This window comes from Capsicum annuum, chromosome 1 (assembly GCF_002878395.1).
Source record: "Capsicum annuum cultivar UCD-10X-F1 chromosome 1, UCD10Xv1.1, whole genome shotgun sequence".
NCBI classification, from domain to species: Eukaryota; Viridiplantae; Streptophyta; class Magnoliopsida; order Solanales; family Solanaceae; genus Capsicum; species Capsicum annuum.
This window is the reverse complement of record NC_061111.1, coordinates 175,579,468-175,651,556: the sequence shown is the minus strand read 5'-3', so window position 1 is coordinate 175,651,556 and position 72,089 is coordinate 175,579,468. Positions and strand designations below refer to the sequence as shown.

At 34.6% G+C, this 72,089-nt stretch overlaps 1 pseudogene; it reads right to left on the bottom strand.

Annotated features, from left to right (window-relative positions):
* Positions 1 to 16,656: 16,656 nt before the first annotated feature.
* On the bottom strand, positions 16,657 to 20,935 carry LOC107859722 (annotated as a pseudogene).
* Between the last annotated feature and the right edge of the window lie 51,154 nt (positions 20,936 to 72,089).

Here is a 72,089-nt window from a genome sequence, read left to right as displayed (position 1 = left end):
TTCCACAACAAGCTACACAACCCTATTTAAGCCCAATTAAAACATTTCCACATAACCCATTCACTTAACTAAGGAGCCATTCATTTAGGCAATTACCGTTTAGTATTGTCATACCAATTGAACTTGTAATTACCATTCACTTAACGTTTGGTATCATTATCTATTATCTTGGGGGAATGCACGACCCCCTAGTTCCAATTTAAAATAAATCCATGGCCACCAAGTCATTTCAAATCTATTTTTATCCATTTATCCATTAATACAATGCAATAGTTTAGTAAAGTATAAAAAATCATGTAACTGTACATTTTTCAAAACTAATTATGCATGTGGGTTGAGGTTAATACCAATTCAAAACCATACTGTAAGACCTCGTAAGATCCTTACTCAATTTAGCTCACCATGGTATGTTAAAGGGGTCTAAGACTAAGAAACTTTCACTAAATGTTAGGACTTAGTCATTTATAGAGCTGCTAAACTACGATGATTCTATTTTTGACCTCCTTTACATTAAAAAGTTAATTTTTAAGTTGATTTATGATCAGGGATAATAAAGGTACATCTCGAGTGAGTTTCAAAATTTTTAAAAGAGCATAAGGGGATGTTTGAAAGTGCAAAACAGTACTAGCCCATGATAAGCCCACGATGCGGGCTCTATTCCACCAATAAGGTAGCCCGTAATATATCCCATGATGCGTGCTCCATTCTGACGGACCAAAGCCTGTGGCATGTGCTCTATCATGGACCTCTTTGTTTTTAGCTTTTAGTCATATTTTCCAAGGGAATTTATGTCTTTTTCCCTTCACCCAATTGGTCCATAACACGGGATTAAGGATCCCATAAAGAAAAATTGATAATTCTATTCACAATTCTCACTCTAAAAAAAAAAAGCAATCCTCTATCAAGGAAAAACCCTAGCCTCTTAAAAATTCAAGCTCAAACTTCAAGAAACCACCAAGAACCTTTACAAATTCTTCAATTAAGGTATGCATGATGTTCATCCATAGAACCTTTTCACCAATGGAGTCCAAGAATCCATTTTCAAGATTTAAATTATGAATTTACATGTTTGTAATAAACTATCTCCATGAATCCATATGAATCTTGATTGTACATGGTGTTTACAAGTAATTGTTGTAGAAGTTAAACCTTACAAGTTGGAATAATGATGTTTTCATGTTAAATCCCTAATTTATGGTTTATTATTGCTGCTATATGATTATTATATTTTTAAACTATCCCATGCTTTAATTCATGACCCTTATGTGTTTGATGAAATGTCTAAGAGATAAGTTTTAAATAATGGTTCCTATCATGGTTTTAAAGTGTTCATGTGTTCCTATTGTTATTACTATCGAGTCCTGGGGGTTATGAATACCCAAAAACTTAGTTGTTTACATAGTCTTAGTATTTTTAGAATGGTTTCAGATATGTAAGAACATTATCAGTCAGTCAGCTATCATATTCAGTTAAGCTTAGATCAGTTCAGAAATCAATGCCATTCAATTAGGAGTAAAACTTAGCACCAAATAAACGTAGGGATGGTGTCTACCCCATCAGTAGGCATGAGGCACTTGTCTCCCCTGTTAGTAGGCATGAGGCGTTAGTATCATTACCAAGGTTCCAAACCTATGCCACCACCGTAGACTTTGAGGGTTCCCCCACCAGTTAGGAATGACACCCTCGTCCTTCGGGATGTTAGATTGTTGGATCCATACAACCATTGTTAGTACTCATGTCACGGTATTGACACCCTTCCAACTAGGGTTACAGGTTAGACCCTTATAGTACATTAGGGCATATTAGTTATAGCTATCTCCCACAGTCTTAGTTTATTATTTAGTATAGAGTTTAGCTTCAGGTTTGCTTGACCATAGCATACAATTATTAGTTATTTAGTATCAGTATTTCAGTAATTCTTTTTACAGACTATATCAGAATTATATTTTATGCTTGGTCATGCATTCTCAGATTTTTACAACTTTTAGGCATTCATACTCAGTTATATCATGATATTCAGTCAGTATTATCTCATTCATATAACCCTATATTTTAGCCTAACCTCATATCATATACTAGTACATTCAAAGTATTGACCATATACTCATTTCTTTTGCTATGATGTCTTATATCATATGTTCGAACGCTTAGGTTCCTGACCATACTTAGATATTCCAGCGCATCAGCAGTAGCAACAGTGGTTAGTCCTCATCCTTCTATGATGATTTTATCTTATATTCAGTTGTGTCAGCAGTTTAGCTATTTAGTTAGTTGGAGTTAGTTGGAGTCCGTCAGTTTTAGAGGCTTTCAGACATGCAAACAGATAGTCAGTTTCTTAGTTGTTTTCATTAGTATTTTTAGTATGTTTCCAGACGTTCAGATCTATGATTTAGTATTGGTTTCAATTTCTAAAACATTATGTCATTATCAGCTGATGTTCCATATATGTCTTTATATTCAGTACACTATTTCATACTCGCAGCAGGTACTAGCTCATGGGTTAGTTTTTGGTCTCTCTGGAATATAAGCACTATATGGCATCCAGGGTGTATTCCTAGGGCGTTACAAATTTGGTATAAGATCTAGGTTTTAAGGTGTACAAAAGAGTCTGAAATCCACGTTGAGTAGAGTCTTATGTATGGGTGTGAAGCACATCACACTTATGGGTAAGGGGCTACAAGGCGTTTTAGGAAAAGTGTCCCTTCTTTCAGTGTTCATGTCATGCAAAAAAGCATAAGCTCTATTTAAACTCTCTTTATAATTCAATCTTATTTCTATTTACAGAATATGCCACCCAGAAAGACTAATGGAAGAAAAAACGAAAATCAACCCGCACCTTCGCCCATTCAGAAAGTTCCTCTGAATGAGGATGTCTCTCATACCGAGTTTAGAGCTTCATTCACAACTATAGCTCATTCAGTAGCAGCTCAAAACAACCAGTCAGCTACTATTCCATCCAATCCAGTGGATAATACTGCCACAGCCAGGATTCGGGACTTCACCTGAATAAATCCTCCTTTGTTTTTGGGATTCAAGCCTGATTAGGATCCACAAAAGTTCCTTAGCATTGTTCAGAAGGTAACATATATTATGGGTGTGAGTTCTAGTGGTAGTGTAGAGTTGGCTACTTATCAGTTATAGGATGTAACTCATACCTGGTTTAAGAAGTAAAAGGGGGATAGAGGCACAGATGCAAACCCTGTAAAATAGGAGGAGTTTGCTATATCCTTTTTAGACAGAATTTTCCATTTGGAGATAAGGGAAAATAAAGTGCTGGATTTTATTAATTTGCAGGGTAGTATAAGTGTGAGGGAGTATTCACTTATGTTTATTCAGTTGGCGAGGTATGCTCCTCATATGGTGTTTGATAATAGGTCTAAAATAAGTAAATTTTTCTCTAGTATAGATGATAGCAAGGTCAAAGAGTGTAAGATCATGATGTTGATTAAGGATATGGACTTGTTTAGGTTGATGGTCCATGCTCAGCAGATTGAGGAACAAAAGGCTAAGGAGAGAGAAAGGAAGAATAAAAAAGCTAGGACAGGTAGTTTTAACTTTGTTCATCTAAGATCAGAGGGTGGTAATCATCCTCAATTTCATCAGAAATCTTCCACCCTGGTTCCCTCCTCAGCTATTTCACCAGTGCCAAAGTACAGAAATAATAACTAGGATAGGGCGCCACGCTCTAAGATTCAAGGTAGTGTGAACAGTGGTAGAACTAATCCACTCTGCTAGAAGTGTGGTAGAAATTATCAAGGTGTGTGTAGGACTAGTAGTGATGTGTGTTTTGGATGTGGAAAGCCAGGCCACAAGATAAGGGAGTGTCTGACAAGTACATCGAAAGATAGAAGCGACCGCTAGCAGGGTCAGGTTAACCCTTTAGCAACACCAGCAATTTTCTCAACTCAGTAGGGCACCACATTTAGTGCCACCAACGGTCAGCTCTAGAATAGATTATATACCCTCCGTACCCTTCATGATCAGGAAAGTTCTTTTGATGTGGTTACGAGTATGTTACAAGTCTTTTATTTACATATTTATGCTTTGTTAGATGCTAGGGCTTCACTCTCTTTTGTAACCCCTTATATAGCTTTCAATTTCAGAGTCATTCTCAAAACCTTGCAGAATCCTTCTTAGTGTCTACCCCAGTAAGTGTCTCTATTGTAGCCAGGTAGGTATACAGGAACTATCCGGTCACAATATCCCAGAAAGTCAATTCAATTGATCTTGTAGAGTTAGAGATAACTAATTTTGATGTCATTCTCAGCATGGATTGTCTCCACTCATGCTATGATTCAGTTAATTGTATAAATAGAGTCATTCAGTTTCAATTTCTAGATGAACCAGTGATTGAATGGAAGGGTAGTCCTTTAGTGCTAAGGGGTCAGCTTATTTCATACCTTAGACCGAAAAAAATGGTATCTAAGTGGTGTGTTTACCATCTTGTTTGAGTTAAAGACTTTATTTTTGAGACTTCCAATCTCGAGTTAGTTTCAGTAGTGAGGCAATTTCCAGATGTGTTCCCCGAAGATCTTCTCAGAGTTTCTCCAGAAAGAGAAATTGACTTTGGAATAAACCTTCTTCCAGATACCAACTCTATCTCTATTCCGACTTATAGAATGGCTCCAGCCAAGCTTAGAGAATTGAAAGAATAGTTGAAAGATCTCTTAGATAAGGTATTCTTTAGGCCCAATGTTTCTCTATAGGGCGCTTCAGCCCTTTTCGTGTGAAAGAAAGATAGTCCTCTCAGAATGTGCATCGATAACTGTTAGTTGAACAAAGTCACCATCAAGAATAAGTACCCACAATCCAGAATTAATGACTTGTTCGACCAACTTTATTGTGTCAGTTATTTTTCTAAGATAGACCTCAGGTTCGACTATCATCAGCTCAGAGTAGAGAATATGACATTCTAAAAATAGCTTTCAGAACTTGATATGGTCACTTTGATTTTTTAGTTATATCCTTTGGCCTAACAAATGCTCCTGCAGCTTTCATGGACTTGATAAACCAAGTTTTTAAGCAGTACTTGGACATATTCATCATAGTCTTCATTGATGATATTCTTGTCTATTATCGTAGTGAAATCAATCATTTAGACCACCTCAAAAATGTATTACAGACTCTTAGAGCCTATTAATTATTTTCCAAATTCAGCAAGTGCAAGTTTTGGCTAAGATCAGTAGATTTCATTGACCATATTATTTTTGGTGATGGTATAGAGTTGACCCTCAAAAGACCAAAGCAGCGAAAAACTAGCCCAGACCCATCTCTTCATCAGATATCAGGAGTTTGTTAGGCTTGGCCAACTATTATCAATGATTTGTTAAAGGTTTTTCATTTATTACATCTCCCATGTACATATTGACCCAGAAGAAAGTCAAGTTTAAGTGGTCATATTCTTGCGAGAATAATTTTCACGAGTTGAAGACTCGAATCTCTTCAGCCTCAATTTTGACCTTGCCTGATAGTTTAGATGTGTTTGTTGTTTACTGTGGTTCTTACAGAGTCGGCTTAGTTGTGTTTTAATGCAAAAAAGTAAGGTCATAGCCTATGCCTCTAGATAGCTTAAACCCCATGAAAAAAATTATCCTACCCACGATCTTGAGTTAGCAGTTATTATGTTTGCCTTAAAAATTTGGAGGCACTATATCTATGGGGTGCATGTTGATGTGTTCATGGATCACAAAAGTTTGTAGTATGTATTTTTGTAGAAAGATTTGAATCTTCATCAGAGAAGGTGGTTATAATTGTTAAAAGATTATGATATGAATATGTTGTATCACCCAGCCAAGTCTAATGTAGTGGCAGATGCCCTTAGTAGGATGTCTAAGGGTACTGTTTCTCACGTTGAGAATGATAAAAAGAAGTTAGTTCAGGAGGTTCATCAGTTAGCTAGGTTAGGTGTTCATTTGGTTAATTCAGCTGAGGGTAGTGTATGGGTTTAGAATAGTTTGGAATCTTATTTGGTTGCCGAAGTAAAAGAAGAGCAAGATAGGGATCCCAGTTTAGTTAAGTTAAAGGAGTCAGTTAAAGATCAGAAAGCAGAGGTTTTCTCCCAAGTGGGATATGGTGTGTTACGATATCAGGGTAGGCTTTGTGTGCCATGCGTTGATGGGTTAAGGTAGAGAATCCTTGCAGAAGCACATGGTGCGCGTTACTCTATTCACCCAGGGGCTACTAAGATGTACCGTGATTTACAAGAGATTTATTGGTGAAGTGGTATGACGAGGGATATTGCAGAGTTTGTAGCTATGTACTTGAACTGTCAGTAGGTTAAGGTTGGGCACCAGAGGCCTAGTGGTACATTGTTGAAATTTAGTATTCCTACTTGGAAGTAGAAAGAGGTAAACATGGATTTTGTGATTGGGTTGCCCCGTTTGTGTTGTCAGCATGACATAATTTGGGTTATTGTAGAAAGAATGACCAAATAAGCCCATTTCTCGCCAGTTCATACTTCCTATACAGTCGAGCACTATGCCAAGCTCTATAATAGAGAGTTGGTTAGATTTTATGAAATAGAGGTACTCAGTTTACCTCTCACTTTAGGAAGGCATTTTAGAAGGGTCTTCGTACCCAAGTTTATCTCAGTACTACTTTTCACCCTTAGATAGATGGTCAGGAAAAGAGGACCATTCAAACCCTGAAGGATATATTGAGAGCATATCTTATCGACTTTAAGGGTAGTTGGGATGATCACTTGCCTTTGATAGAGATTGCCTACAATAACAGTTATCACTCCAGTATTCAAATGTATCCATTCGAGGCTCCCAGTGGAAAAAGATATGGAACTCCTATCTTTTTGTTTGAAGCAGGTAGGGCTACTTTGGTAGGACCAAATTCGGTGTTTGATGTGATAGAGAAGATTTCATTGATCAAGGAGAGGCTTAAGACAACCTAAAGCCATCAGAAATCCTATGTAGATGTGCGTAGGAGAAATCTTAAGTTTGCAGTTGGGGATTTATTATATCTGAAACTCTCTCCAATGAAGGGAGTGAAGAGATTTGGCAAGAAGGGGAAGCTCAGTCCCCGATATGTTGGCCCTTACAGGATCTTAAGTCGCTATAGGAAGGTAGCATATGAGCTTGAGCTGCCTGTAGATTTGGCATCAGTACATCCAGTGTTCTATATTTCCTTATTGAAGAAGTGTATTGGTGACCCAGCAGTAGTTGTTGCTTTAGAAAGTACAGATATACTAGACAACCTTTCATATGAAGAAATCCCAGTTAAGATCCAAGATCATCAGATTCACAGACTAAGGAACAAAGAAGTTCCCCTGGTCAAAGTTCTTTGGCGAAATCAGTCTATTGAGGGAGCCACTTAGGAAGTAGAATAAGATATGCTAACCAGTTACCCCGAACTTTTCTCTGCAAAGTCAGACTCAACTTAAGGTAATAGTTCCTATTTTTTCCTTTTTGTTCTCAGTTTTAGCAAAGTAATCCATTTCATGTCATCACATACATTCATGAATCAGAGTAGTCATTCATTATGTTTCAGCTTCAGTCATGTGATAATGTTTTTGGCTATGCATTCTCAGTATGTAACCTCAGTTCCTCAATACTCTCAACTTAATCAGTCTCATTCGAGGATGAATATTCCAAAGGGGGAGATATTCTAAGACCCCGTAAGATCCTAGATCTATTTGGTTTACCATGGTATGTTAAAGGGGTATAAGACTTTGTAAATTTCACTAAGTGTGAGGAAATAGTCATTTCTAAGGCTCCTAAATTTAGATGATTCAATTTTCGACCTTGCCGACATCAGAAAGTTAATTTTTAAGTTGATTCATCATCAGGGATTTCAAAGGTACATCTTGGGTGGGTTTTGGAATTTTCAAATCAGTGTAAGGACATATTTGGAATTCCAAAACAATACCTACCCATGATAAGCTTGCAACGCGCGCTCTATTCCACCAATAATGTATCCCGCGATATAGGCCATGGCGTGTGCTCTAGTCCGGCGAACCAGAGCCCGCGGCGCGTCCTTCATCATAGCCCCCTTAATTTACAGCTTCCAGTCACATTTCCCAAGGGAATTTGGGTCTTTTTCTCTTCACTCAATTGGTCCATAACATGGTATAAAGGTTCCCAAAAGGTAAAATTGATCATTCTATTCACAATTCTCTCAAAATGAAAGAAATCCTCTCTCAAGAAAAAACCCTAGACTCTTAAAAATTCAAGCTCAACCTTTAAGAAATCACCCAGAACCTTTACAAATTCTTAAATTAAGGTATGTGTGTTGTTCATCCATGGACCCTTTTCACCCATGGAGTCCAATAATCCATTTTCAAGATTTAAATAATGAATTTACATGTTTTCAATAATCTATCTCCATGAATCCTTACAAATTTTGATTGTACATAGTGTTTACAATTAGTTATTGTTGAATTTAAACCTTATTAGTTGGAATAATGATATTTTCATGTTAAATACCTAATTTATGGTTTATTTTTGCAGCCATGTGATTATTATATGCTTAAACTATTCAGATACTTTAATACATGCCCTTTATATGTTTGATCAAATATCTAAGAGATGAGTTTTGAACAATGGTTCCTATCATGGTTTTAAAGTGTTCATGTGTTCCTATTGTTATTGCTATCAAGTCCTAGGAGTTATGAATACATGAAAACTTAGCTTTTTTTACTTATTCTTAGTAATTTTAGAATGATTTCAAATATATAAGAACATTATCAGTCAGTCAGTTATCATATTCAATTAAGCTTAGATCAGTTGAGAAATCAATGTCTTTTAGTTGGGAGTAAAACTTAGAACTAAGTGAATGTAAGGATGACCTCTCCCCAGTCATTAGGCATAGGGCACTTGTCTCCCCCGTCAGTAGGCATGAGATGTTAGTAGAAGTACCGAGGTTCCAGACCAACGACACTACCATAGACTTTGAGGGGTCCCCCATCAAGTCAACATGACACCCTCGTCCTTCGGGATATTAGATTAGTGGATCCTCATAGCCATTCTTAGTACCGGTGGCACACTACGAACACTTTTCTAACTGGGGTTACAGGTTGGACCTTGATAGTATATTGGGGTATACCAGTTATAGCTAGGTCCCACAGTCTCAGTTTAGTATTCAGTATAAAGTTTAGCTTCAAGTTTTCTTGACCATAGCATACATTTATTAATTATTCAGTATTAATATTTCAGTTTACAAACTATATCAGAATCATGTTTAATTCTTGGTCGTGCATTCTTAGATTTTTACAGCTTTTATGTATTCATACTCAGTTATATTATGCTGTTCAGTCAGATATTATCTCCTGCATATAACCTGTGTATTTTGGACTAACCTAATATCATATACTAGTACATTCAAAGTACGGACCACATAATCATTTCTTGTGCTATGATGTCTTATATCATCGGTTCGAACACTCAGGATCCCGGCTGTACTTAGACATTACAGTGCATCAGCAGTAGCAGTAGTGGTGAGTCCCCATCCTTCGAGAATAGGCTTATCTTATATTCAGTTGTTTCAGTAGTTTAGTTATTTAGTCAGTCAAAGTTAGTTGGGGGTTTGTCCCATCAACTCCACGCTAGTCAGTTTTAGAGACTTTTAGACATTCAGATAGATAGTCAGTTTATCAATTGTTTTCATCAATATTTGTAGTATGTTTCCAAATGTTCAGAACTATGATTCAGTATTGTTTTCAGTTCCTAAAACCTTAGGCATTATCAGCTAACGTTTTGCATATGTCTTCATTATCAGTATATTATTCCATGCTCACAACATATACCAGCTCATAGGTTAACTTGTGGTATCTCAGTACTGTAAGCACTATGTGGCGTTTAGAGTGGATTACCGGGGCGTTACAATAACCCATAAATTTAGGGGAATACCATGACCCCCTTCAACACTAAATTTCACAAAAATTGGGAGAATGCCATGACCTCCTTTCCCATTCACCAAACCTATTCACACATTATTTTAACAACCATGAGATAAAGCATGAATAATAATTCCAAAATCATGGGAAAACCAACCAAGTAACAATTATTCAAAACCATCAACGTATTATTCAAAACCCATAATTAACTTATCATAAATCATGACTAAATACATGTTGTTATATAAAACCAAGTTAGGGAAGAGATATATGCCTGAAAACACCATGAATTTAAAGAAGAAACCATACGTTGAGCCCTAAATGACCAATCCATAAAACCTTAGCCTTGCTCTCAATTAGGGAATTGAGAGAGAACAGTAGTTTATGATTATGGCTAAGGGGATGTTTTAAGCTGAGGGAATAGTGTAAATGAAGGTAATATATCAATTTAACCTTAATGAAAAATGTGCCGGAAAATAAATCCCAGTCGCTACGGGTCTCATAATGGCTCATGGTCACTGGCCACGAATCGTCACCATAACTCATAGTCTAGGAAGTGACTTAGGGTAACCTCACTAGTTTGGTCATGAGTCCCACCTTATGATTCGTGACCTCACCCTACAACTCATGAAATCCATCCATGCCCAAGACAGTAAGCAAGGCTATCTCACTGGTGGGACTACGAGTCCCTCCTTATGGCTCATATTGAGTGACCAATAAAATTGAGAATCCAATCATGATCCTAATAGAAATTTAGGGAACCCTTACTTGTTTGACTATTATAGACACTATACGAGTCAACAGAGTCTTCACGACTCGTCACCTTAGTCATAAAATGAGCAGTAAGCACAATTACTGAGAAAATTTATAGTCCAAAAACTTGGGGTATTACAACAAGGATTAAAGGTAGCGAATTATCAACAAGGTAGCGAATTATCAACAAGGTAGCGAATTATCAACAAGGTAGCACTAAAGGTAGCGAATTATCAACAAGGATTTGGGAAGGTTAACCTTTCACCTAATGATTAATGCTGTAACAAGATTGATCAACTTAAGATTAAATCAGTATGAATAGAATGATTTCATAAGTTTGAGATAATTAGGGAGTTCAACATCTAAGTAGGTTGAGAAACACTTAGATGGACTGTCAAAACTAATAATTTGGTGTTTCCCACAAGTCATGAGAACCCAATACTACAGTTATTATAAAATGGAGATTAATAATCATGATGATCACAGCCCTAGTTCCTCTCTATCACTGATTTAAACTATTGAAATTTTAGTTTTGAGCTTTGTAGCAAGTTAAAACTTTAACATTTGTTTTATCATCAAAAACCCTTATTTTATCTTTTCGTATCATTTGTTTGAGTTCAACTTATAGCTATAGTTTCAAATTAGTTAAATCACCACTCACATTGTTCCTCATGAATTTGACCCTGACTCTAAAGTTGGGTAAATATATTGACAACGACCGCCTTGCACTAAATTGACATGTAAGTTTAAAGTTATCAAACAACGGTGCCGTTGCCAGGGAATAATTTGGCTTATTGAATTGGTTTGGAATTTTAGCTTACTTGCTTGAATTCAAATTTGTAAATATTTGTTTATTTTATTTTTTTATTTTTTTAATTTTTTTCCTTTTATTTTTATTTTTTCTCACACCTGTCTTGAGATGTCAGCCTGGATAGATGGGTTTTTGAGTGATTATGATTCTTGTTATTATTATAGGGGACCACATTATGAGGCTTAATGTCCAGATTCAGATGGAAGTGCCTGGATAGGACCTTCACAATATGATACAGACACTGTTCTAACTAAGGAACAGACTGTAACTTAGTGTTCGGCTTATGATTAAAGTGATCATTCTGAAGATATGTGTGCTATCACAATTCAAATAGACAAATTGATAAAAAAAATTTTAGAGAATCAAGCACATTTGTGGGTAGAGCTGAAAGAGTTACCACTGCCACCATGTCTACAATGGCTAAATAAAGAAAAATATGAGGAGGACATTAGCCAATTTGTGGAGAAAACACAAGAATTGCAGCCACACGATTGTCATCTTGATCTTGAGACTGATATTGAGAAGGTGAATAAAAGTGAAGGTGTTGAGGATAGTGTAAATTTTGAAGTAGGATTTGTTGGGCCGCATTCAAAGCACTTTTCTACATTATGTTTAGATGATATCTTGTCTGTGGAATCATTTAAAATAGTAGAAAAGTGTGAATATGAGGAACAAGAATCCTATATTCGTGATTTTACATTAGACAAGAAACATAAAAACAAACCTCACTTTAAGGCTGAGTGGTTTACCATGCTTAATCCATTACTCGACTTGTTAATTTTTGTACCACCTCTTTATGATAGAGGCAAGAAGATGGACTCTAAGTTGGGGGTGAAATTCATATCCTCAAGGTGGAGGAAAAAGCTGAGTTGGGTCATATCGCGACACTAAATTAGGCGATGCTTGGGAGGCAACCCAAGGTATTTTGTTGTTTGTATTGGTATTATGTGATTATCTTCGCACCCATGGGACCACAGGTATATTTCTAACTCTCTTGTTTTGGTTTGACGCATTGGGGACATTGCATGATTTTAAGTTGATGGTGGGGCTACTTGTGGGTGTTGATGTCCTCTTGGGGTTTTTATTTTCGTGCCTTTTTTCTCCAGAGTATTGTTCCTAGTAGAGCCGACATGTTTAGGCATATTATGTTGTAATTTGTGATGTGTTGCGGTTAATTGAGAGAAAAATAAGTATCTATAGTAGTTGACATATTTCTGTTGATATTTTTTTGGGAATGATAAATACCTCTCAAATTGTCTACTTTTTAACTATGTGATATTCATCTATATGCGACTACTACGAATCTTTTTATGACATTGCTATTAATGACTTAATAATCATTGCTAAATAATTGCATAAACTGGATAAGTAGTAACTTGTGATACACTTTTGTGCCATGTGCGTGTGAGATCTTACTTAGTTCCCTTTGTATGTTAAATCTAGAACTTGCCCGGTTAGTCTTACCTAGGTTAAAGGACACGGGTTAGGAAAAGATCATAGGCTATTTTGATATTAGCCCACTTTTAGCCTAAATGACCTTCCCTGTATGCATAATATCCCTTGAACCCTATCTTGAGCTTGAATAGCCTAATTCTTTTATAATTCCTATCACCTTCCCATTTGTATCACAATGAACCTATTTTGGCCCTGGTCTTCCTTTGACACTGTGCACTTTGACTTAGGCAAATAGCCTAAGTTTAGGGTGGCTACAATAGGGGTGCATGATGTAAAATGAGTATGAAGAAAGGTTGAATAATAGAAAAGAATAAAAAGCTGGGTGCAGTGGAAAAGATCAAGAAAAAAATGGTGAAAATGAAGAAGTGATTGTAGAAAAGACCGCACCCATCCTAAATATGTGTGATCAAGAAAAGAGAAGAATAGAAAAAGGTTAATGAGTGAGACCCCAGAAGTTAGTGTAGTGTCAAGGAGGCTTAGTCACTTTAAATACCATCGAGTATCATACCAGCCCCTAGCCTATGTTACAAGCCAAAGAGAAGACCTATAGTGATCCTAGATGACCTATCTAAAAATCTTGGTAATGAAAATAATGGAAAGCTTATGGTATTTGGCATACATTGATTGGAATTTCATTCTGAGAGTGAGTGTCTTTTGACTATCCCCATGGTTACATAGGTGATGTCTAATATAAGTGGAGTGGAACTTCTTTGTAGTGAGGGCACATTGGTTACGTTGCTAGTTGCTAACTTGTTTGGATAGTGTAGTCTTGGTACATGCATGGTTGTTGTTGCTGAATTGATGCCATATCTTGATTCCTGTGTGTCGCATTGTTGTTCTTCAATAATAGACATAGTTGTTGTCTATAAATTAATTGACCTTGGAGATGGTGAAGATTTTTTGAGATAATATGGATAGTTGACTGCCAAATGTACTATGTATCCTCTGGTTATGTTTTAGTTGCTTGAGGACAATCAATTATTTTAATTTGAGAATGTTGATGTGTAAGCAGATGCTAACACATTTGAGGCTTTTAACTAAGAATAATTGCAAAGTCTTAAGCAACTTTTGTCATTTTTTTATTGTTTTCTCTTTGTTATTGCAGGAAAAGTCAAGACGAAATAAAATCAACAACAACTGAGACAAAAGAGTTGAATTTTGAGCAAAATAAGAAGGGAAGTGTAGTTAATGACTTGTCTGATAAGTCATCAACTCCCTAATAAGCTATCAGACTCATCGTTAGCCTTAGACAGAGAATAAGATTCAGCTGGAATTCATCAAGACATCTGTGATAGCCCGTCAGAAGTTTGATAAGTTGTCAGGCTCATCGTTAGGCTTAGACAGAGAATGAGCTTCAGCTAGAATTCATGATGACATCTGTGATAGGCCGTCATAAGTATGATAAGCCATCAGGCTCATCGTTAGGCTTAGGCAAGGAATAGAATTTGAAGTGAAGAAGCGACGACAATTATGATTAGTCGTCACATGTCTGATAAGCCGTCACATCTCATCGTCAATCTAAGGCAAAGATTGTCAAAAGTGAAGAGGATCTAACGATATTCATGATAAGTCGTCAGACTTCTGATAAGCCGTCACATACGTCATTGCTTGTATGAGAAAATATGTGATCTATGATTGTTTTCCATAATTAGGCTGAAGTATTTAAAGCATATGTTAGGGCTTTCTAATAAAAAGAGAGGGGCAGAACTTATAGGAGAGGAGTTTTTACTTTTCTTTTTGTCTCTATTAACTTAGAATTCAATTTTTTCAACTTTTTGATTTGGTTATGGGAATTTTCTCTTGAACTTAGAAGAGAATCAACTTCAGACTTCATCTTTTGTAAGTTTAATTACTTTGAATGAGGATTATAATTGTTGCTATCTTTTTCTTTCTCATGTTGAACTAAAACCCACCACTAGGGTTGTGGGATCTATGATTATTCCCCCATAGATTTAATAGTTGGTTGGGGTTTTAGTGATTGTGGGGACATCTTGATAATTCCTTTGATATGATTGTTATTTATTGGTTGTAAACAATAAATCCTGCCTTATGTTGATTTGCTCAAACTGAGAAATAAACTAAAGGTAGCGAATTATCAATAAGAATTTGGGAAGGTTAAGCTCTCACCTAATGACTAATGTTGTAACAAGACCGATCAACTTGAGATAAAATCAGTATGAATAGAATGATTTCCTATGTTTGAGAAAATTAGGGAGTTCAACATCTAAGTAGGTTGAGAAACACTTAGATGGACTGTCGAAACTGATAATTTGGTGTTTCCCATAAGTCATGAGAACCCAATACTACAGTTATTATATAATGGAGATTAATAATCATAGTGATCACAACCGTAGTTCCTCTCTATCATGGATTTGAACTATTGAAATTTTAGTTTTGAGCTTTGAAGCAAGTTAAAACTTTAACATTTGTTTTATCATCAAACCCCCCCCCCCCCCCCCCCCCCATTTTATCTTTTCATATCATTTTTTTGAATTCAACTTATATCTATAGTTTCAAATTAGTTTAATCGCCACTCATATTATTCCTCGTGGATTTGACCCCGACTCCAAAGTTGGGTAAATATATTGACGACGACCGCCTTACACTAAATTGACGTGTAATTTGAGCATTGCTAATAAGGGTTTGTCATCACCAAAAAGAGGGAATTTTTTAGGGTTCGTGAAGTTTTGGTGATTGTCAAAATAAGCTGAAACATGTCAGTTAAAATGGTTACCTGATACAAAGGTAAAATATGATGATTCCATAAAGATATTAGTGATATAAGAAGGCAAGAGTGCTTGACTGCAAGAATGGATAAGTTAATACAATTATAAACTCAAATTGACTATTATGTGTGAATTTAAAGAATTTAAGTTTGAATACAATTCACGAAGATAAGAGAGGGTGAGCTATATAAGGAGTTTTACTTGAAATTAAACTCTAAAGGAGATAAGAGTTCTGAAGAAGTAAGAAGTCCAATGAACAACTCCTTGAAAGAGTTGTGTTTAAATAGAGGGAGTTCCTTTCACAGTTACTCACACACTTACAAAGAAAAAAAGGCAATTGATGGATTAACTTAGTAGTGTATATCTTGAAGAATGATGGAAAACGTTGCTGAACCAGGTCCTAATACTTAGAAAGATAAGGAGTCTTAGTATTTATGTATTAGGATTAGTTTTTGAGTTGTAACTTTGGTGTAATTCTATTTTGGGTGAGTTATAAACTAAATTAGGGTATTGGCTTCCAGTTAGGGAATTCGAAGACTTGGATCAAATACCTTGGGAGGTTTGTGAGTTTTGTTTTGAATAAGAGTTAGATTTTGTAATTCCTAGATTTCAAAAGTATTGTAATTTTTTGTTGTTGAGGCTCAAGTTGTTTAGTGAAGTTGGTGTGAAATCCTGTAGAGGTACAGGTCATGGTTCTTACACCTTTTGAGCTGGGTGTTCTCCACATAAAAATATTGTCTCCTTTACTTCTAATGTTACTTGTTGGTTGAAACACATTAGTCAATCTGTTTCACACTTTGACTACTTTTAGGTAAATACAAGTAAATTAATAGGTTACATGCTCTATCACACTATAATTAGAGTTAAATCCATTAGTTGCATATAAGAGTCTAACGGATGGTTTTTACAAATAATCTCATAAACCAAACACAAACAACACTCATTTCTCATGCTGAGAAATCCATATTCCCACAAGATATAGATGAAACCATTTGCACCATAGAAAACCATTCTAACCGTTACTTCCAAACACATGCTAAGAAAATATGTCATTATAGTGAAAGAGAATTTCACTTGAGATGTTTTTCAAACCATCCCCACAAGTCTTGATGAGCCTCTTTAGTAGACTTTTCAGCCAATTCATCTTCATCATTGTACCTCACAGACCAACCATGTGAAACCTTGGGAAAAATCTTCATAAATGCATCAATCTGCAAGAAAAACCACCATAAACATTCATTTTATTTTTGTTGGATGTAATACACTATGGCAGTGTAATCTAAGTTAAATAACCCTGTAAACTATGTAGCCATACTGCTCAAATATGCCTCTTAGTTACTTACTATGATCTGCTAAAAGAAGATACTTCGATGCTTGTATTGGTTCAAATGCTTATTAAAGTGTTAGAAACTTATAAGAGAAAACTTTTGCCAAAGTAAACACGTGATTTGAAAGTTCTTAAAGGAGTGACCTTTGTTCGTTAACACGTGATTTGAAAGTTCATAAAGGAGTGACACAATTTGAAAGTTCATAAAGGAGTGACCTTTGTGCATTATTTTTTAAAGCATCATAAGAAGGTTATAATTACCAATGGGAAGGCTTTAAAGTTATGTCTCCAAGTGCAATTCATGACAAGCTTAAGCATCTAAAGTTTCCTACCTCAGGATTAGAAGTTAAGGGTATCTTGAATTGCTTGACAAGCTCAGGGGAGATCTTTGGTCAATCTCTTCCCTAATATTGAGATTGAAACCTTAACAGTTGAACACAACAAAAAATTAGGGACTTATGACTTCAGCAAGGAAAGGATTAAAATGCTAAATTATGAAAACTTAGCCCTAATACTGCATTGAATTATGAGATTATGCTCTAAATTAAGTAGTAGAATGGAGCTGCTATGGAAAAAACAATGTATTTTAAATATAGAACCAGAAAAAGTTAAAAACCATCCCTACCACCGACCAACCTGCCCAAAATAAGGGAAGCACGATAAAGATGGCATACTTAAAAATTGTTTGTTGAAGAGGCGACCAAGGCCTATATGAAAATCATGCCTGAATATTCCTAATTTTGTGCATATCATCTACAAACTAGAGATGTAATAGGGAATCTAGTAACAAAGTCATACTGTGCATATCATCTACAACAAAAAATGAAGGATGTATTAGAACTACAGCTTGGATATAAGCATATTTTGCTAGTTCCACGACAACCTTAGCTGTAACAAATCAAAAGAATTCGACCAACAAAGAAGATGCATTCTCCAAGAATGCTGATAAAATCCATGCCAAAGAAAGATAAAAAGATCTTGTGGACAAATCAAGAAGAATCACCTCCCCAGCATAAGCCTGATACTCCTATTTTAGTTACATATTTACTCTTTATAGCTCCAATGACTTGTTTTGAATCTTCATACCCTTGATCCTACCGTACAAGAATACATTAGCTAGAATTACAAACATGTTAGGGCACTAGGTCCCGTGGGTGAACAAGCCAAAATATAAAAAACCTCAAACTCAACAGAATCAATTATATGTCAGTCCAATTGGAAAGAACTACAAAGTTGTTTGCTACTGCATAAGAAGCCTTTTTTATTTTCTAGTAAGGGATAGATAAGTTAAGATCGCTCACGATAGTTCTCTCTACCTATAGAAAAGATCATCACATAGGAAAAAACCATATATGATTCCATATAAAACTTGTAAAAGAATGGTCAAGAAGGTATATCTTTAGGAGCTAGGGTAGTTGATGATAAACAATTAAAGATTGCCATTCAACTTTGTCTCCAATTGTCTATAAATTGAAACATAATGATAAAAGAACAAACTAAGTAGAAAATAATCCAAATTGAACAAATGATTTTAACTAAAAGTAGGTGTATTAAGTCCACTTTAGCAACATTAAAATGATAGATGGCGTATCAAAGAGCAAATGAAAATAACAAGTGCTAGAGAGTTATGAGAGAATATTGCTATAGTTAGAGGAAATTCCATTACATTTTTATAAAGAAGGAATATATGAATGATCATGTGAACAGGGTTAGCATAAGAAGAGCTATTGCAAGAGAGGGTTCTTCTACGAGAAGGAAAGGAAAATTTTTTGGATACCTCATATAATCTCCAGACTCTAAGTAGTACTTAATGGAAAAATATTAGAAATAGGATCTCACCGGTCTATATTATTTTATCCATTTTTCTAAAGGCTTCTCATCATTAGGTACACAGGGATCACCGTAGATTAAATCGAGGACAACTATATAGAAACCAGTTATTGTAACTTCGTCTGCAAGTTTTCTATAAGATGGAAAATATGTGACATCGGTTTGGAGAATATACCTTTTCAACATTTTTTATTTTGATAAAGGAACTTAATTAACCATGTGTTTGTACATTAAGTCAGTGATAATAGGTTTATTTAGGACTTGAGAGCAACTAGTTTGATAGGTTGAAAGGAGATTAGTTTGGTTAAAGCAAGAATTTTTGTGTTATACTATTTTTCTTGGACAAACGAATGAGGGAATTTACAGATCAATGAATCACACAATAGGATCATGCTTAACCTTGTATATCTAAATCATAAAAATATACCCCGAGTAACTAAATCATAAAAATATATTCTTATCCATTTCTATAAGTCTCAATTCATACCTCAACTTTGGAGCTTCATATCCTGCATAGTACTTCAAAAACATAATGCTTAGTTAGAGAGGTCTCAGTGTTATTTGCATACAGTAAATGGATATAATCACATGAATCCAATCAAGAAAAAAATCAAATAAATAAACTCACAAGATATATGAGTATTAATAATATACAAACTAAAAAATTGAAGGATCAAAGAACTAAAAAATTTAGCAAAAAATAATTGTTGAAAGCGAAAAAGAGAAGTTACCAAAATCATCATAAAAAAGAACAACTTGGGTGGAATGAGCTGAGCCAGAAATATAGCAGCTGAAGCCCCAAGTTGTTGGACATTCCCAGCTTCTCTGCCAACTCCACTTAGATAATTTGGTAGGTTTACACAACACTTCGAACCTGATATAATATTAATATTATTGTAGATCACAACTAAATCCCTACAAAATATTATTATGTCCTACTTCCTGTTAAGATGAGAAAGTAATGACAAACTATAATCCTCAAATAAGAAGCAGTTAGTATAACTAGCTAAGGCAATGTTCATAACTAACTTTGTGAAAAGTTTGTTATGACTCCGGAAGTTAGTTAACATTAGAAGCTACTTAGCTTACCTATATATTTCACCTTTGTACATACGCAAAACAAGATTTGGAATACAATTCAATCTACTCTCTTGATCAATTACTCACTTACTCTCTTCTTTTTCCTCTTCATTCTCTCTATCATTCTTTCTCTGATACAACTTTCTTCTAGCTTTATTGAATTAAATAGATGATCTTCATTACATTCTCTCCATATTTATCATAATTCTACATGGTATCAGAGCCTACTTATCTACATAGCTTACACAATCTCTATCTAAAATGCTATGTTACAAAATTCTTGAGCAATCAGTGCTACTACAAATTATCTTTGATTATATCATTTTCTATTGAGTTAATCATAATTCAGAGAGGCTCATCTGGGTAAATACTTGTCCTTATCAAGTTTTTATTAAGTAGTGTCAAAGTCACTCAAGAATTGAAGCTTGTGTTCTAGAAAGAATGGAATCAGAAACTATTGTTGGTTTCACCCCTACAACCAGTGGTAACACATAAGCTTTGGATCATAATCACCCATTGTAACTCAATTCTGCTGATGTAAGTGGTATTTATTTAATATATTTACAACTCAGTGGTTTTGAGAACTATTCTCTTTGGAGCAAATCCATGAGAATTGTCCTTTTAGGACGAAATAAGTTAGGATTTAGGGATAGTTCTTGGAAGAAAGAGAATTTTAGTGCAGAATTAGGTTATCAGTCAGATAGAATTAATGCTAAAGTATAATCTTAATCAATGAATAATATCTCAAACTCCTTATTAGGAGGCATGTTTTATGGAACTAAAACCTGTGAAGTATAAGAAGATTTGAGAGAGAGATTTGAAAAACTTGATAGATCAAGAACGTTTAACTTACATAAAGAAATTGCCACTTTTGTGTAGGGTCCTCTGAATGTAGTTGCATACTTCACAAGGTTAAAAGAGTTGTGGGTCGAGCTTTAAGAATTAGTACTACCTCTTAGTTGTAATTATGATAAGTCTAGGGAATTCTTGGTATGTCTGCAATGGTAGAAACTGTATCAGTTCCTGATAGGGTTAAATAATAACTATATCTAAGAAAGAAACTAAATACTGGTGATGACACCTTTACCCTCAGTAAATTAGGCTTACGCCATGATCTTAAGTGATGAGTCAAATCTATTACATCAGTTTCTTCAGTAGAACTTGTTGGTGCAATGCCTACAACAAATATACATGATCCTACTGCAATGTACTCAAAATTTGGAGTATCAAAGCATAGAAAGAACCAAAGTCTATTCTATGAATTCTTTAAAATAAAATGCGATATAAAATGCATAGGATACAAGTTATCTAGTTATCCCACTGATGCAAGGTCCAAAAAAAGGGGGGGGAATACCACCTAACTACTTTAGATTAGGTTAAAATTTATTTGCACCTTCTGCTCACAATGCTTACTCAAAAAAGGGGCAACAAGGATATGGTATAGAGACAAAAGATGGAAAATCACAAGGCTTGAATATGGTTCAACCAAGAGCATGTTTATTTTCTCAGTTTCAGTATGATCAAAAAGTCCAGTTGCTGAATCAAACAGAACTGAATTCCAATAACCCTTAGGTATATCTTGTTATAAAGCCTGCTTAGTGTCTAAAATACTCAAGCAGTGGATTATTGACACTGGGGCCACCAATCACATGGTTTCTGATATTGATATTCTTACTAGTACATCAATAAAAAAACTAATAGATCCAAAATTATTTAGTTATCAAATAGAGAAAATGCATTGGTAACTCATATTAGATCAAGTTCCATCTCAGAGAATAACACACTAATGAATGTGTTTGTACTACCATAATTCAAACACAATCTACTATCTATGTCACAATCCACCAAAGAATTAAATTGTGTTTCTTTTTTCTATCCTAACTTTTATATTTTCTAGGATCTCTCAAGTGGGAAGGTGTAAGTGATTGGTAAATAATGAAATGGACTATGCATGCTGATCAATCCAATTGATGCAACACTGAAAGATATTGTTGCAAATCTATCTACTTAGAAGACAACATTTGTTAGTGATGGTGACATAAGTTTGTGGCATAAGAGATTAGGCCATATCTCTAGTAAAACATCAACCAGTATGCTTCACGCAAAGCGAAGTAGTGTAGAAAATTTTGTCAAGAAGTGTACGATATGCCCATGTGCTAAACAATATAGAAACCCTTCCATTCAAGCACCAGTTAGTCTACTGATAGCTTTGATCTTGTTCACATGGATGCATGACGTCCTTACAAAATACCAACCTATTATGGAAATAAATACTTTTTGACTATAGGTGATGACTACTCTAGATTGACTTGGATATATCTACTCAAAATGAAATCTGATGCTTGTGTTTTCATTCCCTTATTTTTGTAGGTTGTTAAAACATAAGTCAATAAAACAGTAAAAATAGTCAGATCTGACAATAGATACGACCTTGTAAACGAATCTTGTACCTATTTATTTAGTAGTTTAGGAATCATACATCAAAGATCATGTTCTTTTGCTCCTCAGCAAAATGGAATAGCTAAAAGAAAGCATAGACATATAAATAAATTCACTCAAGCCATCACATTACAGTCTCACATTCCTCTTAGATTTTAAGGTCACTATATACAAGTTTCTGTGTATTTAATTAATAGAATAAAATCTTCAATGCTTAACATGTCTCCTTATCCGAAGTGGCATAATATATTACCTTATCTAAGTCACTTAAAAGTCATAGATTTCCTATGTTATGCTAAAAACTTAGCTGAGAATGATAAAATGGAGTCTAGGGTCAGGACTATAGTATTAATGGAATATTCAGAAACTCAAAAAGGTTATATTCTATATGATTTAAGTAACAAGTCCTTCTTTGTCAACAAAGATACCTTATTTCAAAAGTCTTAAGTTTTCCTTTCACAAAATTTCTTCAAAACCACGTATCTTTATGGATAATTTTATAGCAGGTCATTTTGAAAATCATAATAATGGAATAAGTACTAGTGTTCCTAAGACAACTAGTACTAGCATAGTCAACTCTTCTCATTAACCTGGTGTCACTATATCCTCAATAGTTCCTACAACCTCAAAAACTAGATCACAGGAAGCACCAATAAGAAGGTCTACTAGATGCACTCAACCACATATATGGCTTAAAGACTTTGTATCACTAAGTCTTTATCAGGACAAATCTCTATAACCCTTGTCAGATTACACTTCTGTCTAAGGTGTTTGTCACAAAAATCAATCTAGCAGGGCCGCTATTTATAATCCTCAAATAGGGATGGCTATGAAGTGAAACACGTTTTAGACTATGTGAATAGGGCGGGAAATTCTTCAACTAGGGGATTCTGTCTTATCTCCGCGGAGTCATTTTTTCCTATTTTTCTCCTTTCGTTATTCAGCATACGTCAAAATTTATGATTATAATCCATGAAAAAAATTTATACTAAGTTTTTTCCTTTTTAGAATTTAAAGGATTTAAGATATTTGGATTTTGGAGTTTATTAATGATTGCCTTAAAATGCTTTTGATTTAAAGGTTACCCCAAATTGGTTTTGATTGTGTTTCTTGACATGAAAATGGAATGGATTCAAAATATGGAATAGTAAATTAACCAAACTTAGCAAGAAAATAATTAATTTTAGAAATTTCACAATATAACATATTATATTCAAATTAAAAAAATAATAATATAATATACAAGGAGAAACAGGTTGATAACCGAAAATTTTGCTAGGGAAAGACATGTTGTATTGAATGGCATAAATTATACAAGAGAAAATATGTAAACACACCATTAAAGTTGTCTCGAATTTTTAAAAATACTTAATATTTGTGAAATTTTTATTACCCCATGAAACTAATTTCAACAACAATAAATGCACCACTTTAACCTCTTTTCAGAGCAACTGCAGTGTGAGGGAACAGGAGGCACGTGAATGAGTTAAAGTTCACCCCCAAACTAATATAAAATTGTCATGTTGCATTACCAACCCATCTTCTCCAAACAACTCATTTTCTCCGAACAAAAAAAAAGAACTTTACAGAGTTCTCTTCATCAATTTTTTTTTAAAAAGAAAAAATTTATGTCTCTACTACATCCATTCACTTTAATCAAAACCTCATTCATGAAAATAGATTTCTTACACTTCGATTTCATATTTCATCTCCCATCAAGTATTAAAATTTGATTCTCTTTTTCTGACTTTTGTAACAATGTTCATTGGAGATGACACTAATGGATCTGAAAATATCAAATCCATCATCCACCTTAACTTAATGAGATAGCAATTTTCCTAATGAGGTGTCAATTGAAAGACATAGTATCAATTTTTTTTATCTCCATCTGGATAGAGAAGATAATTTTATTTCAGATGACGTCGTCAGAGATCGAGGAAAGTAGTGAAGGAACCAGAGGTTCAAGTTTCGCTTTGGACCATTTGGTAAAAGGTTTTTTTGCAACAGAGAAAGGACAACTCTTATACTCTAACTAACAAATCTCAGAAAGTGCATGCGGGTATTTAGTGACAACACAAAGAAAGTCTTAGAAGTGAAATTCACCGAAGAAAGTAAAAGAGGAGAAGATGATTTTACCATCTAAAAATAATAGAGATGAGAGAATGAAATGGGTTAAAATGCTAATGGATCAAAGTTTTATCCAACTATATATTAAAAGAATAAAAAAATTATATTATTTAATTAGAAAGTGAGATGCATGCTCTTAAGGTGGGAACACAAATGGTCTAAAAGTGTGTATTTATTATGATTAGGGGTAGTTTTGTGGGGTAATAGGACCCCCGCAAACTTTAGGTATCTTTTGAAAAATTTGGGACAACCTTAATTTTGTGTTTGTCTTTAGAGATCTAGCCTAACTTTTCTTACTAAAAATAGATAAATACATATATAATATATTTCTAAAATAATTTTAATATATTAACACAAACTAATTTGAGTAGTACTTAAATATTTGAAATTCAGGTATAATATATTTTTAACATCATTAATAAGAAAAAAATGAACAATTGAAAAAAAAACAATTGTTAGATATTTTGAATTCAATATATTATATGTATATTATTACAGATATTTTAATGTACGTGATATATATATATATATATATATATATATATATATTATAAGTATTATATGTGAATTTCAAATATTTTCTTATAATTTAAATTAATTTACGTTGATAGAAAATATAAAAAATATTGTCATGTGATTGCCATAACAAAAACCAACTTCACAGGGTTATAGCTCCAATACTCTATAGATCCGAAACAAGCAATAAAATATTTCAGCAATTCAACCAGTCGACAAAAACACATTACAGCATATAGATTTTGTGGGATTAAAAATAATTAAATTAAAAAAATAGTATTGCTATATGCCTAATATGGTGACATGAATTTGAAAGTTGGTGTTGCAACATGATCAAGTTGAAAATTGGTGTCAAAACATGAAAAGTTTGGGACATTCATCTATAAATAGATGATTTCTATTTCAGTTTGAGGTATACCAAAATAAAGAGAGCAATAGAGAGAAAACAAATAATCCACAGATATTCTATAGTCTGTGAAATACTAGTGTGGGAGTAATATTATAGTGAGTTTTGAGAAATAAAAGAGTATTTTTTTCATTTATAAGAATAGTAGTTTTTTTACACTGCCAAGTTGTAATCAGTATTACTGCATTACTCCGTTGGGTATTTTATTTACCCCGATTAATATTTGGTGTTGTTGTTACTCTCTTGCTATTGCTATTTGTGTGGATATTATCTTGGGTGGGATTATTTATTTTTCCAACAACGTAGTATCAGAGCCATGGTAAATAATAGTCCACTGTGTTTTCAGTACCCCTGTCTTATCAAAAAAATTATGAAAAATGATGCCTACGAATGAAAGTCATTCTTGGATCTCAAGATGTTTGGGATATTGTAAACAAAGGGTGTACAAAACCTGCAAATGAGGAGACTCTATCACAAAATGAAAAAAAATGTCTTGAATAAGACAAGGAAGAAAGATCTACAAGCCTTTACTCTTATCCACCAATGCCTGGATGATGGTATGTTTGAGAAGGTGGCTGATGCAACCACCTCGAAGGAAGCTTGGGAGATTTTACAAAATTCTCTTCAAGGAGTTGATAATGTGAAGAAGGTAAGACTTAAAACTCTAAGGGATGATTTTGAAGTTTTAAGAATGAAAGATTCTGAATCCATTTTGAATTTCTGCTTAAGAGTAATGACTGCTGCGAATCAACTAAGAAGGTACAGGGATGAAGTAGATGATGTGCGTGTGGTAAAAAATATCCTTTGATCTTTAACACCTAAATTTTTTTATTTTATGTGTGTATTGAGTATTAGAAGGATTTAGACTCTATGATAGTAGAACAATTAGAAGGTTCTTTACAATCCCACGAAGAAAAATAAAAGAAAGAAAAGAATACCCATTGGAGCAACTTTCTTAAAATTCAGGCATCCTTTAAAGATTTTGGAGGTGAAAAAGTTACAGAGGAAATGGACAATGGCGAGACCGTGGCTGTCATGGAGGTTGTGGAAAATGAAGGAGTTATATCAATAAATTCAACAATGAATATAAAAACCACCAGACATTTAGAGGTCGTTGTCGTGGACAACGAGGAGAAAGAGGACATGAAGCTTATCGAGGTACTAATGAAATAAGGTATGAAAAATCTAAAATTGAGTGCTACTATTGTCATAAATTTGGAAATTACTCTTGGAAATATCGTAGTAATGTTGAAGAAAAAGCTAACTTTATTGACAACAACAAAGAAGAAGATGAGTCAACATTATTAATGACACTCACAGAAGATGATACAGTTAATTATAGTTCATGGTATCTTAATAATGGAGCAAACAGTCATATGTGTGGATATGAAGACAAGTTTGTGGAGATCAAGAAGACGGCGAGAGGTAATGTGTCTTTTGGAGATACCTCAAAGATTCAAATTGAAGGAATAGGTATGATTTTGATATCCTATAAAAATGGTGATCGAAAATTGATCAATGAGGTTTACTATGTGCCAAAACTAAAATGTAATATTTTGAGCTTGGGCCAACTTCTTGTAAAAAAATATGATATTCGTATGAAAAATATGCATCGTTGGCTTAGAGATTCAAGTAATAATTTAATTGCCAAAGTGCATATGACAAAGAGTAGATTATTTCCTTTGAATGTTAAAACCATTAATGCAAAGTGTTTGAAGGCTAATGTGCAAGATGAGTCATGGTATTAGAACATGCAACTTGGGCATTTGAATTTTGAAGCTCTCAAATCAATTGGAGAAAAGAACATGGTTGATGAAATTCTGCCAATCAACCATCCCAATCAGTTGTGTGAAGCTTGTATTCTTGGAAAACATGCAAGAAGGAGTTTTTCAAAGAAAATCACGTCAAGAGCAACAAATCCACTTCAGCTTGTTCACACCGATGTGTGTGGTCCAATAGATCCAGCATTTTTTGGTAAAAATAAATGTTTCTTACTCTTTATTGATGATTTCAGTAGAAAGACTTGGATATATTTATTGAAGCAAAAATAAAAAGCTTTTGTTTCTCTTAAAAATTTCAAATCACTTGTAGAAAAAGAGAGTGGCTATGAAATAAAAGTCTTAAGGTCCAATAGAAGAGACGAATTGACTTCAAAAGAATTTAATGAGTTTTGTCATTCTAATGAAATTTGTCGCCCTCTAACGGTACCTTACTCGCCCCAACAAAATGGAGTTGCAAAAAGAAAGAATAGAACAATTCTTAATATGACTAGATATATGTTGGAAGCTAACAATATGCCAAAAGAATTTTAGGCCGAGGTTGTTTCATGTGCAGTTTATTTAAGCAAAAAGTCTCCAACAAGAAATGTGAGAGATCAAACACCTCAAGAAGCATGGAGCAGAAGAAAGTCAATTGTCAAACACTTGAGAATCTTTAAAAGCATAGGCTATGCTTATTTTCCACATCAAGAGAGAGATAAACTTGATGATCGAAGTTTCAAGTATGTGTTTATTGGTTATGACACTAATTCAAAGAGCTACAAGTTATACAATCCAAGCAACAACAAAGTAATGGTCAGTCGTGATGTTGAATTTGATGAAGAAGCTTCATGGAATTAGGAAGGCCAGGAGGCTCAGAAAGAAACAACATATGATTTTCTTCCATACTTTAGAGATGAAGAAGAGTAGGATACCATGGTACCTGCACATGATGCAACCCTACTTCTTTCACCAGCTAATATTGCATCTCCTTCTTCTCAAGATCAGAGTTCAAGTGGAAGGTCATAGAGAATGATGAGCATTCAAGAACTCTATGATTACACGAAAGAAGTTACTAATTTTGATTTTTTGCGTTGTCTTTTTATTGATAGTGAACCAATGAATTTTGATGAAGCTGTTACGAGCAAAAGGTGGAGACAAGCTAATGGAGAAAGAAATTCAATCGATAGAGAAGAACAACACTTAGGAGTTAACAACTCTTCCTAAAGATCATCAAGTAATTGGAATCAAATGGGTATATAAAGCAAAGAAGAATACTCATGAAAAGGTAGAACTCAAGTATGTGAAATCCCATGATCAAGTTGTAGATATTTTCATAAAGCCTCTTAAGTTTGAAGACTTTCAGAGATTGATATCAAGTCTTGGACTAAAGTACAAAAAAAATAAAAATTAAGGGAGAGCTTTGTGAGATTAAAAATAATTAAATAAAAAAATTAGTGTTGCAACATGCCTAATATGCTGACATGAATTTAGAAGTTGGTGTTTCAACATGATCAAGTTGGAAATTTGTGTCGCAACATGAAAAGTTTGGGATGTTCATCTATAAATAGATGATTTCTATTTCAGTTTGAGGTATACTAAAATAAAAAGAGCAAAAGAGAGTAATCCACAAATATTCTATAGTCTGTGAGATAATAGTGTGGGAGTAATATTATAGTGAGTTGTGAGAAATAAAAGAGTATTGTTTCGTTTATAAGAAAAGTAGTCTTTTGACACTGCCAAGTTGTAATCACTATTATTGTATTAATCCATTGGGTATTTTATTTACTCTCTTGTTATTGCTATTTGTGTGAATATTATCGTAGATGAAGTTATTTATTTTCCAAAAGATTCAATTAACACTTTAAGCAACTAGGAAAAATCTACAAACCCTTTGTAATCAATCTCTAGAAATGTGAAAAAAACCATTAATAACAACTTTCGAATTCATCAACATGGGTTTTGGTGTAACGAATGAGGTTACTCCACCCTTAATTAGAGGTCGAGTGTTCGATATAGCACGAATTTGAATTAGTCGAGTTTCAATTCGAGTATTGAACACCGGATGGAAAACAAAAAAAACAGCTTTCGAATTCATAACAATTTATCATATTATATTTCAATTGTATGAAACTATTCTTTACATTTAATACAGTTTTAATATAAATTACACCACCACTGTACACCACCCTTTGTCGTCACCTCCACCAAACTCTACTCAGATCTTCACCATACCAACACTATACTCATCACCTCCCTTTTCAATTTTTCCCAATGAGCCAGCCATTAAACAACAGCAAACCAAACAATCCTTGTCTATTTCGGCGAACTTATATAGTGAGAGTGACCAACAGTTTCACTACCCACTCTGTTTTTCCTTCATCACCCAATAATTTCTTCAAAATCCAACAATTTCGGCAAAATCTAACAATTTTGGCCAGATCTGAACAATCACACAAATTACTTCTCCATTAATAAACTAAAAGAGATATGAATTACAAGAGGTTGTTCATTGCCGATTTTAATGGAAAATAAAATAAAAATAAACCTAAAAGAGAATAGAAAATAGGGGTTGGCTATCACAGGTTCTAATGGTGCTCATCAAAGCTCATAAGCTTTGGTTGAAGTTTAGTGATTTTCTGATTTGGTTGCTACATTATTTGTTGTTGATGGGTTGATTTAGTTGTGTTATGGAGGTGAGAAAGGAAAATATGAGTTGGGGTGGTTGACATTCGTTGTTTTATTCGCTGAAGAAGCTATCTCTGGCAAGGTTGGACAGAGACAAATAGATCCAGCGACGTTCAGCGACGTTCGACAAATTGAATTGTTAAGTATAAAAGCAGACTATAATGAGAAAAATGAGCCATAAGGACAGACAAGTTTCCAATTAAAAAAGGGACAAGTGGCTCCCACAAACTTGTTCTACAAAAACCAAGTTCCTTGAACAACTGAATTAGTTGTGGGACAACTACGTTAGTTGTCAGAACAATTTCGTGCAGTTGTTGAAAAACTTCTCTCAGTTGTTGAACAACTACGCCTAGTTGTTCAACAACTAGGTGCAGTTGTAGGACAACTGTGCCTAGTTGTTGAACAACTTGCGCAGTTGTTGAACAACTTTGGTAGTTGTTGAACAACTTCGTAAAGTTGTCGAACAAATACCAAAGTTGTTCTACAACTGGGACAAGTTGTTCAAACGGAAAAACTTAAAAAAAGTAACTCAAAAAACATTTGTCCCTCCCACCTAATTTAAAAAACTTGAAGGACTCCTACTTAATTGGACAACTTATTTGTCATTTTTAATCCAAACTCCCGACTATAATCCATAATAAGATAAAGTAGTATTATTTAGAATAATAATATTTTTATATTATACTATCTATGTTTTTTTTATTAGGTTAAACCATCCGGTGTCCGGTACCCGCTTTTTAGGATTCCGACTATATTCGAATTTGCCCCGCGTCGGGCTCCATTTGGGGAGGAGAGCTCCCAATAGAGTGTTTGTCCATACCCAGGGTCGAACCGTCGACCTCTGGGTAGGTTGGGGTAGCCCCTTTCCGCTGCACCACCACTGCTGTTTGTATACTATTTATGTTATTATTTCTAAAGGCTATCTTGTGGATTTATGTGAATTTAGCCCTCTTCACCCCACATTATTTATTATCAGAAAAAATTTAATTATATATAAGAAAATAAAAAAAAATAGTTTATAATAGAAATAGCTAAATTTTTGTTTACAACAAAAATAGCTATTCGCCTTTTTTTTCTTTTCCTTCTCTTTTTACAGTAGTAGTTTTTTTAAAAAAATTTTTATTGTTTTATTGCTGAATTTTTCTTTATTAAATTCTTTTTTTGCCTTTTTTTGGTACATTTTTTATGTATCAGTATGTATAAATGATGTACAAACATGTATATATGATACACAAATAGTTATGTAGTGTATATGTAATATATCGATATTGTTTAAATAGTTACGTAGTGTATACATAATGTATCGATATTGTATAAATAATGTATACACATGTATATGTGTCGCGCAAATAGTTATGTAGTATATATGTAATATATCGATATTGTATAAACGTGTTAATATTGTATAATAGTTATGTAAAGTAGCGACATTGTATAAATGGCGTACAAGTGTCTTAATATTGTATAAATAGATATGTAATATATTGACATTGTATGAATGGTATATAATCGTGTATCGATATTATATAAATAATTATGTAATGTATCAATATCGATATTTATTGAACTATCATGTGTTCCAACTTAATAAATAAAAGTAAACAAAAAAACAATAAAACAACATAATATTCATTTTTTCCAAAAAAGTGAAACAATTAAAAAAGAAAAAAGATTTTAAGAAAAGAGCAACCAAAAATTTTTAAACAACAATTTTTTTTTAAAATAAGGTATCAAAAAAAGTTTTTTTTTTAAATTAAAAATAAAATGATCAAATGGTCAATGACTAAACATTTAGGTAATTGAATTTTTTGTACCAGTTGGTCGAGCGACCATTTTTAGTAATGACTTTTGCTGGTTGGCCATTTTAAGTAAAAAAAAAATGAATTAGTTTTTGTGTAAAGAAATTTTTCGAACATTTTGCTTAATTTTCCCTTTTATCATCCCTAGTTTCAAATTTAGAGTGAATTTACTACCGTTAAAGTGGCCCATAGATAATCATTTGATTTTGTTACAATAATATGTTTTCTGTTAATAATAATTGCAATATCTAAATATGTCAACGCCCTTATTAAAATATGTAAAATTTGTCCATATTTCTCGATAGACAAAAGTTTAGTACAAAACTTACCCGAGAAAATTGAAGGAAAGGTGTCTTTTAAGTCTTGAATGAAGGATTGGTGACATTGACCCACACATAGGGTCAAACATCATTAGGAAACTTGATTAAGTTAATTGTGGACTTGATTAATATTTTTAAAACTTTCTAATCTTTTAAAAAATACAAATCAACCCAACCCACACCCCTCTTCAATCCAAATTAACCACTCTCTCCTCTCTCCAGTTTCTCTCAACTCTCTTCCAACCAACAGTTCTGTAAAATTTCTCCCTTCAACCTCTGATGACTTCTACCTCCGATGAAAAATAGTTGGGCTTCGAGTTCCTCTCTTTTGTCCCTTCAACCCCCAGCGACTTCTACCTCCGGTGACTTCTACCTCCGGCGTCAAATAGTTGGGCTTCGAGTTCCCCTCTTCAATTCAATCAACCTGTCTCTCATCCCACTCTCGACAACTTCTCTCAACTCTCTCCCAACCAACAGTTCTGCAAATTTCTCATTTCAATTCTCGACGACTTCAACATCCGACTACAAATAGTTGGGCTTCGAGTTTCTTTTCGAATTTAACCTTTAATCGACGTGATAGCCTTGCTCTCCGACCACAACAGCTTTGAATTCTTCATCGTTCCTTTTCTTCTTTCACAAGTAAAAATTTATGGCCTTTTTAGTTTTGAAGAAAATGAGGAACTTGAGCCAACTTCTCGTATAGTATTGGTTAACAATTTCAATATTTATTGCACTAATTTGAAATGCGGTCTGAAATGACCTTTTTATTATTTTTATTTATATAAACAAAACGACAATTTAGTTTGATTTGTTCTGTTCTTGTTCTTTGTAAAAATGGTGAAATTGCTATTTTTTGTTAAACAAAATTGTGCTACTATTTTTGGTTTCCTCCGACAGATTACCCATCTAGTGCAACATATTAACCATCTGATGCAACAAATTTATTATATGATGGATGAGATCAACCATCTGATGCACCAGAGGAACCATCAGATTATAATTATGATGCAACAGACTAATAATATGATGCAATAGATTAACTATCTAATGCAACAACTTTATCATATGTTGCAACAGATTAAGCATTAGATAAAAAATTTGATGCAACTAACTAACCATCTGGTGCAATGAAAGAACCATCAGATTAATGATCTAATGCAACAGATAAACCTCCTATTGGATAAAATCCCATCAACTCTTCCTACAGGAAATGTCCAAGACTTGATTTTTCCAATTGATCATTCATCTGCCATGATAGACGACCCTATGTTGGAAGAAATCTAAACAATATTAACCATTGATAACTGTTCCGACAGATCACTCATGTGTTGCAACAGATGTGTGACCTGTTGCACAGACCATTCATCTTTCTCAATAGATGAGTGATATATTTTGTATTGTCATAACAGATTATTTAGCCATTGCTGCAGGTTAGTTAACTGCTCTGACGAATCACTCATATATTGCAACAGATGTGTGATCTGTCGCACAAACCATTCATTTTTCTCAATAGATGAGTGATATATTTTGTATTGTCACAACAGATTATTTAACTGTTCCAACATATCACTCATATGTTGCAACAGATGATGTCACAACAGTTGTGTGATCTATTGAACAAACTATTTATCTGTCTTAAAAGATGAGTGATATGTTTTGTATTGTTGCAACAGATTACTCATCTACTGTAAAAGTTTGGTTGTATACTGCAACAGATATACTACCTAGTGCAACAGACCGGTGATCTATTGCAACTGTTATTTTACTATTTTGCTTGTTTGATTTACTGTTATCTTTTTTTAACGATGCATTTTTCAATAATAATATATTATTTTATGTTCCTATTAATTTTAGATAATATGGTTCCCAAAAGAACAGAAACCGAATCAAGTCCAAGTAAAGAAACAAGTGAAGTAGCTAGGCTACATCCACCACTCTATGAGCTTATTTTACAAGCATTATCTCAATCGAGAGAAGAATATGATAAACACGGGGAGGAGGGATGTTTCGAAAGAGATGATGCAGATGCTAATAGCCCTTTCACCGAAGAGTTGATCAACGCTTTCAGCATTGATCGTTATCCTTTGAGAATGTTGTGCGATTGTGCCGCAGATTTAATGGGTGATGTCGTGGTTAAGTCAGCCATGGAACAATCTTTTAATGCCTTCAGAAAAATACTTTGAGAACAAAAATTGGATGCTTATTTTAGGGACAGCTACTTTGGGAAATATCTTGATTTGTCGGAGGACAACAATGCTCGTTTCCAAATAAAAATGGTATATGAACTACTCAAGCGTAAGTTTATGTATGGAAACAAAGATAAGATGTATGAGGTGTGGATAAATTACTGTGGGATGCTTGTTTGTTTAGGTTGGAAGGAGTTTTTCATAGTTACTGGACTAAAATGTTATCCTCCTTCTCAAGTTATACCTATTCTAATCTAAAAAAAATTACCCTGCACACCCAAAAAATTCAAAGGCAAGTCGTGTGATCGTGATGACCTGGTGTCCATTATTGGTCCAAGCTTCAAAAAAAAAATTTGATAGAAGTGTTGAAAGGTAAAGGATTTTCAAAGAATCACAAACAGTCATTGTGCTTGGTTTGGTTTGTACATAATATTCTTTGGGCGAGAGACGTTAACAACAACATAAGCCTCGGTTTAATAAAGCTCTCCAAGGATCTTGATGCATTTAACAGCTATCCTTGGGGGTATGAAAGCTTCAAAATGACTGTCAAATATTTGTTGACTCCGTAGCGCCAAAGACAGTCAACTTATATGGCTTCCCATGGGCTTTCATGGTAAATGTTTCTTTCTTCTGTTATGATATCATTCATTTTTTTCGCTCAATAATGGTTTTAATTTATTGGCGTTATTTTATAGGCTTGGGCGTGTGAAGTTATTCCTTATTTGAGACAACAAGTGAACTACCAAGAAGAAGTTTCCTGTCCAACAATCTTGAGATGGTTGTCGGCTAAAACTGATAAAAGTGCAAAATTTCTTGATCTCTTCAACCCCCCAAAGGATACAATAAGCATAATTATAATTAATTTTTTCTTTTAATTAATGATTATTTTTGAATGATCTAATCATCATTCTAATATATTTAATGATTTATGTTAGATTGTGCATCCGTTGCTAGTTCCGACCAATTGAGAGTTGAAGATGCCATTTTTTCTTACTTTACGGTTTATGCAAATTTTATCGGACCCTAAGGTCATCGACAGAATAAAAATGGAATTGTTTAGAGCAACAACTATTATAAGAAAAACAATTTTGAAGGGTGGGCTTGTTGTTGTTATTTGATGGTCTTAGTGGTGATAGAGCTGTTGGTAGTGGTAGTACTGCTGCTGTTGGTGCTAATGATACTCCTCTTACAGTATTTAAAGAAAACCATTATGAGTATGATCATACTGGTTATACATATTTTGCCTCTCCCAGCGAATGTTCTACATGCAAATGTCAAGACTGCAGGGTGAAACATGATGTAGTGATTAATACTATTAATGCATTAACTGCTTCTATAAAGTAATTGACATCTAAGAGGGGTCTCATTCCATCAAAGAGAATTTTATTTCCATCCATTCCATTAGAGATTAGGGCTAAGAGGAGAAGGAGAGTGATTTCCAGGGAATTATCAAGCGTCCAAAAAAGTAAAATTGCAACTCCTCTGTCTATATGGTACACTGAGCAACGTATAATGTCCAAAGAAGAGCAGCACGAGTTGAAGAAGGTGAATATATTATATGTCTTCCAACTGACAAAACAAACAGACACATATCTGTTTCAACAGATGCCACATCTGCTGAAAATTATCAAATAGATATATACATCTATTGCAACAGTTGACTAACCTATTGCACCTGATACTTTATCTGGTGTAACATATGTCTCGTCTGTTTTAGAAAATCAGACAGCTCTTTGTATCGCTTTTATTTGTACCAACAGACGACCTATATGCTACAACAAATGATTCATATATTGCAACGGATGCTTCATTCGTTGGAAATTATCACACAGGGTATTTCTCATGTAGAAATTTGTCCCAACAGTTGATTCATTGTTGCAACAGAAATATAATCTATTTGGAATAATTTAAAATGGGAGGAAGACCTGTTTGGTTTACTAAAAGAGATGAGTTATCCTTTTCCATTTTGTTGTATCTCCGTGATTAGCATTGACCAATTCTGGCTTTCCATGTGGATGCAGAAGAAGCTACTGCTGAAGAACATTGATAATATGCTACTCTTTTTATGGAAATATGGAGAACAGAAAGCACAAAAACCATACATAAGCGACAATAAATATTTAGGATGAGCAAAGCCGAATTCCATAACACCAGATGAAGAACAACTTTCCTATACTGAGTAGATCTTTGTAGCTTGATCTTGTCAAATCAAAGCAATCTTTGGCAGTATACTTAAATTATTGTTGATGTATTTGTTGAGATCTGTACCCCTAACAATTTTTTTACATTTGATTTTTTTGTTGACTTATTTCAGCTAATTTATGAAGGGTTTGATTTATTTTATTTTGTCTACGAATTTTATTTATTCCTTAGATTTGAACTTATTAATTGAAAAGAAATACTAGATTCAAGTATTGCAACAGATAATGTATCTATTGCAACAGACAATACATCTATTGGAAAAAATAAATAGATTTAGACATATGTTGCAATAGGTAGGTGATTTGTTAGAATTTATCAAACAGGTCTTCCCACTGTTACAATAGATGTACTTTAGAGAAAAACATTGAGATAATGCAATAGATGACCAACCTACTGCAACAAATAAATTGTATGTTAGAATAGGTAGGATAACTGTTACAATGGATGGAGAATCTGTTGCATTATAAAAATTCAACTTTCATTGGACATAAAAAATTGCCACTACGTGTAAAAGGTTAAAGTGAATTGAATTTAAATAAAAAAGGCGAAACCTATCGATGGTGTTCAGTTCAAACACCTAAAATAAGCTAGGCATCAAGTAGACAATGTTCATTTTAAACACGTAAAATAAAATAGGCATCAAATGTGTCAGTGTCAGTCTGGCACATTTCACTGACTTGCCGTCACTTGGCCCCCAACGGTCATTTTTTCTCTCCATTGTCTTATATATTCATCTTCCTCCTAAAATTTAACCCTAAATTCCCAAATCTTCTTCTTTATCATCATCTTCTTTTTTCTATTTAAATTTTTTCTTTCCTTTTTTCCAACTAAGCTTGACAATGTCGAGCACATCGTTCACTATTTTTTGTGATAAAGATTTTCGATATTGTAAGTGCGGTCATGAAGCTATGTTAAAGACTTCTTGAACTCAACAAAATTCGGGTCGTAGGTTTTTTACTAGTAAGATTTCAAAGGTAATATTTTTTTATTTAATTAATTGATTAATTATTGGCTTGTAATTATTTTGTAATTATGTTCTATTTTTTTTTATAGAAATTGGGTGGATGCGATTACTTTGATTGGTATGAAGAACGGCACCCTTCACAAGCAAATCGTGTAATCTGGGGTTTGTTGAACAAAGTCAAGGCTTCTAAAAAAAACAAAATCTAGCAAGCAGATTCTACATTGTTGCTGTTATTGCTACTGGTTTGGTGTTGTTGGGATCATGGATATTCAAGCCTAATTGCTGAAATTTCATGGTGGTTTGTATATTTGCTACTGGTTAGGTGTTGTGAGCACATAGATATTCAAGCATAACTATTGGAAAATATCAAAAATATTTAGGCATATGTTGTAAAATTTAGGTCATCTGTTAGAAATTATCAAATAGGTCTTCCCACTGTTGTAATACATTAGTCTTAGATTATTAGATTATTCATAGAAATAATATCGCCGTAATGCAACAGATGACCAACCTATTGCAACAGATAAACTATATTTCCAGAACAGATTAAAGATATTTTACAACAGATTTACAATCTAATCTATTGCATTATAAAAAACTCAACTTTCATCAGAAAAAAATTATTGCCACTACATGTACATGTAATAAAGTGAAGGGTGACTTGAAATTAAAATTTTCTATTTCACAGGCTCTTCTATATACACAGGCTTCAAGTATCCAGTTAGTACCCCATAAGCCCAGACCACTTGTAAGTTTGCCATAGAATTATCGCACAAAAAGGTCATTGGCTCGGCCATTTTTGTGCCGGTTAGCAAATATTTGATGTGTGCAAGAGCGTGTGAGCCGCTTGTTTTAGTGACATCATCTTTTGGAAGGATCATTCCTCTATTTCGACCATCAAAATCCCATGATTTCTTTATCAACATTTCCTTTGGCAAATAATTTATCATCTTACTCTCACTCAACAAGATGGGCAATAGCACTGTCAGTGGCTCCACGAGTAGAAAAAGATCAAAATCATCGATGAGAGGTACGTTGGAGTCATAAACATTGATCTTTCCCTCCTCGAGTAGTATCTCAACAGCCCGATAATGCATGTCGTTCACGCTAATGACTACAAGAACCCTTTTTGCCTTGGTCCAGCTCTTGTCGTATGGATTTGGCCTGTCCCCTCTAACATATCTTAACATTTCTTCTTCATCCAAGACCAACATAGGAACTAGGAAATCAAGTCTCCTGCCAAGGGATGACGCCTCTCCATTGAGTTGATCATACCTATCCTTAAGCTTCTTGTAGAAGTCGAGGTCCATTATCCCATCGGCAGCGTCATCAGCTTCTCGGTACGTTAATTGCCTTTTTCTCATGAGGAAAAGAATTATTTCAACATGCTGTGAGATAAGAAGTCAATTTTTAAATAGGTTAGTAATTTTAAAGATGCAACGGATGGTTCATATGTTACATAGGGTTCTCTGAATCAATAAGCCAATGGAACTTATGCAATAGATGGATAATAAGTTGCAACAGAACCACTACCAATTGCACCAATATACCAGCTGTTACAACAGATGTGAAATCTGTTGCGTAGCTTCTTCTTCATGGAGTAGATTAGAAGGGCTAGGTTATAAAAAGTAAACTTGCCTTGTCCTCGTACGGCATATGCATATCAGTCATAGTTTGAAAGTCTTGGGGGGGGGGGGGGGGGGGGGGGGGGGGGGGGAAAGGGAGGCCTGGGTTAATATGGTACGCCTGGATTGGCATTCTTGGCCTGTCGTTGATTCCTCTTCTCTTCGAAGCCAAGTTCTGCATATATGTCCACCTTCTTGACTGGCCCCTGAACTTCAACAGCTTTTGAAGAGGGAGGAATTGTAATTTCTTTTGATTTCCAAGAAGAGAGTAAGTCTCTAAATGATCGTTTCTTTCTCCTAACCAATGCTGTAGGAGAGTGTGGCTCCCTCACCTTCTTGGATGGCATGATACACCTCTTGTATTTGAATTCCTCGATATCTTTAGAGATAGGCTCTACTTTTTCAAAGAGTTTATCCTGTCTATCCTTGCACTCATCGTATTCGCAATGAAAACACGAGGCTGAAGAGGGGTGAGAGGGACCTGTGTAAGGGTGAAAAGGGGTGTTTTCAAACATATTTATTCTTTTTTGATCATAAACTTGCTTATCATCATGAGTGGTAGCAGTATCAGCATGCCTGCCACCAACACCAACAACTCCACTAGAAGAAACACCTGGATCTGCCTTAGTAAAAGGTTGGTCATGAAGAGCCTCAACATTAGGATGACCTTGCCTAACTGATCTCCTTATGGCTATTTCTCCATCTAATTCCTTCTTTATTAACTCCACCCTTGCATCTGCAATAGTATCAACATGACCTAGAGTAATGTAAGAAGTCATCACCGACTCTTCCTTAGTAGGTACGATCCATGGATGCACAACTTATAAAAAAGAAAAAAAAGACAGATGCATTTAAATCATATAATATAATAATTTTCACTGTTGGTCTATATTTAAAAAAAAGACCCATCTGTTGCATAGTTTACAGTATATGGTTAACTTTCGTTTGAGTTTGGTTAAGAGAAATAGAGCAACATATGGATAATCTGATGCAAAATATCAATCATCTGTTGCAATAGTTGCATAAGATGGGTAATCTATTATGCAACAGATGATCTGTACGTCACAACAGATGAACGATATATTATCAGATTAAACATTTGTGTCTAATTTACAGTAGATGGTTAATCTTTTAGGAGTTAGATTCAGAGAACCAAAGCAACAGATGGGTAATCTGATGTAAGATACACCCCATCACAATAGATGTCCCATCTGGTGCATCAGATATAACATATGTTGCACTAGATATAACATCTATTCAATATCTTTCTTATCTTTGAGTAGCATTATTTTACTTGAAGAAGACATACTGCATCATTCGGAGGGTAAAAGAGATCAGCCTCCTTAATATTGATGTTGCTCTTTGTAACCAACCACCTAAACATCCTTGGATGAGAAACCCCATCTAGGTAATCCATTAACTGCTTTTGGAGGGGAGGAATGGCTTCAAATGCCCAAGCCTAAAAAATGTAAACAGAAAGCAAGAAAAAAAAATCATAATAACTATATTCAATATAAATTAATGGATGAGTAAAATTAGTGATTAATTTTATCATGAAAGCCCAAGGAAAGCTATATAATGTGGTCGTCCCTGAGGATAGCTTTGTCAGTAAATATTGGACAGTCCAGTAGAAGCTGTCATATCCCCAGGGATAATTGTTGAATTTATCAAAATCCTCAGCACGGGCCAAAAAATCATCTTCTATGACCTTGTTGACGTCTCTTGCCAATATAATCGAGTGGGCAAACCAAACTAAGCACAATTTCTCTCTGTACTACTCTGGTATGGTTTTATCCTTGAGATCTGTCAACAAATCCAATTCTTTATAGCCACATCGAGCAATGTCAAACAACCCATCTAGTTTTTCCTTGCATTTTCTTGCCTTGGATCTTTTGCGGGGTGCTGGTCCTTTTGGACGATGGCATCTCAAGCTCGTCACTATGGAAAACTCTTCCAAACCAAAACAAACAGGCATGCCACATTAGTTGATCTATATTTCATCCATCTTCTTTTTGCCCCCCTCCTCCAGATCATTATCATCCTCCGTATACTTGATCTTGCGCTTGAGAAGACCATATACCATTGTCATAGGGAAACGGATATAGGCAGAGGGGTCCTCAGGCAGCTCGAGAAAGTGTCTAAAGCAGCTCTTCTTAAAAAGTCTGCCTATATTTTCGTTCGTCATAATTTTCATAAAATGTTCAAAAATTTTCCCCATCTAACATTTAAGTACAATTTGACCAGTTAGTTGTTTTCCTTCTGGGTCATTTATCAGCATTGCATCTTGAAACCTGTCAATACTAAAAGTTTTGACAGGATCATGCTGGGTTGTCGATATTAACTCACGCCCCATCGGTGATCCATTGTCATCATGTTGATGATCATTTTGTTTCTCTTTCTGACTCTCCAATTCCTCCTCTTTCTCACTTTTATTTTCTTCATCACCATCTACGGACCCTTGTACACCTCCCTCAATATTGTTTTCATATCTCTTGTCAGCTTTACTTTTCCCTGACTAAGATTGTTCAGGAAGCTTCTCCGAATCCCTCTATGTTGTAGCCTTTTTTTGAATGGTCAGACGTTGATCCACTTTCACTTTCTTTTATTTTGGGAGAAATGTTTTACCTACAAAAAAATAAAAATAAAAATTACATTACAGTTGATGTATGCATAGATTTTAAGAAATACATTACAAACACCATGAATACCGATAAACCAATAGACACCACCACAAATACCACCAACAAATGCCTACAAACAAACAAACACCATGAATACCGACACCACCAACCAATGCCACCACCGGTGCCACCACGATGACCATAAACACCACCACCATTACCAAAAAAAACACCAGAAACACCATCTAACTATACCATGACAATCAACAGAACACTGCGATGGAAACTAGGGATTTCTCGAGTTCTTTCTACAATTTTACCATCAAAATTCAAAATTGTAAATCCATTCTCGAAGATAATACAATTAAAAGTTTTATTTTTCATCATTAACTTAAAATACCTTATTTTTTAGAAAAAAAAACAAATGTAGAGCTCTTATCAAACTCTGTTCCCTACAAAGACAAAGAAAATGATTGATACAAGCCAGAATAAAGTCAAAAATAACACCTATATGGTTTGAAATGAGAAGAAAAGCGATCTGTTGTGGAGGGTTGAGAAAATTTTTTGATTAGTTATTTTCTGTACTGTATTGTTGAGTGAGAATAAGAGAGAAAGAACCATACCTTAAGATTTGAAATGATGAAACGTTTTGTCATATTTCTCATCTGTTGTAAATTACCAATCAGATTAGGTAATAATAGATTACAAATCTGATGTAAATTATCAGGCAGATTAAGTTATCTGTTGCTATAGATTACCCATCTATTGTAAATTGTCAAATGGATTGTCATATGTCACAACAGATTACCCATATGCTGTAAATTATCAAATAGGCGATGCCATCTGTTATGGCTGACCATATGAGAACTCACCCCTAGTCCTTGATTAATCGATAGTTTACCCTATGAGAACTCACCCCTAGTCCTAGATTATTCAATTAAGGTATTAGTACCCTAGTCCTAGATTAATCAATTAAGGTATTAGTCTAACATATGAGGTAGTAAGAATCGGTTCGGCTTAGAGTGATCGATCGATGACTCTGTCAGGAGGAATGCAGTACTGTCTCATTATGCAATTGACAAAAGACTCAATTGAAGTTATAGTTAACCCTATGAGAACTCACCCCTAGTCCCAGACTATTTAATTAAGGTATTAGTACCCTAGTCCTAAATTAATCAATTAAGGTATTAGTCTAACATATGAGGTAGTAAAAATCGATTCAGCTCAGAGTGATTGATTGATGACTCTATCGGGAGGAACATAGTATCATCTCATTATGCAATTACCAAAAGACTCAATTGAAGTCATAGTTGACCCTATGAGAACTCACCCCTAGTCCCAAACTATTCAATTAAGGTATTAGTACCCTAGTCCTAGATTAATCAATTAAGGTATTAGTCTAACATATGAATAAATATAAATACACTTTGTTTAGTCATTTAATATTAAGGGTAGTACATCTAGAAATTAGAATTATCGCATCTCTCCTCTCCTTCATCCCTAAATCTCTCATCTTTTTTCTTTCTATCCTCTTTAGGGTTATCACAACCTTTTCTTCTCTCCTCTTTCTCAAAAATTTTCGGTCGGATCTAAACCGATCGATATCCATATCTTAGATTCCTCGACTGAAATTGTTGTTTTTGACCCCCTTTTGATATTAAGGTATGATATGATTCACTATTGCTCTTTCATTCTCGTCTTCTTCTTGCAACTTTATTTACATCTTTATGTTTATTTAATTACCATTTTCTCATATCATATTTATTTAAAAAATTTGAAGAAACTTTTAATTGTTGAATAAACATACCGAGAATTTTTATTATAAGATGCAAAAAAAAGTCATTTGTTGGGAGAAGTTTAAAAGACTTGTTGGCAGTATCATTTTTTATGTATTTTATTTGTTTTTTTGTTATTGATGCTATTATTGATGTTGGTGGTAGGGTTGACGTTGTTGGAACTTGTGGTGTGGTGTGGTTTAGCCGATGGGTGCTTCTTAGCTTAAAAATAGTGGAGTTCAAACAATCAACACAAGGAATAAGGGAGAAAAAAATAAAAAATTTAAAGTGAATAAAAAGAGAAGAGTTGGTTACCAAAATTTAAAAATATATGATGAGTGGGAATTGAACATAAGACCAAAAGAAATAAACAGCCTTAAGCACCCATAAACAACAACTAGGCTAACCAAACAACTCTTACTATGGGTGCTCACTGATTAGATTATATACGTTTTTTTTCTTTCTTTCCACATATATATATAAAGTTTGATACGAGTTCAGTCTTTGCTTGCGCACTTGGAGGACTCCATGTGGGTCCGTCCCTTGTTGTTCATGGTGTTGGAACATAGGATGTATGCTTCTTTGTTGTTGGAACAAATATTGTTGTTTCTTTATTGTTGACGTTTTTTATTTGTTCTTTGTAGTTTATGCTGTTGTTGATGTTTCAACAGATGGAGCAACTGATGGAACAAATCAAACCACCAGCAAGACTGCTATATATTCCAACAGACTCTATATCTGTTGCATCAGACTCCATATCTGACACAACAGACTCTACATCTGACGCGAACCATCTAGGATTTAATGTAATATTGCTGAAACTATCTGGAATTTATGTGTTGTGTGTGTTACTTAAATAAAATTGGTGACTTTATTAATATGTAAATTAAAAAAATGGATCTAAATACAACATTTTATCTCTTTGTTGTATTTCCGAAAGAGACAGATTGGTAATCTGTTGCAAAATATATTACACTTGTCAGATAACTTACAACATATGAACAATCTTTTCAACAGATGGATATATCAGTTTGCTTTTTCATCAGCGGTGGTGTCTGTTGGAACTTGCTAGTTATCTATTCATTCAATTTCATCGAGAACAATAGATTTTTCTAAGCACTTCTTGGCCAAACTCAATTTTTTCTCTAGGATTGCTTTGCTTTTTTTTCTTTGCATCCTTCAAGCTGGCCTCCAAATTAAATTTTTTCCATCAATCCAATAGAAAAAATTTAGTTTCTAAACACCAGTTTATTTAAGTAACTGGGGACCCAAACAACGTATAAATCCCGAATAGTTTCAATAATATTACATTAAATCTCGGATAGTTTGCTAATTACATCTTATCTCAGAATTTTGAATTGTGATACATATGTTAAGCAGTGATACATATATGGACTAGTGATACATATGTATATGTATCACTAGTATATACATATGTATACAGCAGTGATACATACAGCATATGTATCACTAGTAAATATGAATTCGGGATTTTATGTAATTTTTTAAAATATTAAAGGATATTGTGTAATGTGGTCTCTTAAATATGGAATTTGTGTAATTTTTCCTTTTAAGGGATATGAATAGTCATGGATTTTTGTTTGACTAAGTCCAGTCCCTTCCAATTCAATTATTTTATAAATAGGTCCCTCCGGCCTCCTCACTCACTCTCACTCACTCTCGTTCATTCTACTATACTTAAAATACTAATATGTCAGATCCAGATTCATACAGGAAGGTTCATATCGTGTCCTTGCAGGAACTTCAAAGGCAGTTTGATGAACTTTAGAGGGATTTGGCCGACTTCCGAGCAAGGTTGAGGAGGGACCTGCTTGTGCCGGATGAAAATTGTCAGGTTGACAATAATAATAGTAGTAGTAGTAGTAGTAGTAGTAGTAGTAGTAATAATAATAATAATTAGGTTATGTTTTTTCTTTATTTTAGCATATGTATCTCTCCTTTTTATATCCGATCTACCTATAAGGGATTCAGAAAAATCCATGTATATGTTTGGTTTGGTTTGGTTTGGTCGATTTTAAATTTTTAATTCTTATTCAATCTTTAATTATCATTCTATTTATTTCTTATTCTCAACATGTTGGCGGTTGGAGTTAGGGATACGGTCATGATGAGAAATTCTCTTAAAAATGGTTCGTTAATAAATAATAAGGAACTAAATGATATTATAATCGTAATGGGAAGATTATCTAATTAAAAAAAGTTACAACATTGGATTAATTTAATTAAAATATATATATGATGATATGATTTTTAAGAAAAAAGTTAATGAATAGTCGTGACTGTGACTTTTGTCTAAACACATTCAAAAAACAAACAAAAATAAAAAACGCTTCTGATTCATCAAATTCCTCATCTGTTGCGACTTATGAATCAGTTAGAAGAAATCAAAAAAGCTCCTTAAACAGATGGTCGATTTATAGTAACAGATGGTACATCTGTTGAAACAGATGGGTTATCTGATGCAACAGAAATACAATCTGTTGCCACAACTCAATTAAAAAAATGGTTATTAAGGAAACGAAATGGTTATTGAAAACCAGGTGTATTCGATTTTTAAATTGAGAGAAAGATTATTTAAATTTAATAAGCTGAAAAGTCATGTTCTTGTTACAATAATAAAAAAACTCACCACCAGTTTCATTTAATTAAGCCATTTCTTTTCACAGAAAAGAATAAGGAAATAAATGATAAATAGAATTTAAACCATAAAAAACTCACCAGAACTATTCTTGTTTTTAAATCTTCTTTATTAATTTATATAATTAAAAAGTCAGAAAATTTTGATGTCATGAAGATAATTTATTTTTTTTAAAAGATATATATATTATATGTTACAACAGATATATTATCTGATGCAACAGGGTAACTATTTGTTGCAACGGATGATATATCTATTGTAACAGATGATTTATCTGATACAACAGATATATAATCCGTTGTCCAACTCAGGGTAAAAAAAATGGTTCCTGAAAAAAACTAATTATTAATAATAATAAAGCTGAAAAGTCATGACTTATCATAATATTGATTAATTTAATTAAGGCATAACTTTTTACAGTAATCAAGAATGTCATTAATAAATGGAGGTGAACAGTTACGATTTTTTGCCTAACTCATTCAAGTTCAATCCTCTACAAATAGGTCCCTCCTTACTCAATCATTCGTTCTACTACACACTATTTATTCTTCGCTCTTGTTACACCTTCAACTACTTTCTCTTCAAGGACTTGATAGCTTTTTCCTGTCTCTGGTAAGTTTTTTTCTTGATTTTTGTGTAAATATACGTTGTATTACACTATATTCAAATTCTTTCTTTTCTTTACTTTTGTGTTTACGTGTGTGTTTTGTCAAATTATGCATTTTTTAGATATGGCTAATCTTGTGTGGGATGTCGCTATTTTACGAGACGCCATGAGAGAACTAAAGAAGGAGGTTCATGACCTAAATTGAGAGTTAGCTGCGGTCAGAGTAAGGATGTTGTGGAAGATCCGTAGGCTGCGGAGGGCGCTACTGCTGCCCTTTGAAGATTGGCCGGCTAGCCATACAAATAATAATGATGTTAATAATGATGATAATAATAATTAAGTTTTTTTTTTCTGTTATCTATGTATTTTTTTTTGTTTTATAAAAAATTATGTTTGATGCACTTGACTTTTTATTTCTTATTTAATTTTCGTGTTGTCTATTTCTATTACTTAACGAATGACATGTCTACAATTAAGGAATAATTTGATTCCAATATCAATAGCAAGAACATATGAGTTATCTGTTAGGTTTTCTGTGTGATAGGAGCTGTATCTAAATTTTGTTGCTCAAAACATATTAGTAATCTATGAAACAGATTATTTATCTGTTGAAACAGATTACTAATCTGGTGCAATAGAATACCCATCTATTCGATTCATATTATGGGCACCTAAAACCCTTAAACATGAATCCATCCAACATGAGTCTACCATTACAACAGAACATTTATCTGTTACCGCTGATAATGGATCTGTTTAAACTGATTGCCCTTGTATTGCATTCATGTTCGCGTGCAAGCTATTGTTGAAAAAATAATACACTAGCAGTTACTCAGATTCAACTAAAAAGCATAATCTAACTTACCAAAGTCTTCTCTCAAGTAAATTCCAAAGTTGAAAGTGATTTACGAAATAAAATTTGACATAAGAATTTGGTCAAAGAGCAGCAGTTGGGGTAACAACAACAACAACAACAATGGTCAACAAGAATAATATAAAGATGATAATGAAGTATAAGATGATGATAATGAATCAAAAGATAATGAATAAAGCAACATCAACAATGAACAACAAATATCGTGAAGAGAGAGAAAATAAAAACAGATGAGGAGAGAGAAAAGGCGCCTCTTTTCTCTTCGTTCCCCGTTATATATTAACTAACATTTGGATAAAAGTATAAGTTTTAAAACTTGTGGGTTATTTTGAAATTTCCAAAACTTTCTTAAACCATAATCAAGTAATTGTCACCTCAACTCAATTATTTAGACTTGTGTCACCTACACCTCATTTTAAAACTCTTTTGTCACCTGTGGCCCAAACCCCCGACTTACCCCATGAATATTTTATTCATCAAATTTACCTAATTGTTCACCTTAATTTTCTTTTTTGTTCTTTTTTCTCCTCCACTATTTTCGCTGCCAATTTCCTAATAATCCTCTTTTCTCCCTTTTCCTTGCCACCTTTGATCACATCCATCATAAAAAATTGTGCGGTAACACAATTTGAACAGTCAACATAAAATTATTGAAAAGAGCATTTTTCTTTCACGGTTAGAACCGCTAGACACATGGGCTCAAAACATAAGTATGTATTGAATTCAGACAGGCACCTTGCTTGGGTAAAATATTATTTCTTTCATACAACCAATAAGCTATTTGAAATTCTTGTACATTTTGATTTTCTTGTATTATAGGTCTGGAAGGCCGTGCGACTTACCGCCAGCCTCCGATCCTGCAATCTGGTATTTTTAAGTTACTTTTGTATATGCTATGAATACAAAGAAGACTCTTTCTCTGTCTTTCAAAAGTCTAGTACTTTACATTATCTACTTGACTAAATTAATGTCAACTCTCACATCAAATTTTTTGTATTCCCCTTTCCTACGCTTAATTTATTTCAAAAAACAAAAATCCTTTACTTTATTCTTTTTGTGAAGATCTCAAATATTTTATTCATGTTAATAGAAATATCACGGCCCATAAACGAGGTTATGATGACACTTATCATGTTCCAACCTTGATAAATACGCCAATCACCCAAAAATAAGGAAAAAATAGAAATAACAATAAAATGTAACAAGGTGAGACTTCTCAAATGAAGTCAACCATAATATGGATAAATATGGGAGTCTGAACAAAATAATATAAAATTTCAGAGATAGTGTCACTAATGTATGAGTATCTGATATATAACTGAATCTAAACAATACATAACCTGTCTTCAAAATAGAAATAAAGACAACTTATAGATAGCTAAGGTCTATAATCGACTTTGAAAATCCTAGAGTGAGACAGTACCTTGAGAAATCACCAACTCAACCATTCGAATCAGCTTCCACGTGTCATACTCGTGCTAGAATCTGATTCAAAAGGGTATAGTAGGAGTGAGTACGACCACTTGTACACAGAAGGTATCATAGGCCAACTGAGCAAAGCAAAAAATAATCTAAGTAAAGAAAATGCTATGAGCATGCAACCTACAAATAGAAAGGTCCTGTAATAATATAAGTAAAGAAAATACTATGAGTACGCAATATACAAGTAGAAAAGTTCCCATATGGCAACTCACACCGTCTCTACTAATAATTCTAATATATATATATATATATATATAACATAAAAGATATTAAACATACACGAAAGTATGTATAGAAGCTAACTACATGAGTAACACATAAATAATACATGATGCACAAATGCAATGCAATGAATAATGAAGTGGTTAATTGAAAGTCAATGCATGACTTCCTATATACACCTATCAAGCCTCTTGTTCCCAAAATAGGATCCATAATGGGAGGTTCACAACCCGTATACTATCTAAAATTTCAACTAGTCTCATTTCATATGTAAATCTACTTAACCGACACATCCCCCGGTTTAGGCGTTTTCAAAAGTGTCTTATTTTCTTTCAAGAAATAAATGTTCCTCACTGGTATCAATATCACATAAATATGTATGTGTAATACCCCAAGTTTTCAAGATTTGACTTTGCATAGATAGGTCATAAAATGTGTATTCCAATTCCACAAGTCCCACCTTAATTTGAAGTGGTGACAAAGAGTTACAAAATTTTCTAAGGACCTTTCTGACTGTCATGATACCAACCCTAGTAATAAGTCATTACAATATATGACGAGTCGTCACGTATGAGTCATAGTCACTTTAGTAGAGGCCCCAGGTTTTGTCCCAGTGACGACGATTCTAGATAACAACTCATTAAGGGACTTAACAAGTCATGGTGTGGACTCGTTATCAAGAAAACAAAGTATCTCAAGCCTCAGCCAAGAGAAAATGAGTCTATCCTATGACTCATTATCAGTACTAATGGATTGTTAGGAGTACCCATTACCATAATAGTAATCAACACAAAAATACAATCTTAGACTATAACTGCTCCTCATGACTCATGGTCAGCTCGAACGAGTCTTAGGAAGGGGAGTCGTGGTTAGGACAGTGAAGGATCATACTTAGAGTCTCACATTATGAATCAGACTATGAATCATAATCATTCTTGATGAGTCGTAGGGTAAGTCGTAATGACTAGAAACTAAAAATACTAGGGTCTTTTTTGGTAATTTCCACCCCTTCCTAACCCAAACCCACATCGTTACCCTTCTAAAACATCAGTTATCAAGGGTGAATATTACTCTAACCTCTCATAAAATCATAAATCACTTCCATTAGCAAAATAAAGCTATTTTTTTCCTTAGAGCAAACTAGGGTTCATCAAGCAAGTTCAGGTTCCAAGAAGATCTCTTTAAGGGATTGATTTTAGCTATGTGGGATTACATCAATGGGTTTCTTCCACCCATTGAGTCCTAAGATTTTCCTAAATTTAAAAATATAAATCCTTTTTTTTATATTGGGTTTTCAAGTTGAATATGAATTTTATCAACTCTCTCTCAGTTTTGTTGGTTATGTACATGTGAAAATATGTTCCCTCATGAGAATTGTGTTTCTATATGTTTGATAATATCCATTATCCATATCATAATCAGTTATTGGTATATTAAGTACTATTTATGGATTTCTCATACTATGGTTGTTTACCATTTTCATGATCAGTTGCATTAGTTTGTGCAGGTGGGTTATGAATATTTGATACTTAAAAACTCATCCATATATCAGCTCGCATATAATTGAGTATTTTAGATTATATGTGCATTGTATTTTTCTCAAAATCCCATGACTTTAGAATATCAGTATCAGTACATATTTTAGTTATATTTCAGAGTCATTCAGTTGGGAGTAACACTTAGCACCTAGTGAGCGCAGGGATGGTGTCTCCCCCGTCAGTTAGGCATTAATCGTTAGTAGCATTACCTAAGTTCCAAAATTACATTGATACTATAGGTTATAAGGGGTCCCCCATTAGTAGAGGCATGACACCTTAGTCCATCGAGATATCAGAATCAGTAGATCCACGCCAGCCAGTGTTGGTGCCCTTGGCAAGGTACCGTCACCCTTCCATCTGGACTTTAGGTCGAACCTCGATTAGCTCAGGTTGGGATATGTCAATTGTAGTTAGCTCCCACAGTTTGTGGTTTAGTTTACAAATGATGTTCAATTGCGGTTTGCTTGACCAAGTGTTTAGTATATCAGCTATTCAGTTATTCAGATTATTTTCATACATGTTTATACTTGGTCTTGCATTTAGTTTTCGTGTTCAAACATTCAAGCTCTGCAACTTTATGTATATTAGCTATCTTCTATCTCACATAATAGTACATTAAAAGTACTGATTGCATACTCTTTTTTATGGTATGTTGTTATATAACATAGGGATGAATGCTCAGTTTCCAGGTCGTACTTAGTTCGTTCCTCTACTACTGAGATGCAGCATTGGTGAGTCCTCAATAATGGAGGACTAGTTATTATATTAGTTAGTCATCCCAATATTTTTACTTTATGTTATTCAAATTAGTTAGAATTAGTTAGGGACCTTCCTCATCAGGTTTAGAAGCTTTTAGACAGTTAGCCAGTTAGACATGTTTTTAGTGATGTGTTTTAGTTACCACTGATACTATTTTCGATCTTTAGATACTTTTCGATAACTTCCGCACAGTGTTTTGTTACCTTCATTCAGTATTTACAACTTATGCTAGATCAAGGGTTAGCTTGGAGCCACTTGTGACCTTAATCACCGTGTTACTACTAGAGAGTAGTCTTAGGTTATGAAAAAACATGGTATCAGAGAATTATTTTTAAAGTTTCCTAGGTGTCTAAATCCTCATTAAGTAGAGTCTTGTTCATGGGTGTAAAGTGCTCCAAACTTACGGGCAAGAGGCTGCAAAACATTTTTGTAAGAAAATCTTCTTTGTTTCAGTATTCATGTCGTGCAATGAAGCGTAAGCTCCGTTAAACTTCTTATTTTAGTTCATTCTCCAACCTATATAGAAAATTCCTCTTAGAAGTGCTAACGAAAAAAAGAATAGAGACCAGGCCGCACCACCATCGATTCCCAAAGATTATTTGAATGAGTAGGTCTCTCATACTGAATTCAAGGATTCTTTTGTTGCCTTAGCCCAATCTATGGCTGCCCATAATAATCAACAGGTCGTTGCCTCATCCAACCCTATGGTGAGCTTGGAAATTACCAGAATCTAGAATTTCACTCAAATAAATCATTCAGTATTCTCTAGATCTAAGTTTGAGAAATATCCATAGGAGTTTTTAACTGTTTATAGAAAATGACTGATATCATGTGTGTTACTCCAAGTGAGAGTACTGACTTATCTACTACCAATTGCAAGGGGTAGCCCATACTTGGTTTTAAGCTGTAGAAGGAGGACAGGGATAATGAAGCAAGGCTTATAGAGTAGGATGAGTTCGCTACTGCTTTCTTAGACAGGTTCTTTCCACTTGAGTTGATGGATGCCAAGGTGAAAGAGTTCATCCATTTGAAGTAGGGTAACATGAGTGTGAAGGAGTATTCACTCAAGTTAACTTAGTTGGCAAGGTATGCTTTGAATATGGTGGTAGATTCTAGGGCTAGGATGAGTAAGTTCATATCCACTATTTCAGAGGATGTTCTCAAAGAGTGCAGAATAGCTATGTTGATTAAGGAGATGAATCTCTCTAGGCTGATGGTTCATGCTCAACAGATTGAGGAGAAAAAGCTTAAGGAAAGGGAAAGGGAGAATAAAAGGTCCAGAACTGGTAGTTTCAACTTTTTTGAGTAGATGACAAACAGTGGGAATCATTTTCAGTTCCATTAGGGCACCAGGATTTAAGTCTAGGAGTAGCATGAATAGTGGTTGCACCAACCTAGTTTGTTGGAGGTATGGTAAAAACCACAAGGGTGAGTGCTTGGCAGGAAGTGATGTGTCTTTTATGTGTGGCAAGACAGGTCAGAGAATAGGGAATTGTCAAGCAGGTATGTGTAAGGATAAGAATAATCATTAGCAGGGGCAGATTAACTCCTCATCAGTCCCAGTAGGTCACTTTTCTCGATAAGGTGCCATTTCTAGCGCCACCAGTAGACAGCACCTGAACCAACTCTGTGCCCTTCAGACTCGATAGGATCAAAAATTTTCTCCTAATATGGTTACAAGCAGGTTACAGGTCTTTCACATTTATGTATATGCATTGTTAGATCCCAGAGTCACATTTTCATTTGTGACTACTTATATAGCAGTAGACGTCAGTCCTAAAGTCTTACCAGAAACTTTCTCAGTATTTACCCCAGTTGGTAGTTCCATTATAGCAAGACGGGTGTCTGGAAAATGCCCAATCTCAGTATCTCAGGAAATTACCATACTTTTCCAATCTTATAGAATTAGAGATGACTGATTTTAATGTCATTCTTAGAATGGATTGGCTCCATTCTTGGTATGCCTCAGTCGACTATAGAAATAGAATAGTTTAGCTTTATCTTCCTAATGAGTCAGTCATAGAATAGATGGGTAGTACCTCAGTGCCTATAGGTCATTCATCTCATACCATTAGGCAATAAAGATAATACCCAATGGTTGTATCTATCACCTTATCCAAGTTAAGGACTCAAGTTTTGAAATTCCAAGTCTTGAGTCAGTTCCAGTAGTTAATGAGTTTCCATAAGTATTTCCTGAAGACCTGTCTGGGGTTTCTCCCTAGAGGGAAATTGATATCGGGATAGATATCCTCCCATACACCCAACCTATTTCAATTCTACTTTACAGAACGGCTCTAGCTGATCTTAAGGAATTGAAAGATTAATTGAAAGATCTCTTTGATAAGTGCTTTATCAGGCCTAGTTTCTCACCATGGGGTACCCCAATTCTCTTCTTGTGCAAGAAAGATAGTTCCCTAAGAATGTACATTAACTACTGTCAGCTGAAAAAAGTCACAGTTAAGAATAAGTACCCTTCCCCCATAATTGATGACTTGTTCGACCAGTTTTAGGGTGAAAATTATTTCTCTAAGATATACCTTAAATCTGGTTACCATTAAATCAGAGTCTGAGAATGTGACATCTCGAAGACAACTTTTATAACTCGGTATGGTCACTTTGAATTTGTAGTTATGTATTTTGGACTAACGAATGCTCCAGCAACTTTTATGGACTTGATGAATAGGGTATTTAAGCAGTATTTAGACATGTTCGTCATAGTATTCATAGATGACATTCTCGTCTATTCTTGTAGCAAGAGTAAGCTTGTAGACCACTTATAGATTAGTTTGTAGACCCTCAAAGATCACCAGTTATTTGCTAATTTCAACAAGTGCAAATTCTGGTTGAAATCAATAACTTTCTTCGATCACATTATTTTTGGTGATGGTATTTGAGTTGGTCCTCAAAAGACCGAAGTAGTAAGAAACTGGCCTAGACCCATCTCTCCATCAGATATTAAGAGTTTCTTTGGTTTAGATGGTTACTAAAGACGGTTTGTTGAGGTATTTTATTTTACTCACATGTCTAGACTAACTCAAAATAAAGTCAAATTTCAATGGTCTGATCCTTGGAAGAAGAGTTTTCAGGAGTTGAAGAATCGACTCACTTTAACTCTAATTTTGACCCTACTAGAGGGCTCAGATGGTTTCATAGTTTATTATGATGCTTTTAAAGTCGAACATGGTTGTGTGTTGATGCAACAAGGCAAGGTTATAGAGTATGCCTCTAGACAACTTAAACCTCATGAGATGAACTACCAGACTCATGATATTGGGTTGGCAACAGTTGTCTTTGCCTTAAATATTTGGAGGCTTTACCTTTATGGAGTCCATGTTCTTGTGTTTACGGATCACAAGAGTTTGCAGTATGTGTTCACCAAGAAAGACTTAAATCTACATTAGAGAAGGTGGTTAGAATTATTGAAAGACTATGATATGAGTATGTTGTATCATATGGGTAAGGTTAATGTTGTGGCCAATGCCTTTAGTAGATTTACTATGGTGAGTGTTGCCCATGTTGAGGATAATAAGAAAGAGTTAGTCTATGAGGTTCATCAGCTTGCTAGTAGTCCATGAGGTTCATCATCTTGCTAGATTAGGTGTTCGATTGGTTGACTCATCTGAAGGTACTATTTGGGTTCAGAATGGTTTGAAATCTGCTCTGGTTTTGGAGGTATATGAAAAGAAATATGACCCTATTTTGGCTAAGTTAAAAGAGTCAATCCAAGATCAGAAGGTTGAATTTTTCTCCCAAGGGTAAGATAGTATACTTTGTTATCAGGGAAGGTTATGTGTTCTAAACATAGACGAGTTAAAGCAGTGAATGTTAGTAAAGGAGCATAGTTCACATTATTCTATTAACCTAGGAGCCACTAAGGTGTACCTTATTCAATGGGAAGTGTATTGGTGGAATGGTATGAAGAAGGATATACCAAAATTTGTAACTAGGTGTCTAAATTGCTAGCAAGTTAAGGTTGACCATCAGAGATCTGGTGGCACTCTTCAAGAATTCAGCATCTCCACTTAGAAGTGGGAAATGGTGAATATGGACTTTATTACAGGGTTACCTCGTACGTATCGTCAACATGACTCTATTTGAGTCATTATGGACAGAATGACTAAGTCAGCCTATTTCTTGCCAGTTAATACTTTATATTCAGTCAAGGATTATACTAGACTCTATCTCAAGGAGTTGGTAAAGTTACATGGAGTCCCATTGACCATTATTTCAAATAGAGGTACCCAGTTTACCTCTTATTTTTTGAAGTCTTTCCAGAAGGGTCTTGGTACCCAAGTTTGTATCAGTACGGCTTTTCACCCTCAGATCGATGGTTATGTAGAGAGGACCATTCATACCTTAGAGAACATGTTGAGGTCTTGTGTTATCAACTTCAAGAATAGTTGGGATGTCCACTTTCCTTTGATAGAGTTTGCCTACAATAATAACTATAACTCGAATATTCAGATGGCCCGATTTAAGGCTCTATGGTAGGAGGTCCATATGTCCTATTGATTGGTTTAAGGAAAAGCTACTTTGATAGTGCCAAATATAGTATATGAGGTGATGTAAAAGGTTCAGTTAATCCGAGAAAGGCTAAAGAAAGCTCAGAATCGACAGAAATCCTATGTATATGTGAGCAGAAGGGATCTTGAGTTTGATGTTGGTGACTTGGTGTATTTGAAAATTTCACCCATGAAAGGGGTGAAGAGATTTGGGAGGAAAGGGAAGCTCAGTCCTTGCTATGTTGGTCCATATAGGATTTTGAGCCATTTTGGGAGGGTAGATTATGTGTTAGAGTTTCCTGTATAGTTAGCATCAGTGCATCTAGTGTTCTCATGTCTCATTGCTAAAGAAATGCATTGTTCTTCAACTTCAGACTTCCTTTAGAGAGTGTGGGCGTGGAAGATAGTCTCTCCTATGAAGAAGTCCCATTTGAGATCCTTGACCATCAGATTCGTAGGTTGAGGAATAAAAAAGTTGCCTTAGTAAAGATTTGTAGAGAAATCAGTCAGTTGAGGGAGCTACTTGCGAAGAAGAAGCTGATATGCGGGTCAAGTACCCCTATCTTTTCTCTATGAACCTAGTTCTAGCTTGAGGTAATAGTTTTCTGAACTAATTAATTCTCTCATTTTGTATCTCAGTCCATCTAAAAAAATTCTCATGTCATAGCATGAATTCATGAATTCAGTATAGTCCATGTATCAGTTACGGGTTCAGCTGTTAAGCCATGATTGAGATCATAAGTGTTCAATGTATAATCTCAATCTTTCCCTACTATTCTAGTTCAGATAGTTTTATTTGGGGAACAATGATTCCAAGGGGGAGATATTGTAATACCCCAAGTATTAAAGCTTTAAGTTTGCCAAGATAGGTCATAAAACTTATGTTCGAATACCACAAGTCTCACCTTCATTTGAAGTGGTGACAAAGAGTTATGAAATTTTCCAAGCACCTACTAACTGTCATGATAACAACCCTGGTAACAAGTCGTTACCACATGTGATGAGTCATTATGTGTGAGCCGTAGTCACTCTAATGAAGGCCCCAGGTTTTGTCCCAGTGATGATAAGTGTAGATCATGACTCGTTAAGGGACGTAACGAGTCGTGGTGTGGACTTTTTATCAAGGCAATGAAGGATCTCTAGCCTCAGGCCAGAGAAAATGAGTCCAGCCTATGACTATTTATTAGTCCTAATGGGTCATTAAGAGGACCCATTACCATAACAGTGATCAACACAGAAATGTAGTCTTAGACTATGACTGCTCCTCACGACTTATGTTCAGCTCCAACGAGTTGTCAGACGGGGAGTCATAGTCAGGACAGTGAAGGCTCAGACTCAAAGTCTTAGGTTATGACTTAGACTACGACTCTTAACCAGTCGTGACAAGTCATAGGGTGAGTCGTATAGGCTGGGAACCTAAAATTATTTTATGGTTTAAAATTGGATATTTGGTAATTTCAACCCTTTATTAACCCAAACCTACGTTGTTTACCCTTCTAAAACATCAGTTATCAAGGGTAAATATTACCCTAACCTCTCATTACTTCATAAATCACTTCCCTTAGAAAAATAAAGTGATTCTCTTCTTCCTCAAAGCAAACTAGGTTTTATCAAGCAAGTTCAGGTTCCAAGAAAATATCTTCAAGGGGTTGATTTCAGGTATGTAGGATTTAATCAATGAGTCTCTTCCACCCATTGAGTCCCAAGAGTTCCCTAAATTTACAAATATAAATCTTTTTCTTTCTATTGGGTTTTCATTTTGAATATGTATTTTATCAACTCTCAGTTGTCTTGGTTATGTATCATAAAAATATGTTCCCTCATGAGAATTGTGTTTCCATATGTTTGATAATCTCCATTGTCCATACCATATTAGTTATTGGTATATTGATTACTATTCATGAATTTCCCATACTATGGCCAACTTACTATTTTCATGATCAGTTGTATTAGTTTGTCCTAGTGAGTTATAAATACCCGATATCTAGGAACTCAAGCATATATCAGCTCGGACGTAATTGAGTATTTTAGATTGTATGTGTATTATTTTTTTCTCGAAACCCCAGGACTTGAGAATATCAGTATCAATGCATATTTTAGTTATATTTCAGAGTCATTTAGTTAGGTGAAACACTTAGCACCGAGTGAGCGCAGGGATGGCGGTTCCCCCGTCAGTTAGGCATGAGTTGTTAGTAGCAGTCCTTAAGTTCATGAACTACGTTTCCACCATAGGTTATAAGGGGTCCCCATTCAGTAGAGGCATGAAACCCTAGCCTTTCGGGACATCAAAATTAGTAGATCCATGCCAACCAGTGTTGGTGCCCTTGGCAAGGTACCAACACCCTTCCAACTGGGTTACAAGTTGGATCTCGATTAGCTTAGGTTAGGGTATGTCGGTTGTAGTTAGCTCCCATAATTTTTGGTTCAATATTTAGATGATGTTCAGTTCAGGTTTGCTAGACCAAGTGTTCAGTATATCAGCTATTTAGTTATTCAGATTATTTCAGTATATGATTATACTTGGTCTTGTATTTAATTTTCATGTTCATGCATCTTAGTACTATTATGTATATCAGCTAGCTTCCATCTGACATACCAATACATTTAAAGTACTAATTGCATACTCTCTTTTGTGCAATGCTGTCTTATAACATAGGTTCAGTTGCTTAGTTTCCAGATCATACTTAGTTCATTCCTATGCCACTCATCTACAACATTAGTGAGTCCTCATCAGTTGAGTACTAGCTATTATATTTGTTATTCATCCCAGTATTTTTACTTCATGCTATTTCAATTAGTTTGAGTTAGATGGGGACCTGTCCCAACAACTCATCAAGTTTAAAAGCTTTCAAACAGTCTGTCAGTTAGAAATGTTCTCAGTGATGTATTTTAGCTACCTTTGATACTATTTTAGATCTTCAAATACTTTTAAATGACTTTTGCATAGTGTTTTGTTACCTTCTTTTAGTATTTACAACTTGTGCCAGATCAAGGGTTCGCTTGGGGGGTCAATTATGACCTTAAGCACCGTGTTACGACTAGGGGTAATCTTCGGCCATGAAAGTATGTATGCAGTGAGGATATAATGTTCACAATCAAACTGTATGAAGATATACAATCCATTCAATACACATATAAGTAAGCTCAGAAATCAACTCAATATGTTGGCAATTCATGATATCTGTTCTAGTTGGGAACCATTTGAATACACATGTATTTAAGACATCACTACTATCACATCAACCCATAATATAACTTGGGTATTTCTATCATGATAAAGGTAAACAGTGCTTAATAATGACTATAATATCTATTCAATCCGTTACACGGACATCACATTAAGAAATAAGGTAGTGAAATGCACAAATAAAGCCAATAATGTCAAGTAAAACCCAAATAGGGGCAACACACAGTATATAATATCATAAGTCAACAAAAATATAATATAATCCCCTAGACAGGCATCACGCAATAAACAATAGCTCAAAAATTACATCTCATATTATCTTTGCCAATTTATAGTATTTTTAATTATTCATTAACAATCCAGCCCACTCTAAAGAATGTTAAGTCATAATCTACCATGAGCAATGAAATTCAAGACTTAATTCCTTCAACACCGAGCCTTCCCCTTTTGAATGGCCTTTAAATTGATTACATAATTCAAATATAGAATCTTCTTATCAAAAGAAAGTTAATGATACTCATATTGCCCATATTTGAGTTAGGTCCAAAACAGATTCAAAAAGTAAGTTTGAAAATGAAAGGGGTAAAACCAAAATGTTATTTTAGAATTACATATCCCCAAGGTTAAAGGAAACTATAGTTAAGAACCCACACGAAAACGAGGTCCAAATCGAAGGAAAAATATTTTAAAACTTATTTGCAAAAATCCTTGAAAACCTATTTAAAATTGATGTTATAAGGTGATTTTTCAAAGACATAATCATTAAGAAATAATGAAAGAATGAATTTAGAAGTTAATCGAATGAGAAAATCGCCCAAAATCGAGGTCTCAAAGCTTAAAAATGGACGAAAGGAATGAAAAGCGTGAAAAAGGAGTACCTATATTTAGCAAGGTCGCTTAGGCGGCCATTTGGTCACCTAAGCGGCATCACCTAGGCATCCAAAATACTATTAAGGTGATAGCCATTTGCCACATGGCCTATCGCTCAAGCGTCCCTTTAGACGCTAAGGCGCTATTTCCAAGGCAATATACCCATCACTCAAGTGATGGTGCTGGTGGAATGGATATTCACTAAGGCGACACTTTGTCCGCCTAAGTGATACCACTAAGGCAACCTGTGGAGTGCTCCAACAGTTGCACTAGAAACCAATAATAGCTGAAATCCAACCAAGTAATTATGACTCCGAATGGACCCTCAGGATATAATCGGGACCCCATGAAAAAAAACCATATATGGTATTAGTGTATTTTCAGCGTTCCATACTCAATGGAGATGCCAAATTTTTGATAAAGGATTGTTTTCAATACATTAACCCTCGGGACCCCTTTCTCTATTTTTCAAATAGAGGGTCAAATATAAGGTAAAGGTTTCAAATCCAAACCAATCTCGCTACTAACCCAAATTCAAAATTCAATACCTAATGTAACTATCCAAATTGCCATTTGACACTCAAACCAACAAATGTTGACCAAAGTCAACTATATGGCTTTTAAAGCCTCTAAAAATCACAAACTCTTCCAAATCATTCCCGATTACATTAAAAATAATGTCAATTATCTCCACACCCCAAAATCATCATGTAGCAACTACGAAAAAGGGAAAGATGGTCAAATCATATCAAAAGCAAAATTTCACAAATTAGGTCATTACAACATCCACTATTAAGACTCTAGTTCATCCTTGAACTAAAAGGCAAGGGAATACCTGCATTGGTAAAGAGCTGAGGGTAACTACTACACATGTTGGACTCAATCTCCTAAGTATCCTCCACAACAGGGTGGTGTCTCCACTGAAACTTAACTACATGAATATCTCTAGAACGCAACTATTTAACATCCTTGGCTAAAATGGACACTAGCTCCTTTACAAAGGCCAGTCTCTTATCCAACTAAACTGAGTCCCAATGAAGCACGTGAGACTCATCTAGAATATAGAGTAGAAACATAGATACATGAAGATGGATGAACAACTAAAAAGTTTGAAAGTAAGGCCAACTCATAAGCAACCTCTCCATCTATTTGAATATTCTTAAAAGGTCTAATGTACCTCAGGATAAGCTTTCCCCTTTTCCTAAACTCATTATGCCCTTCATGGGAACACATCAAGGAAGTCGACCTCCAATTCTCGAAACACAATCAAAATCAAGAGATTCCACCTTAGCCTTGCCACTCAAAACCTTACTTGAATCACCCTTAAACTATCATCATCAAACTAGTGTGCTCGAATCTGCTCTATTAAATAATACCTAGCATCAATAAAGGCTAAAACACGTTTAAGTGTTTAAATATCAAGCCCAGTCATCTGATTAGCTAATAATTAGACCTCTAGGGCTAAAGGTCACTCTTGGGTGAAGAGATGAGATATACTTCTCATACTAGTCAACTTCTTGCTCAAGGCATTCGCAACCACATTAGCCTTACCAAAATGATAAATATAAGTGAGATCATAATCCATAAGAAACTCAAGCCAACAGCTATGTCTCATTCTAAGATCTCTTTGATTAAAGAAATACTAAAGGCTATGACGATTCGAGAAAATCTCACAAGGAACTCCATGCAAGTAATGTCGCCATAACTTTAACATAAATACTACGATTGACAACTACAAATCATGGGAAGGGTAATTTCTCTCATGAATCTTTAACTGATGAGAGGCATACACAGTTACCTTACCCTCTAGAATCAGCACCACACCTAAACTAACACCAAAAGTATCACAGAACACGGTAAAACCCACACCCTTCATCGACAAAGTCAATATAGTAGCCAAAGTAAATAACTCTTTGAGCTTTTAGAAGCTCTTCTTACAAGTATTTGGCCATTGAAATATAAATTTTTCTAAGTCAACTTGGTCAAAGGAGTCACAATAAATGTGAAACCCCTTAAAAAATTCCAATAATAACCTACCAAACAAATGAAACTTCGATTCTTCATAGGAGAAGTAGGTCTATCCCAATAATAAATCATTGCTATCTTGGCTGGATCAATAATAATACTATCCTTGGAAACAATATGACCCAATTAATAGATAAAATCCAACCAAAAGTAACACTTGGAAAATTTGGCATACAATTTCTCATCATGTAAGCTCTGAAGTACAATCCTTAAGCATTTCGCATGATCTCCCCTATTCATGGAATAAACCAAGATGTCACCTATAAATATAATCATAAAGGAGTTGAGATACCATCAAAATACCTGGTTCATCAAATACATAAATGATGCAATGACATTAGTCAACCCAAAGACATGATTCAGAACTCATAATCTCCATATTGAGTAAAAGACTTTCTCCGAAACATCCAACCTCTAATTTTTAATTGGTGATACCCAAATCTCAAATCAATCTTAGAAAACACACAAAAATCCAAAAGTTGGTCAACATGATCTTCAATACTAGAAAGAGAATACTTGTTCATAACTATCACCTTTTTCAACAGCATATAATCAATACACATGTGCATAAAACTATTTTTTTTCACAAACAAGATCGAAGCATCCCAAAGAGTTACACTAGGTCAAATAAAACCCTTACTCAATAGATCCTATAACTTTATTTCAATTTCTTCAACTCAACTAAGTCCATCCTATAGGGAGGAATGGAAACGGGCTTGGTGCTTGGCTCCACATTAATAGCAAAATCAATAGGACAATCTGAAGGCATACCAGGTAAATCTATAGAAAACACATCCATAAACTCGCAAACAATTTGAATAGAAATCATAAACGGTGGTGAGAAAATACAAGTAGCACAGACATAGGCCAAATAAGACAGGCATCCCCTTTATACCATGCATAAAATACGTAAAAAAGATATAACTCTATTAGTATAAAAATTAAGCATACTTTTTTCAAGCTAACCTTGACACACTCAGAGTAGCTAAGGTCCTAATCTTGGCTAATAATCCAAAATATCATGATAGAGGGCTAGACAATACATATCCAAAATAACATAAACCGACCATATCTAGGATAATCAAGTCGACCCAAGTATCACGGCCTACATAGGAAACCATACAAAATTTGTACGCCTGACCCACCTCTAAAAAATCTCTTGTGGGAGTAGAAACATAAAGAGGCATAGCAAAGGGCTCATATGCAACAACAAAAATAGAAGAAATATATATATATAGATAGGAGAATATTAATCTAGGGTCAAACAACACCAAAGCAGATCTGTAGCAAACTGGGATGAAAACATTAATAATTGCATCAGAAGTCTCTACCTCGAGTATCCTAGGTATATCATAACACTGACCATGTACGCTCCTAGACAGAGTAACCTTTTGAACACTACCACAAGCTTCCTACCTCTTCCTCTAGTACCTCTAGCACCACTAGAACCACCCTACAGCTTTGTAAACTACCACTTAATGCAAAAATTGGTGTAAGGCAAAGCTAAAGCTGAGAACCCTACTGAGTAGGTTCATACACACAATGAGGATAATCCTTGGCCAAATGGAAAACCTTATTATATACAAAACACCCACTATTGACTAAGTCAATTGGAGGGGGTACAAATAAATTTATGACCACCCTCACTCAAAGAACTGAAACTAGAACATCCATTATTATGACTTGATGCCTGGCTACCTAAAATCGCAGAAAAAAAAGGTTTACCACCATATTCATGCAAATCATCTTGAACTAGACTATAATAATAACCACGAGAACCTCTACTCGAGAAATACCTTCTATAGGAGGTGCAATAACTAAACTTGCAACACCATTAAAATAGATCTATAAAAAACTGGGATGAAAGCATAAATAATTGCATCAGAAGTCTCTACCTCGAGTATCCTAGGTATATCATAACACTGACCATGTATGCTCCTAGATTGAGTAAACTTTTGAACACTACCACAAGCTTCTTACCTCTACCTCTAGTACCTCTAGCACCACTGAAACCACCCCACTACTTTGTAAACTACCTCTTAATACAAAATATGGTGTAAGCCAAAGCTGAAGTTGAGAACCCTACTGAGTGGGTTCATACACACATTGAGGATAATCCTTGGATAAATGGAAAACCTTATCATATACAAAACACCCATTATTGACTAAATCAATATGAATGGGTACAGATAAATTTAGATGATCACCATCGGTTAAAGAACTAAAACTAGAACATCCATTAGAATGAGTACATGCTTGGCTACCTGAAATCATAGAACAAAAAGATTTACCACATATTCATGCAAATCATCCTAAACTAGACTACCATAATAACCACGGGAACCTCTAATAATGAAATCTCTTCTATGGGAGGTGCAACAACTGAACTTGCCCTTATGGTACACCTTCTTGGTGCTTTATTGAGTAGCCTGGTAATAGACTCGGTCAACTTGGCATGCTCAATAATACTCTAAAAAGAAACCCCTAAATAACCATCTTGGTAGTTGCCAACTGATACAAATCGTCTAGTCCTTTCACAAACATACAAATTATTTTTTACTCATTAGAAATATTAGCAGCTGAATATCTATATAAAGCATGGAAACGGGCCTCATAATCGTTAATAGATATGGATCCCTTCTCAAAATTATCAAACTTATAATATATATAATCTCTAAACTTATACTGTCTAAACCTCTTTAGGATGGCCTTAGAAAATTTGGCTTAAGTCATATAAGGCAAATCCAAAGGTCTATAATCAGATAAAGACCTTCACCAATCCTTAGCTACATTCGTTAACTAATAGGTAGTATAAGAAACTCCATGAGACTCAAGGGATCTAAGATTATGTAACTTCTCTTAGCAGTCAGTAAAAAAACTTATAGACATCCTCACCACTTGCTCCACCAAACTTGTGAGGAGCTAATAAATAAACCTCTTAAACCTTTTCTAATCATCAGAAGACATCACTATACCTGAAGCACCAGGAGGAATAGTTTGTCTAAAAGGCACAAATCTATACAAGGGAGTACCATAGATGATGATTATACCCCTGAAGTAGGAATACTATAAGCATATGTCCATCTAAGTACTGGAGAACAACTCAATGTATGAAAGACTAAGTAATCTCAATGGAACACCCTCTATGCAACTCAAAAAGAGAACGAACAAGTCTTTTAGAACTGAGGTTTTAACTGAACTTTATGGAACCTGAGCTTTCCCCTAACCTTTTTTTTTAGAATCATCTCTGGAATGCACAACCTAAGGCTTAAGAGAGGTGTAACACCCCGAATTTTTTTTGAACCGAAATGCTACATGGTGCTCATGACCCCGAAGGACCACAAGCTAACCCATGACTGACATCTATACCTATAACTACATAATCTTCATATAAAATATGGAAACATGAACAAAGAAGGCATAAGGTCCAATCTTGAATAATAAGATATCTTAAATAAGGTGGTATCACAGTACCAAAACAAAACTAAAAATACTAAAGTCTAAATCTAAAAACTCTATAATCGTTTGAAAGCCTCTAAACTGTCTGAATAAGGAGTTGAAGGAACATGTCTCCAACTAACTCCCAAAACTGAAAATAAACTGAAATACTAGAATAATAAATATAACGATCATGTCCTTGAAAGATGAGGACTCACTGCTTACTGAACTGCTACTGCTGATCTGGAATCTACACCTAAGAAGCTATGGGGTAATATAAAAAGAAAGCACCATAGCGCAAATGCGTTAGTAGAACTAAAGTACTGAGTATATATGGGGGTAGGCTAAATGCATGGGGTTTATATGCATGAACATGCTAACTAATATGAAAGTGAGAATACAATTATACATAAATCAACTCTTTTAGTGATCTTGGATGATGAGCTTTGAGATGATAATAGGGTTGTAATATGTTTAGAGGCTACATATTTCGTAGGGTTAAGTTTAGGGACGTGTAAGGATTGTTAAAAGACTTAATTACCCTTAAAATAACTCAAAACAGAGTGTTTTTGGTACCTGGAACTGACTTAGGTGGCGCCCAAGTGATTACCTAAGCTAGGTTGGGCGGCGCCTAACCAATCGGCTATCTTTACTGTGTCTCTCACAAAAATGGGCATAACTTTTCGCTCAGGTATTGGATTAAGGTGAAAGTGGTATCGTTGGAAAGATAATCTGATTCTCTACAATTTGGTGGGTCTAAATCAGCCAAAATACCACATTAACATCAAGTTATACTCATTTAAAGATGACCCTTGGAAAATCAAACACTAAAACTTGATGATTTCAAAAACTCTTAGCTTGTATTACCTTAAGTGACTCATATGAATATGCTTAATGCATCATAAGCTATCCTATCACTAGGATATTCATTGTAAGTCATGTACTCAAGTATGAATCACTTCCTAGCTTAGAAACATGCGGGGTATTACAATATCTCCCCCTTGGGAACATTCGTCCTCAAATGAGAATTAACTGAGGTGGGAGAGATGATAAGATAAAGTATTTACAAGAAATACACTACTGAAACATGGATTCATGACTGACATGACTGAAAGTGGAGCACAATATACTGAACATGCATATCTGATGCATGGGAAGCTAATTCATGAATATAAGACTGAGAACTCTAATAAAGTGAGTTTTCTCAAAATGAGAATGCATTTTTGATGCTCAACTGAAAGACTGAATCCATGCATATCTGATGCATGATTACATGACTGACATGATATGTAAATGTATTAGTGAAGTTACTGATAAATTGTACTTTCTCTACTGAACATGTATATCTAATGCCTGAATATCTGACTGAGCTAACTCTTGAAAGCTTGACTAATTATGCCATGGCACTTAATAACTAATTTATAACGAGAAAATGAAAGCATCAAGAAAATGGTGGGGTATCTTTCCCTTGGGGCACTATATCTCTCTAGGAATGTTTACGTTGCTGAGACACTGGGGTGATGCACAAGAAATCTACGAACTAGATTATAACTAAACTTTGGGGGTCTGAAACTAATGCATAAGATGGACTGAACTTGCAACTACTAGGAGGTTCTACCTTGAAAAAGTTACATTCTCTGAGATTTTGGATAGCATGAATAGATGCAAGAATGAGAAAACAAGCTATACAAATCTGACTTCTTACTGGCATGACATGAATACTGAAAGAAGATAGACTGTTCCTAAAACATCTTATAGTCTCCTATACATAAATGTGGTGCACAACACACCCATGTACAAGACTCTACTAGATGCAACTTTCAGACTTCCTAGGACTCTATTGAACCTTAGGCTCTAATACCAAGTTTGTAACACCCCGAATGTTTTCTGAACCGGAATGCTACATGGTGCTCATGACCCCGAAGGATGACAAGCTAATACATGACTGATATCTATACCTGTAATTGCATAATATTCATATAAAATGCAGAAACATGAACCAAGAGGGCATAAGGTTCAATCTTGAATAATAAGATATCTAAAATAAGGTGGTATCACAGTACCCAAACAAAACTAAAAATACGAAAAACAAAACTGAAAATACTAAAGTCTAAATCTAAAAACTCTATAATTGTCTGAAAGCCTCTAAACTGTCTGAATAAGGATTTGAAGGAATATGTCTCCAACTAACTCCCTAAACTGAAAATAAACTAAAATATTGGAATAATAAATGTAACGATCATGTCCTTGAAAGATAAGGACTCACTGCTTACTGAACTGCTACTGCTGATCTAGAATATGCACCTAAGAAGCTATGGTGTAACATAAAAAGAAAGCACCATAGCACAAATGCGTCAGTACAACTAAAGTACTGAGTATACGTGGGGGTAGGCTAAATGCATGGGGTTTATATGCATAAACATGCTGACTAATATGAACGTGAGAATACATACATACATACATACATACATACGTAACTGCTACAGAACTCGTAGAGATACTACTACTTGAGTTTGAACTTTGACAACATGAGTTTTGTGATACTGAGATACTGAATAACTGATGACATGGATGACTGTATCTAACAGTCCTAATTCTGGGGAAAACTATCAGAGTTCCAAACTGAATATGGGACCACGCCTATCTGATGGGATGGTCCAGAAATCATTGGAACTATCTGAGTTCCTTACTGTATCTGAACATCTAAGTCTGAGATCAGTCCTAGTTGACGAGTGATCTCTGAAACTAATAATGAGAATACTTGACTGAATCTGAGATTGAGATCAAGCCTGTTTACCAGGTGACCTCTAGATATAATAATAAACATTTGAATATGGGACCAAGCCTATCTAACAGAATGGTCCAGGAATTATTGGAACTATCTGAGTTCCTTACTGAGATTGATGACTGTATCTGACAGTTCTGATGTCTGATTTCTACTCTAAAGACTAATACTAAAACTGTAACTGTATTGTGACTGTGTTAAGTAGTAACCTAACCGACATGCCCCGCTACTGTACTGGTGAGGTCCAATCTTTGTCCTGATTGGAAGGGTGTTAATACCATTCCATGGGTAGAGACTTCTGATATGGTCAAGCCTCTCTAACGAGTGACCCTAAATAGGAAGTCAAACCTAAGGCAATATAATAGTCAAGTTTAGCCTTAATCTGACGGGTGACTCCTTTCCTACATTGCCTACGTAATTTTGGAGTATAGGGATTGCTACTAACGGGTCTACCTCTCTAACATGGAAACCGCCATCCCCATACTAGCTCGGTGCTAGTTCCAACTCCCAATTGAAAGACACTGAACAGATTAACTGAGCTGAACTGACTAACTGAACTGAGCTAATTCTTAGTTTACTGAGTTCCTTGGACTGATGAAACACTACTAACATCTGATACCTAGCTAAGTCATGAGATTGCAGATCTTACTGAGTACTGAGTTTTCATAAGATTTCTGAGTCTTTCCTGAGTCACATGACTAACTGCAATCTATGAAACATAGCTTGACTGAGGATGTCTTAAAACATGACACTAGTTCTAAGCACATAGCTATAGTTTTCGAGTACAAGTACCCCCAGGACTCGATAGAAGAAAACTGACACACAATCATAAGAGTAGAGTCCATAATTCACAATATCATAAGTAAGGATTTCATAATAAGAATGATTCTCAACAAACTATCACAAGAATATAAATGTACACAACATATATATACTTGCACGACTTCAATAACATGGTCATTCCATATCACAACAATATTATGAGCATCTCATACAACATCTTCAATTCAAGAAAATAGCATGGGGATCACATTGAACATAATCTTAGAACATGGAACAGTCATTTAGGGGTTATTATGTCATAAAAGCATGATTTCTATTCCCTTAGGTATTTTCACAAACACCTTATATGCACATGTTAGGCATAGGTGGATTCATCAAGATTTCAAACGTTCAACCACCAATTTCATATGTTTATACGTTAAATACAACCATATCCTCACATAAAACATACAAAGATCCCATCTTACGCATCATCAAACTCCAACCACATGAACATCAACCACCAATAACATAAACATCATACTACATAATTTAGAAGATGGTTCTTGAGCTTTATGGACGAAAGGAGTCCATGAATCAACTCACGCATACCTTACAAGGAATATTCTTGATGATTGATGGAGGAATTTCCTTGAAATTGGATCTTCAACCTTAGTTACGCAACCTTAGTTGTTTTTCTCTTTTAGTGATCTTGGATGATGAGCTTTGAGATGATAATAGGGTTGTAATATGTTTAGAGGCTATATATTTCATAGGGTTAGGTTTAGGGACGTGTAAGGAGTGTTAAAAGACTTAATTACCCTTAAAATAACTCAAAACGGAGCGTTTTTGGTACTTGGAACTGACTTAGGCGGTGCCCAAGTGATTACCTAAGCTAGGTTGGGCAGCGCCTAACCAATCGCCTATCCTTACTGTCTCTCACAAAAATGGGCATAACTTTTCGCTCGGGTATTGGATTAAGGTGAAAGTGGTATCATTGGAAAGCTAATTCGATTCTCTACAATTTGGTGGGTCTAAATCAGCCAAAATACCACATTAACATCGAGATATACTCATTTAAAGATGACCCTTTCAAAATCAAACACTAAAACTTGATGATTTCAAAAACTCTTAGCTTGTATTACCTTAAGTGACTCATATGAATATGCTTAATGCATCATAAGCTATCGTATCACTAGGATATTCATTGTAAGTCATGTACTCAAGTATGAATCACTTCCTAGCTTAGAAACATGCGGGGTATTACAAGAGGACTCCCTAACATATACTATGACCGAGGAAACTCCTTCTTCTCATCCTCTACCATTGGTTCAATCACAAACCCTACCTTATCCTCAAATTATTGCACTCATATTGAGTGTCAACTCAGCATCCCTAGACCTAGCCCTCACCATTTGAATAGAAAAAAATGGAATACATGTTTAGAATGTTGGGTATGGATAATATGCACGCTCACATTTTTTATGATTTAATTCATTCTAATGGATTTGGGAAATTGATTTCATTAAGGTTTATCTATTGTATTTTGCAAAGTTTTAATGGTTTGGAAGTTGTATTTGTAAAGGGATATGTCTTAGAAGAGAGGTGGTTGAAGTTCCTCTACACTCAACAATGAGTGATTTAAAGATAGTATCTTGTAGCCTCTCCAAGATAGATACCGAAGTCTACATATTGATTTGCGAGACTCCATAAGACATCCTTTCCTAACACTAATGAAATCGATAAACATAGTGCTCCAATATCAAATTGTCATGAACCACAAATAAAGCCATGATTACACTTATCATGGCCCAACCTTTATAGGTAATCCAATCACCCAAAAATAAAAATAAAAATTAGAAACTCCAATAAAATAAAAAAAATACAAGACTTCTAGAATAAAGTCATTCCATACTACAGATAAATATGAGAGTTTGAACAAATTAGCATAAAACCCTAGTGATAGTGTTACAAGCGTAAGAGCATCTAATATATAACTGAATCTAAATAATACATAGTTTGTCTTTAAAATAGAAATAAAGATAACTAATAGATAGAGGATGTCTGTAGTTGACTCTGAAAATCCTAAAGCAGGACAATACGTTACAAAATCACCAACTCAAATGCATGAATCATCCTCTGCGTGTCGTACTTATTCTAGGATCTATATCAAAATTGAATGGTAGGAGTGAGTAAGATACACTTATACATGGTAGGTATCATAGAACGATCGAGAAAGTAAAAAATAATATAAGTAAAGAATACTATGAGCACGAAACCTGTAAGCAGAAAAGTTTCCAAATGGTAGATCACACCGTATCAACTAAACATTCTAATATATATATATATATATATATATATATACAATATTAAAAAGTCAAACATACATAAAAGTATAGATAGAATCTAATTACATGGCAAGTAACACGTAAGAACAACAAATGATGTGTAAATGCAATGTAGTGCAATGAATGATAAATTAAATAGTTGAAAGTCATCACATGACTTTGTATATACACTTGTCAAGCCTCGATGCTAAAAAAATATGACCCATGGGGTTTCACAACCCTTATGATAGATAATATTACTACTAATCTCAAGCATATGTCTCAATCTACCTAACCAACACATCTCTCATTCTAGGTGTTTTCAGAAGTGTTTCATTTTCTTTCAAAAAATCATTATTCGTCAATGGTACTATTATCTAATGAATAAATATGCACACAATTAGGATATAATGCTCACAAGAAAACAATATAAATATGTCCAATACATTCAATACTTATATAAGTAAGCTCAGAAATCAACTTAATATGTCATTAATTCATGATATTAGATAGAGTTGTGCAATATTGGAATAAACATGCTTTTAAGACAACACTAATATCATATCAATCCATAACTCAGAAAATTATTTCATGATAAAGGTAAACAATGCTCAATAAGGCCTATAATATCTGTTCATGCCCCCATACGGGCATTATATTAAGAAATAAGGTAATCAAATACACAAATACGGCCAATGATGTCAAATAATGCCACCACATAGGAAATTACAGTATATAATATCATAATTCACTAATAAAATATAAGCCCCCTACCCCCAAAGGCATCATGCAATAAATAATATT